This window comes from Stegostoma tigrinum, chromosome 32 (assembly GCF_030684315.1).
Source record: "Stegostoma tigrinum isolate sSteTig4 chromosome 32, sSteTig4.hap1, whole genome shotgun sequence".
In the NCBI taxonomy this organism is placed as follows: domain Eukaryota; kingdom Metazoa; phylum Chordata; class Chondrichthyes; order Orectolobiformes; family Stegostomatidae; genus Stegostoma; species Stegostoma tigrinum.
Genome location: NC_081385.1, coordinates 12119106 through 12191194, shown reverse-complemented (window position 1 = coordinate 12191194; position 72089 = coordinate 12119106). Strand labels below are relative to the sequence as shown.

General features: G+C 40.1%; 1 protein-coding gene across 1 annotated transcript; it reads right to left on the bottom strand.

Moving 5' to 3' along the window:
• Positions 1–17420: 17420 nt before the first annotated feature.
• On the bottom strand, positions 17421–65620 carry LOC125466915 (serine/threonine-protein phosphatase 2A 65 kDa regulatory subunit A alpha isoform). The gene is made up of 15 exons (XM_048562081.2): positions 65480–65620; positions 55456–55546; positions 55242–55342; positions 52722–52954; positions 51488–51635; positions 48038–48193; positions 46721–46835; positions 43510–43580; positions 39881–40015; positions 31614–31787; positions 28814–28874; positions 22003–22157; positions 20760–20902; positions 19844–19935; positions 17421–18559 (listed from the first exon to the last, which is right to left on the bottom strand). The coding sequence occupies exons 1-15, from the start codon at positions 65564–65566 to the stop codon at positions 18543–18545; spliced, it is 1779 nt and encodes a 592-aa protein (XP_048418038.1). The 5' UTR covers positions 65567–65620; the 3' UTR covers positions 17421–18542.
• Positions 65621–72089: the final 6469 nt, after the last annotated feature.

The following is a 72089-nucleotide window of genomic DNA, read 5'->3' as shown; positions in this document are numbered from 1 at the left end:
CCAAAAAAAAATGGTCAAGGAGATAGGCCTGAATTTGTGTTGGAAAGGAGAAGTGGTTGACAGGTTGCACGATACATTACAGCAGAGAATACTTCCTATGTGGCAAAGGATGTCAGTTTTTTTATTATACTTTCAAAAGGAAAACAAGTATTAGCCTCTGACATTTTCTAGCATTGGAGGCAGTTCAAAGTAAGTTCACTTGGCTACTACCAGAAGTACCACTATCTTATGAGGAGAGACTGAGTAGGTTGGGTCTATACTTATTCGAATTTAGAGGAATGAGATGACATCATTGAAACACACACAAGATTCTTAGAGAGCGTGACAGGCTAGATGCAAAGAGATTGCTTCCCCTTGTAGGACAGTAAGGTTGGTGGGGGGGCATATATCTCAGAATAAAGGGGCTTTGCATTGAAGAGATAGACGAGCAGCAATTTCTGCTCTCAAAGGCTAGTGATCTGTGGAATTCTTTTTCCGCTGAGGACTGTCGAGGCTGGGTCATTTAAGTATATTCAAGGTTGAGAGAGAGATATTTTTAATCCGTGAAGGAATCGGGCTTAAGGGGAAAAGGCTGGAAAGTGGAGTTGCCTATCAGACAAAAGAACTGAAAGGACTGGATACTGGAATTCTGAGGAAAAAAAAAGAAAGTGCTGGAAAATCTTAGCAGGTCTGAGAGAAATCAGCGTTAATGTTTTTGGTCCAGTGACCTTTCAAAGGGTCACGCTAATCCTGATTTCTCTCCATAGATGTTGCCAGACCTGGTGAGATTTTCCATCAATTTTTATTTTTGTTTGAATATTATTAAGTCAGCCACAATCTCATTGAATGGCACAGCAGACTTGATGGGCAGAATAGGCTATATTTGCTCCTAGTCTGGTGGTTCCATGGCTTTACTTAACCAAAGTTAGATTATCAATTTTAAAATAATATTTAATGAATGACTTTACAGTTGGTGGTCAATATTAGCATGAATCTAACAATGCTGTCTTGCATTAGAACAGTTGAAACTTGCCATGGTAAAAAATTCCAAACTATTAAAGATTTGCACCCTCAGGGTTGCTTCGAAACTTCAAAACATTTTCAAAATGTTATCATCACTTTAATGTGATGCCTGGTGGCAAAGTAATCCGGACATTAAGTGTTTTGGAAACAATTTTTATTCTTACAGTCATCAATCCTCCAGAAGAACACCAACTTGCAACAAGATGCTTCACAGAAAAACCACCAAATAAAATCAAACAGTAAGCCGCACAAGAAGAATTAATTACAGGTCATGTGAATATTTTTAACAAAAAGAAGCATCTTTAAAAAGCACAGAGAAGGGTCAAGAAGCAGTTAGAGTTAAGGTGGGAACTCAAGTGCTAAAGGTCTAAACAGCAGAGAGCACAGTCACCAATAGTGTGGTAAGTAAACAATGAGTGACGAGCAAGGAGCCAGTATCAAAGGGGAACAGTGATCCTGGAGGAATATAGGGCTGGAGGGAGTATTAGAAAGAGGAACGGAAGGGGACCAAGAGGGATTTGAGAACAAGAATCTTTAAATCAAAGTGTTGACAAGAGTCATTGCTGTTTGGCGAGCACAGGAGTCATGTTTCAATGAGATTTAGTTCAAGTTGGAATACAGTTAATAGGGCTGACCTAGAATTTTTTTCCTACTTTGTTCCTGGGATGTGGCAGTTGTGGTATCTCGTCAACTGGTTACAATGTATATTGGTGACTTGGAAAAAAGGAAGCAAAAGGCATTGTAGCCAAATGACACAAAAATAGGTGGAAGGCAAGTGGTGAGAGGCACGCAGACAGTTTAGATTAGATTTCCTACAATGTGGAAACAGGCCCTTCGGCCCAACGTGTCCACACTACCCCTTGAAGCATCCCAACTAGACACATCCCCCTATAACCCACACACCCCTGAACACTACGGGCAATTTAGCATGGCCAATCCCACCTAGCCTGCACATCTTTGGACTGTGGGAGAAAACTGGAGTTACCGGAGGAAACCCACGCAGACTCGGGGAGAATGTGCAAACTCCACACAGACAGTTGCCCAAGGCTGGAATTAAACCCAGGTCCCTGGCACGGTGAGGCTGCAGTGCTGACCACTGAGCCACCGTGTTGCCTGATAGGTTAAATAAGTGGGCAAAGAGTTGGCAAACGGAATATAATGCAAACAAAAATACAAGGTTGTTCATTTGGAAGGGAGAACAAAACCACAGAGTACTATTTAAATGGAGAAAAACTGTTGAAAGTTGCAACACAAAGACACTTAGGGGTATTTATACATGAAGCACAGAAAGCTGGCACACAGGTGCAGCAGGTAATTGGGAACGCTAATGGAATGTTGACCCTTATTTCAGGGGGATTTGAGTATAATGGTACGGAAGTCTTACTACAACTGTATAAGGTGCTGGTGAGGCCACGTCTGGAATACTGTGAGCAGGTTTGGTCCCCTTATTTAAGGAAAGGTATTACTTCATTGGAAGCAGTTGATAGAAGATACACTAGGATGAGCGCTGGTATGAAGGGATTGTCCAATGAGCAAAGGTTAAACAGCTTGGGACTCAGTGGAGTTTAGAAGAATGGGAGCTGATCTCATTGAACTGCGTAGGGTCCTTAAGGAGCTTGACAGGATAACTGCTGAAAGGTTATCTCTCTTTATGGGAGAGTCTAGGACCAGAGGTCATGGTCTCAAAATAAAGGGGATGCCAATTTAAGACTGAGATGAGGAGGCGTTTCTTCTCTCAGGAGGGTTATGAGTCTTTGGAGCTCCTATCTTTTGGGGCAGATTCCTTGTGTATATTTGAGGCTACAATAGATCCTTGAATCAGTAGTTGAATTAAGGGTTATGGGGAAAGGGCAGTAAAGTGGACAGGAAGAATGTCAGATCAGCCATGATCCTATTGAGTGGTGGAACAAGCTAGAGGAGCCAAATGGCCTACTCCTATTCCTTTTTTTTTACATCTTATGGTCTTAGAGTGGTTTTTATTGTCCCCTTCTAACTCTTTGCACAAAGTGTTGTTGAGCTGCCTTCTTGATTTACTGCTGTCCATAGGATGCAGGGTCACACAGAGAGATTATGAAGATGTCTAAGAAGATGATTAAGAATTTTGACCCAACAACGGTTAAAGAACAGCCATGCAATTCCAAGTTAGGCTGGTGTGTGGTACAGAGTGGAACTTAAGTTGTGATGCTCCCAAAGCATCTGCTGCCCTTATCCTTCAAGCTGGTAGAGGTTGCAAGCTGGTAGATGTGAGTTATGCCAATGCGTCATGTAGACTGTATGCACTGCTGCCCCTGTGTGTTAGTGGTGAGAGGCATGAATGTTGAAGGGGGTGCCAATCAACCAGGCTGCTTTGGCGTGGATGGTAATAGACATCTTGAATGATGTTACATCTGCACACATCCAGGCATGTGGGAGTCAGGATGTGACCTACAGTGCAGAATTTCTAGGTTCTGTATCCACAATATTTATTTGGCAAGTCAGGTTCAGTTCTGGTCAATAGTAACCCTCAAGGTGTTGATAGTCAGGTTTCAATGAGTAAACCATTAACCATCAAGGACCAATATTTAGATTCTCTCATTGCAGATGGTCTTTGCCTGACCTTTTAGAGAGTGTGACTATTGCTTGCGACATCTTAGCCTCAGCCTGAATGTTCAATTAGGTCTTGCAGCATCTGAATAGGTGATACTGATAATCTGAGGAGCTGGAAATGGTGCTGACCACTGTGCAATCATCATAACCAATGAACTTCTCCAATTCTGACCTCATGAGGGGAGTGAAGGTCTTTCATGAAGTAATGAAGACAGTTGTGCTCTGAAACCACCACTTCATAAGTGAAAGTTTAATGATGCAGACCCCTCCACATCAAAACAAGAGGAAAATTATAGGGTCAATTTTAAAGAAATTGTGCATTGTTTCCATTTTCTTTGAGCTTTCTTTCATTAGTTAGGAAGATATTGGTGATGGTAGAAAAAAGGTTATTTTGAAAGGTGTGGGTAGAATGATAGGGTTTAATCAAAGTGAATGGGAGGTGTATGTACTTAAAATCTACATAAGTAAACCCAAGAGCATCAGAAATTCTAAGTAAAAACCAAACTTGGTGTTGACAATACATACCTTTGTACATCAAAGTTAACCTCTGAAGAAAACTGAAAGAATCTTGCAGAAGCAGCTGAAGTGTTAAGCTCAAATTGAAAATAAAAAAGTTAATCCTCGAACTTGAAGTTGAACTGCAGTGGATAAGGCGGCACAAACTAGTCAAAAGGCAGGTTCAAGAATGATCATAATATCATTATTGTTGAGGAGAGAGTCAATCAAGCCATTTTATTCATCCATCCAAAAGATTATCCACTGAAGCACCTAATAGCCTCCTAAATTAATCCAACTTGTATAATTAATGAAGCCCTTATATCAGTGTCATGATCTGTAAAGAAATTTTTCTCTGTATTCATTTTAATTTAACCATATGAGCCAAATGCCCCATGTTTTATTCTCAAAATTTAAAGTAATATTTCGGATTTACATTGTCTTTACCTTAATTTCACCTACCTCCAAAAGATCAATTTCAGGTCTTCCCCTCAAACAAAGACCTTTTACACAAGAGATCAGATGCATGATGCACAGCCTCCAGATTGTGAATGCCTCCCTTGCTTCTTAGTCGCCAGAAATGGACAAGTGTTTTTTGCTCAGTGTGTTGTAGTATGTGTTGCATCATGACTTACCCCAACTTACTGTTGCTGTCCCTAATAGCTTAAGTGACTTGCTCAGGCATTTCAAAGAGTAGTTAAGGGTCATCTACATGGCTGAGACTCTGGACTATATAGGCCAAACTTGGTAAGGATGGCAGATCTTCCTGCCTAAAAGGGCATTAATGAAGTAGATGGGTGTTTTACAATAATCAACAAGGCCACCGTCATCAATGACTATATTTATATTCCAAATTCATGTCATGGCAGGGTTAGAACCCATAACCTCAGAGCATTACAGATAACAAGGTGTAGAGCTGGATGAACACAGCAGGCCAGGCAGCATCAGAGGAGCAGGAAGGCTGACGTTTTGGGCCTACACCCTTCTTCAGAAATTTGTGCTCCTCTGATGCTGCTTGGCCTGCTGCGTTCATCCAGCTCTACGCCTTGATATCTCATTGTCCAGCATCTGCAGTTCCTGCTACCTCAGAGCATTAGTCAGGATTTCAACTCCTGTGACATTAACATTACACCCCTATTCTGCAGCATTTCAATAATATACTTTAATGCTCAATGAGATTTACTGATTTGTTGTCATTACTCTAAATTCTGCAATCTTGGTATATATTTGTCATGGAATCTATTATTAAGTCACTCTCATCCTCATCTATAACTATTTTAACATCACATACGACGATCAGTATCTCCTAGACTGATTCTGGAATTATTGTCTAGACAAGCTACTGAAGAGGCAATTCAAAATTAAGATAAAAGGATTGTAAATTTCTACAGAGGAATGCTGCAGAGAACATGATTTTTTTTAAACAAAATCCAAAAATATATTTGTAAAGGTGTTACCAATTATTCTAAAACATTTAAAAACCAGCATGCATATACAATCTATTTTTCACTTTAAAATGCTTATCCAGGTCTTAATCCTCTCCAAATTTCTTAAACCTAGCCTGCTTTTTACAACAATTTTGCCAAAGGAACATAATTTAATTTATTTATTAGCTTCAACATTTCAAAGCATTTTATAGCTAATGATTTATTTTTGAAATGTACTTATGTTCATCTTACAGCCAAATATGGTAGTTAACATGTGCCAGAAACAAAATATGTTCCATGCGAGTTGGTTGAAAATGGACTTCTTTTACAAGTATCTGAAAATCAAACGCATACCAGTGCAACGGTGCAGCTGAAAGATAGCACCGAGTTAGTCCTGCATTGTCAGACTAGATTAAATGTTGGAGTGTGGCTTGAATTCACAACTTTCCAATTTATTTGCACAATGGCTACTGCCAAAACCAAGCTGAGACTCAGAGCTGACCTTCAAAGCTGACCTGGGCAAAGAAATGGAGAAGAACTAATCGGTAGACCTGCTTTCTCATCATCTGACAAATTAAAAGGCAGGCTGAGAAGGTCCATTAGGGACTTTCTCAACTCCCCAGCAATTAAGGTCATTAAGTGGCCAATTAACAACTACTTAAGGGCCTCCGCTCTCCAGTGCCCCAATTAATTGTCATCCTAGCAGGCAAGAGGGAGGCCAGTTTCCCGAATGGGAAACCAATGTGTGTTCTGTCTGTCAGGTTGGGCACTGGTGGGGGAGCTCCATTTGCCCCAATCTGCGAGTATCTTTCCCATCAATTTCCAAATTTACTAGTAGCATTTTAAATACTTTGTTTTAAGTAAATGCCAACTTGGTCTGAAAGAAACAGAGCTAAAATAAAAATCCAGCTCACCCTCACACTGGCCAGGGCTATGTGACTCCTTGAGTTAATTTCTAACTGATATAAATATGAAACTTTTAATCCTCAAAGAATTCAAGAGAAAATGTCTTTAATGAGAGTACGGTTAGAATGTGCAGCTTGCTACCAAAGAACTTGAGAAGAATAGCACAATGCATTTAAGGGAGAGCTACAGAGACCAGGCAGATATAGAAGCTTTTTTACGAGAACAGAATTTGCTGGAAAAAAAAATCATTGGGTTTGGCAGTTTTCAAATATGAGATGAACAAGTGATCATCAGATGATTATGTGGGTCAGGTTTGATGAGCAGGAGAAAACTCCTAAGAGGCATAAACACAGGCACAGATTAGATGAGTGAAATGGCTGTGTTGCAACTTTGGTATAATTTATATTATATCAGTGCCTATCCTATGAATAAAAGTACATATACATTTTAAAACTTAAATGAACACAAAGTAAACACTGATTCTCAATATGAGCTTATCTTTATATTAAAGGTTAATGGATGAATAGATTAGAACAAGTATTTGCACAGATTTCTGTTCAACTTGTTCAGAGGTGTTATTATGTGTCCAGTGACTTGTGGGACTTGAACCCAGGCCTCCTGCCTCACAGACAAGATCACAAAAGCCCATATTTGCAAAATACCAATAACTAATTAAAATCAACTAATGGTTAAGCCGTTGCAATACAGTTCAGTGTACAGCACTGCTTAGTGCTAGCAGGCAGTCTCTTGGCAGCTTTAAGATTTAGAAATAATAAGTTAGTTAAACTCTTTCATGCAGTTCTTAAATGTATTTTAAAGGCAATTAGCTATGTTCGTGGAAATACTTCCAAATCACCTTTAATGAAACGTAGCCATGAACATCAAGGCAAGACTGTAAACAGTCCAAGTCCAACACTTCAAGAAGTCAGAAAACTTCTCAGAAACCACTGAATTCTAGCTATTCAAAGAACTCCTCCAAATATACCTATGGCACAACCAGATCCTACAGGAGACTTAGGAAGATGACAACTCCCCATGTGAAACATTTCTTTATGGAACTCGTTTCAAAAAGTTACAATGCAACTGGGACGCACCATGGAGCAGACAGCATGAACATTCTTTCCTATGAAGAAGGGGTTGTTCGGATAATTAGCTCAAAGGTCACAAACAAAAATAAAGTACACAGCATAAGCTAAATGCTAGTTTCTTGAATAGAAGGGGTGTTAGTGGAATTATTAGGTTAAAATAAATGAGGAGCTGCTGCTGCACTTCCTATGTCTCTGACCCAATGATGCTGAGGTAGTGAAATGCAGCCATTTGTGCAAACATCTAACGTTGTGTTCCATATTAAGATCAATACAAGTTCAAGTAACAGCGAGCACTACATGGCAATGTACAACTGACAGGCTGAAGCTCGCACTGAATGACTCCATCGCTATGTTAGACTTTGAAATTAGGCACCATTTCATTTGCCATTCACAGCAGTAAACCTGATGTCTGCGTGAAAGATGCTGCCAAACACAAAGGTTGTTTATTAGAGATAATGGGAACTGTAGATGCTGGAGAATTCCAAGATAATAAAATGTGAGGCTGGATGAACACAGCAGGCCAAGCAGCACAAAAGCTGACGTTTCGGGCCTAGACCCTTCATCAGAGAGATCCAGCCTCACATTTTATTATTAAGGTTGTTTATTACATGCTTTAAGTCTGTCTGTCAGTACTTTCTCAATACAATTAACGAGCAGGGAAGAAATTTGATATTGAAACAACTTCTCTTGTATAAGCCCTATACTTTAAAGTAGAATAAATAAGGCACGGAAAAAATGTTGGAAAATCTCATTCTATAAACATTAAATGTAAATAAAAATAATCACAATGTCAACACTGATGGGCTCCATAAGGATTAGGCTTTAAATACAGCATAAGCTTGGGGAAAAATTTATTTCACATTTCTTGACATTGCGGGTGAGAATAGCAGGCATCTAATGTTCACTGACTGATTTGTTCCATATTTTTGTGATAAAATACACCATGTATATTTCTCTTGTGCAGAATAGGAATTTATTTTGGTTTAATTATTAGGTGTATCTGCAGTGCAAACTTCAGTTCTATTGCCATTCCTCGATCCAAGCATTTTTAAAAAGTTATTCACTGTGATATTGCCAACTGATCATCAAAAGTCATTTTACTTCATTGTTGGGCAATTTATGATGACAGGTTAATTAGAGGCTAATTAGAGACAGTGATAATGGGAACTGCAGATGCTGGAGAATCCAAGATAATAAAACGTGAGGCTGGATGAACACAGCAGGCCAAGCAGCATCTCAGGAGCACAAAAGCTGACGTTTCGGGCCTAGACCCTTCATCAGAGAGGGGGATGGGGAGAGGGAACTGGAATAAATAGGGAGAGAGGGGGAGGCGGATCGAAGATGGAGAGGAAAGAAGATAGGTGAGAAGAAGATAGGTGGAGAGGAGAGTATAGGTGGGGAGGGGATAGGTCAGTCCAGGGAAGACGGACAGGTCAAGGAGGTGGGATGAGATTAGTAGGTAGGAGATGGAGGTGCGGCTTGGGGTGGGAGGAAGGGATGGGTGAGAGGAAGAACAGGTTAGGGAGGCAGAGACAGGATGGGCTGGTTTTGGGATGCAGTGGGTGGAGGGGAAGAGCTGGGCTGGTTGTGTGGTGCAGTGGGGGGGGGGGGGAGGGGACGAACTGGGCTGGTTTTGGGATGCGGTGGGAGAAGGGGAGATTTTGAAGCTGGTGAAGGCCACATTGATGCCATTGGGCTGCAGGGTTCCCAAGCGGAATATGAGTTGCTGTTCCTGCAACCTTCAGGTGGCATCATTGTGGCACTGCAGGAGGCTCATGATGGACATGTCATCTGAAGAATGGGAGGGGGAGTTGAAATGGTTTGCGACTGGGAGGTGTAGTTGTTTATTGCGAACCGAGTGGAGGTATTCTGCAAAGCGGTCCTCAAGCCTCCGCTTGGTTTCCCCAACGTAGAGGAAGCCACACCGGCTACAATGGATGCAGTATACCACATTGGCAGATGTGCAGGTGAACCTCTGCTTAATATGGAAAGTCATCTTGGGGCCTGGGATAGGGGTGAGGGAGGTGGTGTGGGGGCAAGTGTAGCATTTCCTGCGGTTGCAGGGGAAGGTGCCGGGTGTGGTGGGGTTGGAGGGCAGTGTGGAGCGAACAAGGGAGTCACGGAGAGAGTGGTCTCTCCGGAAAGCAGACAGGATGGAAAAATGTCTTGGGTGGTGGGGTCGGATTGTAGATGGCAGACGTGTCGGAGGATGATGCGTTGTATCAAGAGGTTGGTGGGGTGGTGTGTGAGAATGAGGGGGATCCTCTTTGGGCGGTTGTGGCGGAGGCGGGGTGTGAGGGATGTGTTGTGGGAAACGCGGTCAAGGGCGTTCTCGACCACTGTGGGGGGTAAGTTGCGGTCCTTGAAGAACTTGGACATCTGGGATGTGCGGGAGTGGAATGCCTCATCGTGGGAGCAGATGCGGCAGAGGCGGAGGAATTGGGAATAGGGGATGGAATTTTTGCAGGAGGGTGGGTGGGAGGAGGTGTATTCTAGGTAGCTGTCGGAGTCGGTGGGCTTGAAATGGACATCAGTTACAAGCTGGTTGCCTGAGATGGAGACTGAGGGGTCCAGGAAGGTGAGGCATGTGCTGGAGATGGCCCAGGTGAACTGAAGGTTGGGGTGGAAGGTGTTGGCGAAGTGGATGAACTGTTTGAGCTCCTCTGGGGAGGAAGAGGCGGCGCCGATACAGTCAATGTAACGGAGGAAGAGGTGGGGTTTGGGGCCTGTGTAGGTGCGGAAGAGGGACTGTTCCACGTAACCTACAAAGAGGCAGGCATAGCTGGGGCCCATGGCCACCCCCTTTGTCTGTAGGAAGTGGGAGGAATTGAAAGAGAAGTTGTTGAGGGTGAGGACGAGTTTGGCTAGGCGGATGAGGGTGTCGGTGGAGGGGGACTGATCGGGCCTGCGGGACAGGAAGAAGCGGACGGCCTTGAGGCCATCTGCATGTGGAATACAGGTGTATAGGGACTGGACGTCCATGGCGAAAATGAGGTGTTGGGGGCCAGGGAATTGGAAGTCCTGGAGGAGGTGGAGGGCGTGGGTGGTGTCACGGACATAGGTAGGGAGTTCCTGGACCAAAGGGGAGAAAATTGAGTCCAGATAGGTGGAGATGTGTTCGGTGGGGCAGGAGCAGGCTGAGACGATGGGTCGACCAGGGAAGGCAGGTTTGTGGATTTTGGGAAGGAGATAGAAATGGACCGTGCGGGGTTGGGGAACAATGAGGTTGGAGGCTGTGGGTGGGAGGTCCCCTGAGGTGATGAGGTCATGGATGGTGTTGGAGATGATGGTTTGGTGCTTGGGTGTGGGGTCAGTAGTCTTTATGGATGGAAAACAAAAAACTTTTTCTCAGAACATTAAATTTATAGTACTTCAATAGTTAATACTGTGGAACACCATACCCTGTAACAGCTTAACCAAACAGCATTTATATTCAAGATTCAATGTGATTTTGATTTCATTGTTTAATGGTCCAGTTTAGAAAAGCATATGCTAACTATCAGGATAACTTCTCAGAATGCATACCTGTTCTCAATTTTTGCTCTTCTATTGCACTTGGTAAACCACACTTACCAGAACAAAAAATTGCAACAACTGGTTAACAGATCATCTTGACAGTATGTACTGGACATGCTCAAGGTTGGTGGCAATGTCGGGGGGGTGGGGTGAACAGGGGGAAAGAATAAAAAGGAAGGAGGAAAGAAGGAAAAGGAACAAAGAAAATGTAAGGGAGAGCAAAAAGCATTTTTCTCATATAGTCAGTTCATCAGTTCTGAAGAGTCCCCATAGGACTCAAAGCCTTCATTCTTTGTTCCACAGATGCTTCCAGACCTCCTAAGTTTCTGCAACAATTTATGCTTTTGTTTCAGGTCTCCAGCATCCACAGCTCTTTGTGGGAATTATTCAAATTGTAAACACTATTCTTTTTAATGTCCTTAACTTTTGGACTGAATAAAAAAGTACTGCTTTACACAAAGGAGATTGTGCAGAGGAGACAGATGCAGTTTTAAACACCATTTTACCAGAACACTCAATTAATTGTATAGCTGTGGCAATTCCCCAGAACAGGGGGCAAAAGCAGACAGAAGAGCTGATGGGTTCTTAACTAAGGGATGATAGCTCAATGACATTTTGCTTGACCCCAAAAAGGTGATCATGGTTTGTTTATGGACTGTGGAGCAGAAACACCTAGCCTGCAAACAGAAAGCATCAGAAATGCCTGTGAGTTTCCTGTGTGGAGGAATCAGAAAAAGTCTCCAGTAACAGCTAATTGGCTTCTGTTCAATTTGCAGAGAAAGATGAATAAAGGGAAAAATGATTGAGATTTCTCAACCAGTAAATGAAAGTGCAAACATCAACATCAAATAACTGAAAGGAAGAGAAACAAAATCTGTGATCCTGACTGGCTACCAAGCTGTTTCCCTGAGATTTTGTTTTCACCTTTAAATATCCATGCCCTGTCTCTCTCTGTGCATGTGTTTAGGAAGATGCAATTGAAGGGGTACAGCTTGAATCGCTGATTTAGTCCTGTAAAACACAATTTTCTAATTGACATTCATTAAAATAATTTGTTCACAATAAAATTATTTCTTGTCAAATACTAAGTAGGTGATTTTTTTTTTGAAACCCAAGTTGTCAGTCATACATAATGAGGACTTTGGAACTTTTTTCCCCCCCACATTTGCAACGATTCTGGGAATATTGCGATTTCCAGTGTCCTACCCCACTGAATGATGACAAAGTGCTAAGCTTGTCTGTATCACTAATCTAATGGGAACAGTCTGGGTTGTTAAACTGACAAGATGGCCCACTATACCAGGCAATTGTTTTGACTGGAAATACACAATTTTTTTGAAAAATTTTAAAACATGCACATTCAAATTGGGGACTTGCTCATTTTGTCATGAAGATATTTAGAAGAACGGGAGGATAAGATTCACAAGGGAGTTGATCCAAGGAAGGTTTTGTTCCCTGCCTGCTGAATTTAGAACATGGGCAGAGTGTCACAAGAGGGCAATCATTAAGGTCTGAGGGAATGAAGAAATTTCTTCAGAGTTCTAAATCTATGAAATTCCGCACCCTCAGACTGTTCTCCATGTTCTACCGCTGAGTATATTCAAGGCTGAAATAGATTTCTGGGCAGACAGGAAACCAAGGGAGAGACTGAACAGGCAGGGAAGTGGTGTTGAGGCACAAAAACAGCGATGACCAGACTGAATTGAGGAACAGGTGGAATTGAACAGAAGCCAATTAGCTGTTACTGGAGACTTTCTGATTCCTCCACACAGGTGAATTGGGGTGGAGGACCCCAAAGTGCAACTCCTGCTCCTATTTTTAATCTCATTTTGGCATACTGGACCAAAGTTAATCCAACATTCCAGAACATTACATTGCTTTAAACAAGGTTCCTTTAAAATTGGCTACCTTATATGCGTTTCAAAACACACGGGAAACAGGCATTGCTGAGAGGCCAGCATTTCATGCCCATCCCTAATTGCCCTTGAGCTGAGCGGATTTCCAGGCCATTTCAATGAGAATTAAGTGTCAATTACATTGCTGTGGATCCAATTAAAGGTCCTTTATGAAAAGTGAGCACATCTTGCGCCTCCGCATCACTAGTCCAGTAACATTACCGCTATGCCACCACAGTCCTGCAGTTGATACGGCACTATTGCACAATCAGCAACGTAACGATTTCAGATAAATTTGGCATATTAATTTAGCTCTCCAAAATGTCAAAATGTATAAATGTGCGTGTGTGTGGGGGGGGGGGGGGGGGGGCGCGCGGGGAGAACTATTTTCTTGAGGTTCATGGCTTTACCTATTTTTTTTTTGCACTGTGGTTTCAGGAGTTAAATCACAATGATTCCACTGAAACTTGCATTAGTCTATTGTGTTTAACATCTATCACTTCCTATTGGCATCCCAGTAGAATTTCTCCAAAATTATGTCTGTGCTGCCAACTATCAATTTAACATTGATCCTTTAAATTTTACCAATTTTTATTCACAGGATGTGTGCATTGCTGACAAGTTCAGTGTTTGTCCATCCCTAACTGCCACCTATTGAACTGCTGCAGTCCATGCAGTGAAGTTATTTGCTTACCATTGTTTGTCCTTTTATAGATCCAGGCTTTGGCCCAGCAAAGCTGAAGAGTGACAGATAGCAGCACGTGAGGATCATGCAGGTAATATTCCCATTAATCTTCTGCCTTTGCCCTTCTCAATGGTAGAGGTTACAAGTTTGGGGGTTGCTGCTAAAGGATTCTAGTGTCTTACTGCAGTGCCTCTTATAGATGCTACACACTGCAGCCACAAAGCACCTTGGCAGAAGCAGCACATGTTTAACGTCATGGATGGGGATTGCCAATAAAGCCAAATTTTGTTTCGTCGTGGATAGCATCAGGCTTTCATAGTACTGTTGAGGTTTTACTCATCCATGCAAGTAGAGTGAACTCCATCCTCACTCCTGAATTGTGGACTGTAGTTAGCAAAAAAACTTTGAGAAATAACCAACAAAATCACTTGTTGCAGCATATGCATATTTGAGTTTATTTTATAACCACACTATTACTGTAGCTAATCCAGTTACATGTCTGGTCAATGGCAAACTACTATTGCTGGGGACCCACTTATTTAAAAGTAGTAGTTTTGACTTTCCCTTGAAGACAGTAATTGACAGACACTTGCACAAATTTTACTTGTTACATTTTAGCTGAAGCTTGAATTTTGTTTACATCTTGTTCATGAGGGCAGGGACTAATTGCCTAAAGAGTAGTGAATGGAACCGTGCAATTAGCAGTGAATACTCTGCTTCTGTAATACTTTCCTTTGAAGTCATTTACAAATCACTAAACTTAAAGCATTATACTGGAAAAGTTAACATGGTGAATAGACAGACTGACAGGAAAGGAAAACAGGATAAAAGATTTACAAGACAACACAGCAATTTCTTTTGTTGCAACTGTGTCGCATCTTCAGGGGCCTAGATCAAACACAGCCCAGTCCATACATCATAAATGTTCAAATATGCAAAGTTCAGCTGTGCTTCTATTTAATAGGAACCTATGGCTTGAATCACTTTCCTTCCCTCTTCCCAACATATCATAACTGAGCTGGAGACAATCCAGGCTTAACCGCACTCTCATTCAGGCATAGAGGCATATGGAAACAGACACTTCAGTCCAACTTGTCCATGCTGACCAAGTTCCCCAAACTGAAACTAGTCCCAGTTGCCTGCCTTTGGCCCATCTCCTTTACAATCTTTCCTATTCATGTACCTGTCCGAATGTATTTTAAATGTATACCTGTACCTGCATCTACCACTTCCTCTGGCAGCTCATTCCATATATAAGCCACCCTCTGCAGTAAAAAAAGTTGCCCCTGAAGTTCCATTTAAATCTTTCTCCTCTCACCTTAAAAACATGCCCCCTGGTTTTGAACTCTCCTATCCTAGGGAAAAAAACTCTACTATTTATCTTATCCATGGCCCTCAATTTTCTAAACATCTGTAAGGTCAACCCTCAACCTCCAGTGAAAAGCGTCCCAGCCTACCTTATAACTCAACACCTCCCCATCCCTGCAGTCCCAGTAACATCTTTGCAAATCTTTTCTGAATTTTCTCCAATTTAGTAATATCGTTCCAATAGCAGGGTGACCAGAACTGCACACAGCCCTCCAAAAGTGGACCCACCAACATCTTGTACAACCTCAATGATGTTTCCAACTCCCATACTCATATGTTCTGAGCAACAAAGGCAAGCATGCTGAGCACCTCCTTAAAGACACTATCAACGTTTGCTAAAATTCAGAGAAATATATACCTGGACCCCTATATCTGTGTTTGGCAACACTACCCAGGGGCCTACCATTAACTGTACAAGTCCTGCCCTTTTTTGTTTCATACAAAACACTATACCTTGCATTTAACCAAATTAAACGAGAAGACTGATGGGGCATAAATCAACTAGGTTGAATTTATCTTGCTTTTCGTGGACAGAAATTAGCCAGACAATTTTTGTAATTGCAGACCCAGTCCTGTAGCTGCATTGGAACAGCCTGGCTAGGAGTACAACGTGGTGAACATGTCTATCATTTTCTTCAGTATTTTATGCACGGTGAGTATCCACCCTAACCTCCCCAACCCTTTCTACCCAATAACCCTGTGAACAATCCATTAGCAACACACACTACTTACCATGGTTCTAACTCGGTGCTCAAATCTATTTACACAATAGATATGGGTAGTTTGATTTTTCTGTTCATCCACAAAATCTTCCTGTATATTAGCTGGCTCATTCAATGTCATTCTCAGGGCCTGAGAAAGATCTCTGACACCAGTAACAACACTACTGGAATCAATTTCCCCTTTGCCCAATTTGGAATGAAGTGTTACTAAGCCAAAGTGGCTCTTCAATTTACATAAATTAAGCAATTCTGTAAATCTGTGATCCAATATGAACATGCACTGCCCATTCATAGGGATTACATCTTGTGGGTTAACTCTAAGATGGCACTGGTGAGCAGCACAGTGGTGTGCAATTGTTGTCAGATGGCTCTACTGCTGACCCCTGCAACCAACCTGTTGGTTCCCAAACGAAGTTCAGCACTTACTGGAAGTCAGATACAAAGTGCGGGCAAAAGAAAGAGAAAAGCACAGCCACAATATACATTCGGATGGGTTACTAACCTGACATTTCCAGCATCTCACCTTTTGCACTCCAAGGTGGCCTGGGAGGACGTTAACAGACTACTTTTAGGAGTTTCCTTAATTTTCCGCATTTACAGGTAGAGGTTGCTGTTGTTGTTCCACTCCAGCACTTTAATCTGAGGAGCAGTAAAGATCTGATACATGCTTTTTCTGCAACTTACCTGGGACACGTACTGTGCCTGGTGCACTGGGCTACTTTCCCTTTAAATGACTAGCAAGCCAGTGCAATGATTAAAAAAATGGGGCAAGGAATTACAGTCAACCTAATGATGGTGGCTGGGTAACTTTTACAGCCCATATGCGAGGACAAAATTAAATGGCACTTAAAAGTCTAATAAATGAAATTCAATACTGATGAGAATGGTGAGTTGTGTTAGGCTATCTTGATTAAGTACTCAAACTAACAGAGAGGCTTGATGAGTGGGATAATATGGGCTGCTGTGTGCATGCACGTTCAAAAAGGCATTTGGTACGTTACCACACAAAAAAAACTTAGTCATGAAAATAAACCCATGGGATTGAGGAGCTACATGGATATAAAATTAATTAAGGAACAGAAAGCAGAGTTATGAATAGTTTGACTGCCAGTTTCTTGAAGGTACAAAACTATCAAAATCTGGTTCACTCAGTCCTTTTCTGAACAAATGTCACATATGTACATTTTGGACTACTACAAAAAGTAACCAGCAATAGAAGGTAAATCACTGCGTATGGTCAATGGAGGATTCAATCTGAACAAAACCCATGTAGTGCTAGTCTGAGCATGTAATATTTACACAGAAAATGCAGAACTAAAGAATTGTTAATCTAAAGGTACACAATACACAAGGCTTTTTTTAAAGCAGCAAAAGAATAAAGTGACACATCTTATTTTTTTTTAAAACTCTAGTTCAGGCAGGATTCACAAGACATCCAAAAGATGTAGTCTGCTAGTTAATTTGTCTCTCCACGGTGATTTTTTAAAATTTGCTACTTTCACTTCAATGACAGAATCTGAATTAGTCACTGGATACTTGGACTAATTTAAAAGCAAGATTTGCAAACGACATTGCAATAAAATGCATATCAATTTTAAAAGCAAAGCAACAGCAGGAAACAATTACAAAAAACCCACATACCATGCCCTTTTTATGGCTTTCAGTCTATAAAAAAATGAAAAAACAGATCCACCCCTGCAGCTTGCCCAAGTTTGCAACACAAAACAAAGTTTGCCTTTTTCCACTTTATTAAGGTGACAAGCAACATAGTGTATTGTACAAAGAGGAGAAAAAAAATATCAACTGGCAAGAGTTAAATTCCATCTATCATGATCTAAAATTGTTCACCAAGACCAATGTTGAACATAACTTTAAACTGTAAAAATACACAATTTGCAGTATTGACAGCTTGCAAAAGCTCAGCTTAGCCCCATTGACTGGAATGACATGATTTCTTGTAGTTCTGGTCTGTTACTCATCCTCAAGTTGGAAAATCTACATATGTTATAAAATACAATGCAATACAGTCTACTGGGGAAACATAGTAAAATTACTTAACTCACAACAACTGTTGGCACCAGTGTTAGGTCATTGAAGTTAACAAAGCTAGGGGGAGCACTGATGTTGTTGAGATCACAGCAATTTCTTACGTATATAACCACAGTTATTCTCCTTTTGAATAGAGCACTTCCAATTCTTAAAAAGACAACTTTATAATAAGTCTGGATAATCAGCAATGACAAATGATAAAGGAAAAGTCAGGGGGAAATACAGAGCATATTGTTCATAGATAAAAATTGAGAAACATTGTGTGAAATCCTTCATTAGGACTTCCAATCCAAAACATTAATTTACCCTTCTTTTTCAGGCAGCAGGCTTGCAGTGCATTTCCAGCAACTTCAGTTTTATGATTAAAGTTTCTATTTGTCTTTAGGATATGCATGTGAATGGATAATATCATGGAAACTATTAAATACAATGGAATTTTGGTACACAGGTGATAGTGAAGGAGTTACTTAGATAAGAACCTCAACAATCTCATTTCCAATTTTTTTTGTAGTCGACAACTAAACCCTTTCAATATATGTCATCACTGGGTACACTACAACCAATGAAAATAAATAAACGTAGCTCACAATTACAATCACTCAAGCTAAATTTAGACGACAAATTGCAGAAACTAGAGTCCCCAATGCAGCCAAAATTCAGTGACTCTGACAATGATACATTTACATTTTCCAAGGCTTTCTTTTAAGGAACAGTGGAACACAAGGTTTTCAATGGCATCAGCACCAACAGGAGGATCTTACTGCAAGTATGGAGAGAGAATTTCTGGATTTTGCTCTTTCTTTCTACGCCAAAGCAAGAACTAGATGAAAGGAAAGAGACACATTATTTCTCGATTAAATATTAAATGCGCAAACACCAAAGTAAATTTAAAACAGAAGAACTCAAAATACACACTAGATCAGTTACAATTTAAAAGGAGGAAAATTGGGATAACATTTTGGGTAGGATTCCAACAAAATATCCAAACTGAGGTAGTAACCATCATTTACCCAGATGTTAGCAGATCTCATGCATTAATGAATTTCTTGTTTAGAACCTTTATTTATCAGTTCTTGTCATTTTAACATCCATCAGGTTTGACTAACTCTTACTTGTTCTTAAAAACTCTAAAATACTCAGATACAGGTCACTGGAGGAAAATCACACATAAGACTGCCACTTTTTTCAAGGAATGCGACAGGATAGGAAAAAATGACCATAAAGTTTAAATGAAACCTCTATTTCCACAGCACCTTTCACATTTACAGGACATCCCAAAATATTTTGCATACAATTAACCAATTCAGAATTTCTATCAAGTCGGTATGTAGGAAAACATGACAACCATAATGAACACAGTAAAGGTTCTCAAAGGGCAATTAATTGACCTGATAAAATATCACTGTGCTACTGGCTGAGCAATAAATGTTAACTAGAATAGAGAAAGCTTCCCTGCCTCCTTAAACTAGTGCCATGAGATTTTTTTTACTTCTACCTAGAAGTCAGGTTGGGTTCTCAGTCTCACGCTCAATCTGAGAAGGTCATAAAGTATTCACATTTCCAGAGTTGCCCTTGAATAAACCTCCTCTCACAGAAGTGACTGCTATCACTGAATCAAAGCTAATAACTCTCCCAAGATAATTCCAGTATAACAAGTTATCTGAGCAATCCATTAATTGGGAACCCTTCCAAGTATCAGTACAGCATTTGTACTTCCGTTCACAATTTTATCCTGTTTGCCAGTGCAAATTGCTTTCTTTAAAAAAAGAACAGCCTATTGGATACTTTCAGAATTTCTAACCCATAAAATTTACTTCACCTCAATCTTTAACTATGTGAGCAATTATTTCTGGTACTTCAAATGTTCAGTTTCATTTATTACAAACATCTTCTGGTTATTGATACCTAGCCTCATCTACCAGCTGCAAAGTATGTAGAAAGGATTCTACTCTACCATAGAAGTATTAGCAAATCACTGCTTACAAGGACTCACCATTAGAGATCTGGCAATACGGAAGTAAATAGCATTGTGACGCAGGCAGGTCTCAACTATTTAAGAGATGACAGAGTCTGAAACCAATAAATGTCCAAAGCAGCAACTTACCAGTTATAGCTTCCTGCGCAAAATACTTTACATCCATATCTTGGTCCTGACTCAGTTTCTCCAATATGGGTTTGACTTCGCTTTGTAAAGTGCTGCAATTAATAGCAACATACAAGGTTTTGGAAACCAGAGTAGCAGATTTCAGAGATAAAATTTTATGCCACTGAAAGCAAAATTACACTGATACTGTACTTGATTAAAATGTACTCATTCCCCTCCTTGTCCCACCAACACAGACTGTTCACTAATCTGGAATGGGTTATTTGATCAAGTGGTTGGTAGAGAGCACCATCATTGGGCTCTTTCTCTTTGAGGGGGGACAGGAAATGGGGGCATAGCAACAAGGTAAGCACCTAAAGGGCTCATTTTAATGCAGTGGCATAAGAAACTAGGCAGGAGCTTAGCACCCTTTGCAGAGTGAACATAACATGCCAGATTGCATTGACTTGATTCTAATCCAGGACAACACACTTACCACTACTGTTGAAAGTTAAAGTTACCCACGAGGATCTTGCTCTTTACCAGTGCAATTCGTGGCCATTGCATCAGAATGTATGCATGATAAAATTTAGATGCAACTGCCTCTGCAGTAAAATAGCTAGTTGGCACACTCACTTATGCGAATAATGGAACAATTTGCAGGCCCAATGACCCCTGCCAAATTGCCTTTAGTGTGGGGGGCCTGATGCAGGAAGGTAAGAATTGAAATGGAAGAATGTTGGGAATGGGCAGCAGAATTACTTACTAGCATTCAAGCTTCTGTAGAACTATAATAACTGCCTACAATTTCATGCTGATCTACTCACTCTGGAGCCTCAAGTTCTATTTCAGCTTAAGGAACCTGAATAGTGCTAAGAATAAGACATCACAGATCTGTTCTCCCTGTCTTAATTTCAAAGATTCCCACAAAACTTACCTAACGTCTAAAACCGGTCCTATTTTCTGCAGTGATTTAGCCACATTGAAGCGAACGTTTGCCACCTGATCACCTGCCATTTGTAACACAGTTGGCAACATCTGCTTTACAGTAATATCCTGGCCACAGGCTTCAGACAGTACCTGAAAATTCATCAGAAAACAAACTGTTCACTCAAGAAGTCCTAACACAATTGATCATTTGTTATATTAATGCTTCTAAATCAAAAGTTGGACAATATATGAACCACTGTCTGAATATGGTCCAAACCATATACAGGGACTCAGGACTGGCAAGAATCTCAGGACTGGCACAAACCACTATAAATGATCAGCGCAGTGCGTCTGGGGGTGGGAGCGAGGAATAAAAGCATTAGACCCCTCCAATTTCTAAAATTTTCAAATATAATCAATACTCTGTCTGTATTTCATACATTCACCACTCTCTGCATGTATATACATGAACGCATCATTCATTCAATAGGATTCAGAAACTGTTTTTGTACAATCTTCAAAATGACTTGTTTGTAAACAACATTAGAAATAAGTTAGCAAAGCAACAAGAAAATCTGATAGTACATAAAGAAACTTGATAATCTTAAGGTGACTACAGGACAGTCATTTAATTAACTAAGACTTAGTATTAAAACTAAAGTATGCCTTTCAGATTTAATTTTTATGCAACTATAACTGCAGCTTAAAAAAAAAAGCAGGCTAACTCAGCTTTCTATCCCTGTATTTGGCTCCATAAATATTAACTACCTTTACATAAGATATTCATAGGCAGTTAGAAATAGTGCCTGATGAAATGTTTCTCTGACCTGTTGATTGACAATTTCCTTTTGGCTTGTCTTGATACAAAGTCTCCAACTGGAGAAAATCTAACACACACACTCCATTATAACTGAGCTTTGAAACTGTCTTTTGGCTGATAGGGAGGAACTGATCCAGGAATACAGGTTACAAACCGTGACGACACTGGCAGCGTTAGAATGCTGGCACACCATAATGAGACGCACTTGGATGGATAGGATAACCATGATTAGCTGATCAGTGCACACTCTAAACAGGCAAAAACAGACCTGACAATATAAAAATGCTACATGGATGATAAAATAAAATCTGACACACAGAACTTTCCTTAAACACATTACATTCAATACTGAACTAAAACTAAATTTTTATTTCATAGAAATACTACAGCTTGTAAAGTTTAATACAAACATGTATAGAATTATGCTTACATTAATGCAGAACAGTGTAGTCATTCTATGAAGGTAGTTGGGATCACTAGCCATGGCAAGGACCTTAGGGACAATAGTAGACTCTGCCCACTCTTTTCCAAATTTCTCTACCAGTTTTGTCAAATTGTTTGTAGCAGCCTCTCGAATGGCATATACTAGAAAAATGCAGAACCAGAAGTGATATGACTGAACAAATAAAGTTACTACACAGCTCCAAGTAACAAAAATGTGTAAGTTTAGAAGATATTGTAAATAATATCTATTACACAGAACACAGTATAATTAACATTGAAGAGTTGACCCAGAATGTTTATTACATAGTATTTCAATTAGAAATATTTGAATAATGATCTAAGTTAAATTGCATTCAGGCAGCATAGGTTAAATAAATACACACAGGCCCAATCTAATATTAATAATATATAATGGGACATTTGGGTTTAACTGTGCTTCAGAAGCCATTGCTTTTAATCAAACGGGTTCTGCCTTTTTGGGGAATTAACCCGATAGCAGATTTGGCGTCACCATGGAAATAAGTTCCTCTCCCAGCTTTAAAATTATAAAAATGACAAGTCTAAAAACAGATTGCACATTATCTTAGAGATAGTAGGAACTGCACACGCTGGAGAATCTGAGATAACAAGGTGTAGAGTTGGATGAACACAGCAGGCCAAGCAGCATCAGAGGAGCAGGAAAGCTGACGTTTCGGGCCTAGACCCTTCTTCAGAAAAGCTTCAAGCTTCGGAGACTTCTAGCATATGGAATACATACCATACGTAGCTGTCATCCAAGTGTAAATTGATTAGGTGCTTACGTGCCTGTTACCACACTACTACACATCATAGGTACACAATGTTCTTCTCAATCTACTTGTCCTCAAGCTAACAGAGGCAAACAGACACTGCAATGAAATCATGTTTCACTGACACATGTAGACCTATGAAGTGGTGCAGTTGAGAAAGTATACACTTGTCAATTATTATTTAAAACCAGATTCAGAGAGATCATGTAGTAATATCTTATTACAGGCTCAGATCAATATTGGCACCGCTCCTTTCACCGAGCACATCCACTGGCATTATAAAATATCCTCATTAGGCTGTACTACCCAAGTACATGTAATCAAAGCAGCCACTTCAACTTAAGGAATGTCTAACTGTTGGCCCTAATTATAGACAAATTTTAAGACTTAGGCCTGGCAGTCTCATTAAGAATAACAGTGGTGGAGAAACTGATCTGGAAGCACCTGTAGAGAAAATAAAACAGACTTAATGTTTTGAATCCAATATGGCTATTCATAATGGAAGGGGACTGGAAAAATGGTTCTTGACAAGGGTCAGGTGGAGCAAGTGGAACAGATGGTGAGGATGGCCACAGCAAAAGGCAAAGGAACTGTTTAACGGCAGTGCAGAGCAGTTATAGATGACGAACAGGTGTTAATTTTAAGTGTTAATAACAGAGAAACAGTTAGCTCGGTATTAAGAAAATCAGACAAGACTGGGGGGGTTCAATCAAAATGAAGTACATAATTCATGGTCTAAAGTGGTTGAACTCAATGTTAAGTTATGCCAACTGTAAAGAGGCAAAGAAGAAAACAAGACATTATACCTATACTTTGCATTGGGTTTTTTTAAAAAAACTGAGGGGCCGGTGGGGGTGTGGGGGGGGGGGGGGGTGTGGAGGAGGGGTGTTGGTGGTGGTGGCGGCGGCGGAGCAGGGGACCCTTTAGGAAGTGATATTGTCAGAAGAGGGGTAGAAGCTGGTCAAACTGAATGGAATCTTTTGCAGGAAAATGGCATGAGGAAGTGTAATCAATGCAACTATGGGTTTACAATTAATACTGGCAGACAACCTACCCCCACCAAGTGGAAACAGAAATCAAGGAAGCGAAGGAAATAGTCAATGATGGACCAGACGAAGGTACGACTTGGGCAGAAATTGGAAGCAAAATTAATGTATTTTTCTAATTAACAAATGTGAGCTGGAAGCAGCACCAATGTCGTCAACTGCTATACTGAAGAGCAAGCCGTTCCGGTTGCCTTCAGACAGTGTGGAGGATTTGTACAACCGAATTGAACAGCCTGCAGTTATGACAAAGGAAGTGGAAATTATAGGACAGATGTAATGTGGCAGAGGAGTCTCCATCCCAGAAACTCATCCTCTGATTGAGCACTATCATTGCAATTTCTGCTGCAAAATATTATTGCCTTGGAGGAAAGGGTTCCACGCACAACCAAGAAAATCCAAATTCCACTAATACTGCTTAGAAGCTTTGATAATTTCTGGAGTAACCTGGTTCGTTATGGTAAATGTGTACTGTTAAAAAGATCTGTGAATGGATAACTGTCTTGCAAGAGATTTGTGAATGGAACTTTAAACCAGCATGCTATCCCTTTCAGTCAGAATACTAACACTGGGGACGGATATCATGTTCAGCAATCTTATGTTTGCTAAAGCCAGCATTTGTTGGTTGGAAGCATAACTTTACATTAGTAAGTGCTAGTATCTCCAACAGCATATTTCATGATCAAAGTTGCCAAAATGGCTGCCAAGAAAATGGGTTATTAAATCACTATACCAAACATCTCTTTCTTCCCTTCTATCCCTGCCACATGGACTATTTTGCATGTTTTTCTCTAGGTTCAAAACAACCAGGTCCCAAAAAACATCAAACTCAAGACTTCATTGCCCAAGTGCTTTCACCGGCACAGTATTCTAATGAGCTCCAATACTGCCATATAATGTTCCTGAATATTAATGGCACAATTAAACAAAGTACTACTAACTAACCTCCGTTCTATGCAAAGACAATGGTAATAAGGCAGCAAGATGCTGTCAATTGCTTCTTTCTTTACAAAATTTTTGCCCTAAACGTTCATACTTTGTTCAAAGCTACTTAACTAGCACAGGGACAATATGAAGCCAATCAATTTGCTAAGGTATATTTTTCATGAGAGTAGGCAATTGTATATATATATCAAATCCCCGAATAATGCAACAAACAGGTTATTTTCACCATTTGCAAAGCCAACCTCAGTTCATAAAAGATGGGGAATTTCTTTATTACATATACATAACAGATCCATATTTTAGGTTTATATATTTGCTGCTTCACGTGAGAGAATGAATACATGGTAAAAATGCGAGATTGAGGGGTACTAAATGTTTATTTTGTGGATGACCACCAAAGGGATGCAGTCTGGAGATCTTCAGGATTGCTCTTCACCAGTTATTTCAAAGCTATTAAAGAAGCTGATCAAATGATTTCGCGTTTTTCCATTCAGTTGAAAGAAATAGAGGAACCTGCAAAATGTATTGTGTGCGGGCCATTTTCTAGTCTTCCACAAGATATCAACATACTTTTCATTTAGAGCTGTTGAAGAAACAATGCTTCAAGGCGATTATCTGTTGATACTGGGTGACAGAAGACATATGCTCTTGATCCTACTTCCAAACCAAAGCTGCACCTCTGTTCACTAAGGTCACAGCTATACACACAGCTGAAATAACTCGTGTTAATCTTCAAGAACTATAGCAATTGCCTGAAACACTTAAAATGGAGACTTGGCATGAGCTAAGATATCATTTAGGCCAAAAACAGTTCTAAATCTAAAAAGGCGACATAATGAAAATGTACTTGAATGTATAATAATTAGGTTACTAGCTACAATTCTCATGTTCAAGAAGAAACCAAACATTACTCTACAGCTTTCATTGTCCATATTTCACCATAATATTCAGCAACTAAAATATTACAGCTGATTTTACAACTTATTCTTGTGGGGTGTGGGCATCCCTGGCAAGGCTAGCATTTGTTTCTCACTCCTAGCTGTCCTTTTATTGATTGCCTTCAGAAATGGAACAATCACCACATCACTGTGGGACTAGGGTCATATGGAGGCCAGACTAAGTAAAGAAGATTTTTTTTCCCTAAAAGATATTAGTGAACTAGATGGATTGTCACAACAATGAACGAAAGTTGTAATGAACATGCTCACCATTAGGCTAGCCTGGAATCCCAGATATTTTGAATACTGAATCTAAATCACATTGTCTGCCAAGGTGGGATCTGAATCATGCCCCTAGAACATGAGCTTGGCCTCTGGGAAAAAAATGTTAAATATTTAATAACTCAATCATTTAATCCCTCATTCCTTCTCTCACGTGGAAGCAGCAATTTCATATACTCAATATTTATTTCAAATACCTAAGAAGTCATTTTCTTTCCCCTTTCCCTTTTAATGAACTGACATTTGTTTTGTAAAGAGAACATCTTTCAGCCCCAATATGTTAACATTATTCAGGGATATACGAACTTACTTCATTCACGCAGAATTACAAACTTGATGTTAAGAAGAATGTAACAGTTACAGAATCCCAATTACGCAAGCTGTTTAGAGGTTTGACATTCTAAAGAGATATCAAATTTGTCAAAACATTTTCACAAGCCATTCCTTGTTGGGACATGTCGCATTTTAAAAACCACAGTGCGATGTCACAGCAAAATGCTTCAATCATTTTCACAATGTTATAACGAAGCTTCCTGCACTGGAAGGATTCATTCATCATAGCAAATTAAAACACACGTACAAAATCTATGTAAACTACAATAATCTCAGCACCTCTTGCCCATACTAAAATTTGATTTTGAATCAAAGTAGTAAATTAAGACATTGTCAAAATACAGAAAGTTGTAATAAATATGTAATGCCAACATGGGACCAGAGTAGTTTATGGAGTCCAAGCAAAGGATGTAGCTACTGGATGTCATATTTTTTTCCCTTTACCAAGGAGGATGACCTACTTCCAAATTTCTGGTTAAGACCAAAATCTACCAGTCAGAGAGAGGAATGAGAATATCAAAGTCTTCTCAGAAGCACATTTTTGTTTCTCGCAGGGAAGCAACTCACTTCATTTTCCCACCAAAATCTACGCCGTCTTTCAAGCCAAGAACATTCTGAGGAAATACAAGCATAGACCCACGGCCACGTACTCCATTGGTGCAGTGGACCAACATCAAATTTCAAAATCTGGGTACAATACTCCAGTTTATCCTTGAGGTACAAAAATATCATTTTACATAGATTCCACAGCAGCAGCACAAATTCCTAACATTAAATTTTCCAATTAGGCTAATAAGAGGTTGGAGGAAAAAAAACTGTTTACTGGTCGAAATAAAGTTTCAGAAAAATCTAAACAGGAACATAAGCAAAATCTGCTGCTCTGCACGTCTCCCTAGCCTTGTTCACTGCTTGCAAACTGCTGATTTGTCAAGACTCCTGTTGCCTGCAATTCTAGTTGTCTAGCATGGGCTACTGCCAGTATGTGTGACACATTCCACAAAAAAGTTTGCATGTTTACTGTAAATTACCCGTAACCAAATCTTGACAGCCAGCCAACTGCTGTTCAAACATCTGTCCTATGCATGGAATTCAAACCATTAATCAGTGAGAACTGCAATCTGAGAATCTATAGACTCTGCATGAGGCACGTTCAAGACAAAGGGCAATATTGAATGGACATTACTAGCATTTTAAAAGGAGTATAACTTCCAAAGTAAATCTACCACAGGGTTCAGTTCACAAACGATGAGAAACTTTTGAATTCAGTAAGCTGGACGTGCAGGCTGAAACACTTTACATGAGTTTTTAAACTAACAAAGTTTGTTTACAGTACACAACAAATTGTAGACATTTACAAATTAACTATGACAGACATTTAGAAGGACATGATACGAAAAGTACATTTGGAACAGCTACTCTATAGAAGTGAAGGGATTAAAAGTGGTTTTCAAGGAGAGAAAAAAACACTCAAAGATAGGCAAACTAACTGACAGATAGCTGGATCATTCTGAAATCTAAATTTAATTTATCACGTTCATAATTATGTCGTTCTCTTAGATAATCAGATTAAAAGGGTTGGGTTTGATTTAACACGGCTGCTGCTTTCATTACCCAACTCGAAACGTCATGGAAAAATTAGGGAATATATAAAGCAGAAATATTATGCCAGAAATAAAATAAAACTTCTTTTGCTCAGGCAGATTCTAACCATTAATCTATTTGTTTTAAAACAGGATCTACCTGCTACCTTACTGACATTTTCAGGGTCATTTTGGAAGTAGAACTCCAAATTAGGGTACGTATTATGAACGTAAAGTGATGCAACAGGCTTTAATGAAAATGTCAACTCTGTAGTTATAAATTATTAAAGGTGTGGTCATAGATGAGCTCTGCAACTGCATTAACATAGCTTGCAACCATAATTACTGCCAAAGTCATAATAGTTCATAAGTCAGATAATGAAGTCAAAAGTCCTCCAAAAAAAATCTTCAAACTTGCAGCCAAAAGGCAAAGCAGAATAGTAATTTTAAATTTGGAAAATTGTACACTATACCAGGTATTTCTGGTTACAATCAAAACAGTGCAACAATTCATTTCTCCAAGGAGACCATCACTTCAATCAGTAAAGGTTAGATTGTTCCCTCACAAAATACCCTCGCCCAAGTTAACATTTCTACTCACGGAATCGTTAGTGTACGCTTTCTCTTTGAATGAACAATTTATCAGGTGTCATATTCCCACTGTCACCCCATAAGCACAGAAGCTTCCTTTTCAGAAAATAATCCAAATCCTCTTGAATGGCTTCAGCCATGCACATTAATAAAAACCTCCCCTTGGTTAAATCTCAGTCAAATATCTACAGGGCTCGAGGTCAGTTTGGTAGAAGATCTGAATAAAAAGTGGATGAGTAGATTAAGAAAATAACCATTTTGAAAGAAAATGTAATCTTGTATCAAGCTAATACTCACCATGATCCACCAGCCATGTCATGCATAAGGAATTCAACTTCTCATCAAAAAACTCAACTCCCTAAAATGATTTTTAAAAAAGCATGTCAATGAAGAAACCAACAAAAATATCATTTTGAAGCTCTCCAGGCATAATGTATCTCCTCAGTAGTTAGCAAAATAATTAACACACTTCACGTGATTTTCAAACATCTTTAACATAGATTAACAGAGCGCTGGTAAAGCATTCATAATACCACAACATCTAATTTCAGTGCACTGGTGGTTGGTCTACATTGGAGGGGTGAGGGGTAAAATCATTCCACTGAATTCTGCATGACAAAAATATATTACAGCAGACATTATACAAAATATACCCACTTATGTCATTACTGTTGCCTAGAGTGTCTCAGATGACTTTGAATTTTCTTAAATAAGTTGTTTAGCACCAGAATAGTATGCAAGACTTCCATCCAAGAGGAAAACAAATAAGTCTTCATAAAATAGCCCTCTGACCTTCCTCAGGAAATGTGTTGCTTAGTTTTCACTGCATGTACAAGCATTTAAATATCATCCTGCAATAAAGCAAACGTATCGGCCTATAGCAACTGCCATCACGCAACTCCATATTAATTATTGCAGTAACTGTATCAGAGAACATCTAGCTCAAAGAATTTAAGAATATTACCACCACTGTACCATTATGTCAGGCCTCCAAGAGATGTTTCAATTTCTTGACTTTATCCTAAACTACTGATGAGTTATTTTGCTGCAGTACAGGATTTACAAGTCCCATATCTTTATATCATACTATGTTGTAATATAATATTCAAATTCCTTGTTTCTCTTTTAAACTTTTACCTGATTAATTTTAAAAGAGTTTCACATAGTGAGTGAATTTAAGTCACATGGGACAGTATAGGACTTTCCCAGAGCGCATGGCTGCACAATTTCATGATTGCATTATATTTGTGAGGAATCCAATTAAAGCCTCCCATGGGTATCCATGCAGATGTTGTCTCAATTATGCACAATCTATATTCAGTACTTGCAGTAGGGCTATGTCATTCCATCATTGTCAACACTCGTGTAAATACTGAATAGTTGTGATAATGGACTACAAAGCACTGCATGACAAACAGTAAGTTTTGTACCATCCCCTCAATAAAATTTCACCATTACACTACCTTTGAATGGAAAGACAGCTACTTGAAATCTTAGCTGTTCTTGATTATTTCCTAGGCTGTAGAGATTACACCTTGTAATTTGGTACGGTACACAAAAATTCTCAAAAGTGTACTTCGGTATTTGCCTTTTCAGTTGACTAAAAAACAAACATTCTTTTGGGACAGACACACTGGGATCAATCATAATTGGATGATTAAAGTAAACCTGGAATTCCAGGTTTAGTCTGTTAGATGCTTTAGGAAGACTAGATTATATTCTGTAGTTTTATATGCTGGTCGGTTCTATAACATGCGCCTGTGCACAACACAGCAAATGGCCATGTCCCCAGGGATGCAGCCTGTAAGAAAAGATACGTAGTGGGCCCAATGCTCAGATTCAAGATACTGTCATGAGATGTGAAAGACCTCAACATCAACCACAGCTGGTGGGAAACTCCAGGTGATCAATGTAAATCATAACATTAGCAACAGGTAGGGTTCTACTGCTGAGATGAAATAGTCTTAGCATCTGGTTTGGAATTCTATCAGTGCACACAAGGAATCAGCAAAAATCATCCTGCACCACCAAAAAACAAACAGGAGCAAATTAATGCAGCTGGTGAAATCTGTACTGAAAAAAAAAATGCTGGAAATCACGGGTCAGGCAGCATCTTTGGAGAGAGCAAGCTAATATTTTGAGTCTAAAACTTATTTGAGGTAACATCACTTTCTTCAGTTACCAAAAACCATCTTCCCTAATTCTATGCATTACATTAAGTAAAACTACAATTATAACTTTATTCCATCACTACAACACAATAAATGAGAAATAATTGCAATAATCTGCCCTAAAGGTTCTGAAATTTCATGCAGCTATACTATTTACAGTGGACCCAAAGTTAACCTCAAAATTGACTCAATTTATTGAGCACATGACATATACAGTTGTACTGTTAGTTTCACAAGAAATCCTGTATGTATGAAAATGACAGATCAAATAACGCATTAACAATTCAAGTTCGGTACATCTGAGATTTGCAGAGCTCTTGCCTTTTTAAATGATATAAGAACTGAGAAAATGGAGAAGTGTAATTATCAAGTGAAATTAAGGCGCCTGAGTTTCCCTAAATTTTGAGGAAATGACTGAAGTGTCACCTGCTGACTTTAGAATGACATGGTTCTACGTAAATTAAGTATCCATCTCACTGAAGAGCACGAGAACAATAAGACTCCGGTGCTTCAGTGTGGAGGGAGGATGTAATGACAGGCTATTTAACTATGGTCTGCACCATTAAACAAAATATGAAGGAGCAGTTTCTCAAGTGGAGCAATTAGAAGCAGCATCCTTCTAAGCCCAAGATCAATTTTAGTGCTGCCATCACAACTAAGATTAGCTAGTTCACGGCAGATCAAATGGGTTTGGGTACTGCTTGAGTACACAACTACTATCAGTATCTTTGGATCTGAGGGAGCAAGATTGCACTACCACGCGCAAAGTCAGATCTTTCACCAAATTATAAAATAACAAATATCGATGAATGCATCCTTTTGAGATTTCAGTCATGGATTTTTTTCTAGAACAGATGTTCCACCAAGAGAATACATTTCAGACAATTGTTAACAGGTTACAAAATCATTTTGTGGAAACTACGTACCAACTGTCCTGCAAGCAGAGGCATGTATTCTATTATTGCCAGGCGTACCCTCCACTTGGCATCTTCTGCTAACTCCACAATGGCTGGCAGAAGGGATTGAGACAGCTGGCGAATTCCTATTACCTCATTCACACAGTCCAGATTGGAGATGATATTCAAACGAACTTCAGGACACTACAGAAGTTAGACAGATATATTTTAGTATAATGATAATCTGAGCAAATTAACAGTTTTCACCTCAAAGCTGCTAATTAAAGAGAATGAGGATTGAAAACAACTCGAAATGGATGAATAGTTAGATTTTTCCTATTCTTTGTCCTCCAAGAGCTACCTAAACATTCACAATACATTGATTCCTTCAGGAAAAATGGTAGATATATACCTAGAGCCTTATAAGTAGACAAGCTGCTCTCAAAGAAGTTCTTAAAATTATACTTAGATTACAATGTCCTCACCTATAATTGTTGCTGGAGAACTTAAATTACAAAACTCTTACAAGAGAATTGTTTGCAGAATGTTACAAAAATTAACAGTAAATGAGCCTGAATAGGTCAGAAAAACCCAATGCCACAAGATTGAACCACAGTGGCTGAATATGAATGTCTTGATGTGGGTAATGAAAAAAAAATGTGGAGAGTCTCAGAAGAGGATTGAAAAGATCATCTTCTAAACAACAATACAACTGAGGGCTTTAAGTTTCTACAAATGCGTGATTGTTCCTTTGCATTTGTAAATTATGACATATGTAAGAAATATTTGCACTGTTTCATTCCCTTCAGTCAAGAAATTTCTTTCTCAGATAAGAGCTGGAAGAATTATATCATAAATGGACAGGGTGGATACATGGCCAATGCAGTTCAACGCAGAGAAGTGACACATTTTGGTAAAATGACTATGGAGAGACTACAAAATAAGGGGTACTGCTCTATGGGGTGTGCTGGAACAAACAGATTTACAGTCATTAAAAAAGGCAGGACAGTTGAAGAGAGTGATTGACAGAACAGAATCTGAATTTTTCTTAGTTAAATATTTTAAATATTTAAATTTACATACGTAAATAAATAAATTCAGGAGTGGGGAGGTTATGCTAAAACTTATATAAAACACTAGCTGGACTTCAACTGGACTAATGCACAACGATCTGCGCACCAGAGTTTAGAGTAATTTGTGAACACACTGGAGAGAGTGTAGAAGTTTACAAGAATGGATCCAAAGATGAGAGACTTCAACTATGAACACAGATTGAAGAAGCTGGGACTGATTCCCTTGACAGGAAACACCTAAGTGAAGACGTGACTCAAATTTCAAATATAAGGAGGTGTGGCCAGAGCAGACAGACCAACAGTCAAAGAGACAACACAACGTGGAGCTGGAGAAACACAGGAGGTCAGGCAGCATTAGAGGAGCAGGGAAATTGACGTTTTGGGTCGGGACTCTTCAGAAAAGTCAGAGCACAGATTTCAAGTGTTCTACAAAAGTGGAAATCGCACCAGCCAAACGGACATGCCATGGAATTCATGGAGGTCTGGTATTCTAACCAGAGTTCCATCATCAAAAACATTGAATTGGGCCCTCCATACAATCCACTGAGAAGCAGAATCTGAAGTGGTACCAAACACTCCAACAAACTGGGGCACATAAATAACAAGCAGGACAGAACACCAACGCTTCACTGGAGGCACACTGATGACGTTACGAAGCAGGGTGAAGAAACGCTTGCAACCAAACCCACCGGCTCGGCGAGCACGTCTACAACCTTATCCACAACCTGAGCTACAAATCTTCTCAAGGACTTTAGAAATGTAATTAGAAGAAACGTTTACATGTGGTAACTGCTTGGGTCTAGAACTTGTGGCTGTAAGACATAACAGCATAGAACATAGAAAAGTACAGCACAGTACAGGCCCTTCGGCCCATGATGTTGTGCTGTGAAATAATCCCAATCCAAAAATAAAATAACCTAACCTACATTCCCCTCAATTCACTGCTGTCCATGCGCATGTCCAGCAGTCGCTTAAATGTCACTAATGACTCTGCTTCCATGACTACCACTGGTAAACTATTCCATATACTCACAACTCTCTGGGTGAAGAGCCTCCCTGTGACGTCTCCTCTATACCTTCCTCCTAACACCTTAAAACTATGACCCCTCGTGGCAGTCAATCCTGCCCTGGGGAAAAGTCTCTGGCTATCTACTCTATCCATGCCTCTCATTACCTTGTACACCTCGATCACCTCTCTTCCTCCTTCTCTCCAGAGAGAAAAGTCCGAGCTCAGTCAACCTCTCCTCGTAAGACAAGCCCTCCAGTCCAGGCAGCATCCTGGTAAACCGCCATTGCACCCTCTCCAAAGCCTCCACATCTTTCCTATAATAGGGCAACCAGAACTGGACACAATATTCCAAGTGTGGTCTCACCAGGGTTTTGTAGAGCTGCAGCATAACCTCACGGCTCTTAAACTCGATCCCCTGTTAATGAAAGCCAAAACACCATATGCTTTCTTAACAACCTTATCCACCTGGGTGGCAACTTTGAGGGAGCTATGCACTTGAACACCAAGATCCCACTGCTCCTCCACACTGCCGAGAATTCTGCCTTTAATCCTGTATTCAGCATTTAAGTTCAACCTTCCAAAATGCATCACTTCGCATTTATCCAGGTTGAACTCCATCTGCCATTTCTCAGCCCAGCTCTGCATTCTGTCAATGTCTCGCTGAAGCCTGCAATAGCCCTCGATACTATCAACGGCACCTCTAACCTTTGTGTCATCAGCAAACATACTAACCCACCCCTCAACTTTGTCATCCAAGTCATTTATAAAAACTACAAAGAGCAGAGGCCCAAGAACAGAGCCCTGCGGGACACCACTCAGCACTGACCTCCAGGCAGAATACTTACCATCTACAACCACTCTCTGCCTCCTGTCAGCCAACCAATTCTGAATCCAGACAGCCAAATCACCCTGTATCCCATACCTCCTGACTTTATGAATGAGCCTGCCGTGGGGAACGTTATCAAATGCCTTGCTGAAGTCCATGTACACCACATCCACTGCTCGACCCTCGTCAACCTGTCTCGTGACTTCCTCAAAGAACTCAATAAGATCTGTAAGGCATGACCTGCCCCTCACAAAGCCATGCTGAGTCCCTTTAATCATGCTATGCTTTTCCAAATATTCATAAATCCTATCCCTCAAGTCTTTCCAAAACCTTGCTGACCACAGACATAAGACTGACAGGTCTGTAATTTCTAGGGATTTCCCTATTCCCTTTCTTGAAAAGAGGAACAGCATTTGCCTCCCTCCCAGCTGAACTAAGCCATCCAGCTCATCGCGTCTGCTCTGCCATTCGATCACAGCTATGGGTTTCTCAGCCTCATTCTCCTGTCTTCTCCCTGTAATCCTTGATGCCCTTACCAATCAAGGTATTGTCGCTGTCTTAAAGACACCTGATGACTTGGCCTCCACAGCCTTCTGTGGCAATAAGCTCCACAAATTCACAAACCTCTGGCTGAAGAAATTCCTCCTTACCTCTGTTCTAAAGGGTCGTCCCGTCACTCTGATGCGGTGCCCTGGGGTCCTCGTCTTTCCTACTGGCAGAAGCACCATCTTCACGTTCACTCTAACCGGGCCTCTCAGTATGCTCCAAGTTTCAATGAGATCACCCTTATCCTTGTGAACTCAATCGAATATACACCTAGGGACGTCAACTACTCCTCATATGAAAACATCCAATCTTGTGAACCTCCTCTGGACTCCCTCCAACAGCAACGCATCCTTCCTTATGGACCCAAAACCATTTGTAATATTCCAAATGTGATCTGATTAGACCCTTACACCGCCTCACCCCTGCTCTTATTTTCTAGCTCTCTTGAAATGAATGATAACATTGCATGTGTGTTCAAAGTGCCAACTGAATCCCTATGTTAATCTTAAGAGGTTTCCAAACTAGGCCTAAATCCTTTTGTGCTTCACATTTGCAAAGCCTCTTCTCATTTAAAAAATATTGTTTATGATTTTATTCTTTCTACCAAAGTGCACAACCTCACTTTCCCACACTGCAATGCATGTGCCACTTCTTTACCCATTCTCTTAATCTAAGTTCTTCTGTAGCATCCCCCCTTTCTCAACACTGTCTTTCCACCTATTTCTGCATCATCTGCAAGCTTAGCAACAATGCCCTTCATCCAGATCATTTCACGTATAACATGAAAACTTGTGGCCTTGATACTGACCACTATGGAACTCCCCAGTTGCCATCATGAGAAAAATATCCCTTTTATCCCCACTCTCTTTCCGGCAATCAGCCAATCCGCTCTCCATGCCAGTATCTTGCCCATATAACCATGGGCCTTATCTTATTTAGCATAGTCCCATGCAGCAACTTGTCAAAGGCTTTCTGGAAGTCCAAATAGATCACATCCAGTGGCTCTCCTCTAACTAGCTCATTATTTAATCAAAGAATTTTAACAGATTTGTCAACCAAGACCTCCCTTTGCTAGAGCTGTGCTGACTCTGCACTATTTCACCCGCACTGCCAAATGCTCTGCAATCTCTTCCTTAATAATGGACTCTAAAATCTTACCAAAAAGGGGTCACGCTAACTGGCCTATAATTTCCTGCCTACTGCCTCCCTCCCTTCTTAAACAGGGGTAACACAGACATTTTCCAGTCTTCTGGTCCCTCCCTGACTCATGATTCCTGAAAGATCGCCACCAATGCCTTCAATCTCCTCAGCTTTTTCCTTCAGAACTCTGGGGTGTACTCCATCTGGTTTAGATGATTTTTCCACCTTCAGACCTTCCCCAGCATCTTATCCTGAGTGACAGCCAGTGCACTCTTGCCCCTGACTCAATGTTGTTTTTGCTTAGTGCTATTCCTGTCTTCATTCATCAGCCACGACTGCCTTGACCTCCCTCAATGTTTCTTCTTCCCCGGATGAATTTCTGTCAAGCCTCCTGAATTACCCCCAGAAACTGCCTTTGCTGCTCCACCATCTTCTCTGCTAGGCTCCCCTTTCAGTCAACTCTAGCCAGCTGCTCCCTCATGCCCTTTGTCGTTACCTTTACCTAACTATAATACCATAACATTTGATTCTAGCTTCTCCCTCTAAAACTGCAGGGTGAATTCTATTATATTGTGGTCACTGTCACCTACGGGTGACAGCCCCCTAATTAAGTCTGCCTCATTACCCATCACCAAATCCAGAATTGCCTATTCCCAAATAGGCTCTACCATAAGATGCTCCAAAAGAGCCACCTCAGACATTGTGAATCCTGTTTCTGCTACCAACATGATTCTGCCAGTCCACCAGCATACTGAAGGACCCCATGATAGTACTGCATTTCTTACATTCTTTTTCTGTCTCGATTTATTTTCTGCCCCCACATCCTGACTTTTGCTAGGGCGACAGTACATAACTCCCAAAAGGTCTCTTTTCCTTTGCAGATCCTCAATGCAATCCTCACAGTATTTCCATCTTCTAACCCTTTATCGCTTTTTGCTATCAAAGTAATTTTATTTGTTACCAACAAGACAACCCTGCCCCCTCTGTCTATCCTTTCCATAATTCACAGCTCCTGTCCCAACACTCATCCCCTTGCAGCCATACCTCTGCAAAGCCCACATCGTAGCTGCCAATTTCAATCTGTGCTACAAACTTATTAACCTTGATTCAAAAACTGCGAGCATTTGAGCGCAACGCCCTTTGTCCTGCATTAACCACCTCTTCTCAAATGTGTCTTCTTATCTGCTGTGCCTGAAGTTACATTCCAACCCTTTCCACAGTGTCCTACTACTTGTTCAGGACACTTTAACAACTACTCCGGAGCCTGCCCTTGATGTAGGCAGGTTCAACCAAAAGGCCTTCAAAAGGGCATAATTAAATAGAAATAACATGCAGAATTACGCGGAAAGGGAGGCTCACACTAATACGATGTTCTACTGGAGGGCTGGTACACAAATGGGCTAAATGGCCTTCTTCTGCATTGCACGAGGGTAATGAAATAAACTTGTTTTCTTGGATCTCGGAGTTAGAAGATATTACAATAGGTATCCGATAATCAAGCATTTCCTACTTTGTTCCTAAATCTCCAAACCAAATCATCTTTTGCCGACTAGCTTGGTCACAGGAGACAGAGGGTAGTTGTGGTGGGATATTTTTCTGCTGGAGGTCTGTGACCAGTGGTGCTCCATAAGGATCAATGCTGCGTCATTTGTTGTTTATAATATATACATAAATGAAAACGCAAGTGGACTGATTAGTTTGTTTTCAGCAAGACAACTGGTGGACTTGTGGGTAGTGAGCAAGGTTATCAAATGATACAGCAGGATATAGGTCAGTTGAAAAGTTGGAGAAATGGCAGGTGGAATTTAATCCTAATAAATATGTGGTGATGCATCTTGGAGGTCAAATCCAAAAGGAAAGTATACAGGAAATGGTAGGAGCCTGGCATATGGAGGAATCTCATGGCACAAATCAATAGCTCCCCGAAAATGGCAACACCAACAGATAAGGTAAAGACAGCATATAGCGTGCTTGCCTTCAGCAATCAGAACATGGAGTATAAAAGTTGCCAAGTCATGTTGCACCTGTACAATACTTTAGTTAGGGCACATTTGGAATATTGTGCGCTGTTCTGGTTGCCACACTTTAGGAAGGATGCAGAGGATTTGCAAAGGGTGCAAAAGGGCTTCACCGGGATGTTACTTGGACTGGAGCATAGCAGCTATACGGAGAGGTTGGACAAAAATAGATACTTTTCTCTACAGTGTCAAAGGCTGACGGATGAAATTATGAGGTGAGACTATGGTATAGTCTGATTCTTTTCCCCACAGTCAATTAGTAGGGACAGGTGGGCACAGGTTTAAGGTGAGACAGGAAAGTTTAACAGATGTGAGAGGAAAGTTTTTCCTAGAATGTATTTTGGGAGGTGGTAGAAGCAGACACAATAGCAATGTTTAAGAGGAATTTAAACAGACACATGAACAAGCAGGGAATAGAGGGATACAGACCATGTGCAGGCAGATAGGATTAGTTTAGAATGACATTACCGTTGTCACAATCACGCAACAGCCTGTTTCTGTGGTGTTTTGTTCAGTTTTATCTTGCAGCTCAAATTAAGCCATTTTGAGTTACTCTTAGCAGTTAATTTAAACATAAGCAACTGCAAGAAGACAACCATCTAAAGGAGCAAATGTGGAATTTTTGTATACCACTCTTGAAAGAACAAAGTTTATTTGTAATATTGTTGAATTGACAAGAATATCGAATGTACGGCATGCAAAAATCCACTAAATATTTTGCAACATGGAGAGAAAGCAACCTGAAAGATCTTTACAGAACTAAATTTACTTGCAACCACATGTAGTAGCATGATTGCATACAAAGTCAATGCAAGTCAAGTCTGAGGGGGACACACTGCATTTTAGAATTTGATCTTTTTCTTTTATGTTTCGCACATCATTAAGCAATACACATGACTGCAATGTGCGCGCATGAGGAAGGGACAGATAGATTGATGGGATAATTGGTTGAACACAGTTTAAGGAGCATCCCTCTCCTGCGTGGGGCAAAGCAAGGGGGCATGCATCCAACAATAACTGACTGAAGCTTGTAAGCAACAATACAACTGGAAAGAATCCAGTGATGTCTTTCAAATTCAAATTCATTCAGTATAAATTAAATTCTGAAATGTTGTATGGGACACAATTACAATCGATTAGTATTACTGTTTAACAAATGCCAGATGTCAAGGTGTTACTCAACAGGATGGCACTTGGATAGATCCAGACTGCCGGTAACTTCTACCAACAAATCTAACACAGCAATTGTAATATGAGTGACACTAACCAACGTGGTGCATTAGAGGTTATTTTTACACTACATAACACAACCGAGTGACACAATCACTTTAACCCAGGATCATTATTAAGATAAATATGTACATCCTCATCAGCCTAAGTTAGGGTGAAAGTATAAGACTTTCCAGACAGGTTCTAGCATCTACATGTATGACTACTAGTCATTCAAGTGGGTCAATTTCTCTGTCATTTCTTTTCTGCAGTATGAGACTGACCATCTTTCATTTCCACTTTAACAATGCTTTGTGAGCAATGTACACAAAAATCAATTTTACCAGTCATGCACATGAAGTAGTCAACTGTAAAAGCTTAGTGTTCTGATGCAATGACTTGAATTTATCTAAAACCAAATCATTTTTAATCCAAAATCAGTAAGGCGGCTTTGTCGTGCACAATGTGATAATTACCTCATCTTTGAGTTGGGCTAAAAACAGAGGAAGCAAGTGTTCAACTGTGCTGTCTTTGCCCAAGATGGTGGAGAGGCCCATTATTACAGAGGCCAAAGCTGACTTCACATGTTGGTTAGTATCAGACACAAGCTCCTGGAAAATAAATCATATAATCATAAAGTAAAAACCGTGATCCATCTGACTCAATCTGTAGTGCTAGCCAGGTTCACCTGGTGGGTAATTTCTCTAAAATTGAACGAGAGCAAACGTAAACAGAGATAACGGGAACTGCAGATGCAGGAGAATCCAAGATAACAAAGTGTGGAGCTGGATGCTCCTTCCTCCGTTACACTGACGACCCCCAAACCCCACCTCTTTCTCCGTTACATTGATGACTGTATTGGTGCCGACTCTTGCTCCCCAGAGGAGCTCGAACAGTTCATCCACTTCAACACCTTCCACCCCAACCTCAAGTTCACCTGGGCCATGTCCTACATATCCCTTATCTTCCTGGGCCTCTCGGTCTCCGTCTCAGGTAACCAGATAGAAAGTGATGTCCATTACAAGCCCACCGACTCCCACAGCTACCTAGAATACACCTCCTCCCACCCACCTTGCTGCAAGAATTCCATCCCCTATTCCCAATTCCTCCGCCTCCACCGCATCTGCTCCCAGGATGAGGCATTCCACTCCCGCACATCCCAGATGTCCACGTTTTTCCAAGGGCCGCAACTTTCCCCCAGCAGTGGTTGAGAACGCCCTTGACCGTGTCTCCCGCATTTCCCACAACACATCCCTCAAGCACCGCCCCCGCCACAACTGCCCAAAGAGGATCCCTCTCGTTCTCACATACCTCCCCACCAACCTCCAGATACAACGCATCATCCTCCGACACGTCCGCCATCTACAATCTGACCCCACCACCCAAGACATTTTTCCTTCCCCACCCCTGTCTGCCTTCCGGAGAGACCACTCTCTCCATGACTCCCTTGTCCGCTCCACACTCCCCTCCAACCCAACCCGGCACCTTCCCCTGCAACCGCGGGAAGTGCTACACTTGCCCCCACAACTCATCCCTCACCCCCATCCCAGGCCCCAAGATGACTTTCCATATTAAGCAGATGTTCACCTGCACATCTGCCAATGTGGTATACTGCATCCACTGTACCCGGTGTGGCTTCCTCTATATTGGGGTAACCAAGCGGAGGCTTGGAGACCGCTTTGCAGAACACCTCCGCTCAGTTCGCAACAAACAACTGCACCTCCCAGTCGCAAACCATTTCCACTCCCCCTCCCATTCTTTAGATGACATGTCCATCATGGGCCTCCTGCACTGCCACAATGATGCCACCCGAAGGTTGCAGGAACAGCAACTCATATTCCGCTTGGGAACCCTGCAGCCCAATGGTATCAATGTGGACTTCACCAGTTTCAAAATCTCCCCTGCCCCCACTGCACCTCAAAACCAGCCCAGTTCGTCCCCTCCACCCACTGCATCCCAAAACCAGCCCAGCTTGTCCCCACCTCCCTAACCTGTTCTTCCTCTCACCTATCCCTTCCTCCCACCCCAAGCCGCACCTCCATTTCCTACCTACTAACCTCATCCTGCCCCCTTGACCTGCCTGTCTTCCTTGGACTGACCTATGCCCTCCCTACCTATCTTCTTTTCTCTCCATCTTCGGTCCGCCTCCCCCCCTCTCCCTATTTATTCCAGAACCCTCACCCCATCCCCCTCTCTGATGAAGGGTCTAGGCCCAAAACGTCAGCTTTTGTGCTCCTGAGATGCTGCTTGGCTTGTGTTCATCCAACTCCACACTTTTGTTATCTAAGAGCAAATGTAAATTTGTGTTTATTACCTCTGAATGGGTCCTAATTGAATTATTTTTACTCATATCCAAGAATGCTAAACTACTAAATTTCAAAAATTAAAGCAAGTGCAACCAAACAAGTAAGGTGCCTCGATCTATTGAAAAGAATGGTAATCTTCCATTTGTAATCAAACTTCAAAAACAAAATCTTTGAACATTTTCTGATTGAAATGCAACTCATTCACTTTCCAATTTGGATGGTTGTTTTAACTAAATTTTGTTCTAACAGGTAATACAACGATGCTAAAATCAGTCGCTTTATGGGCAAAGAAGTCTCAATAAGATATGCAAAATTTAAAACACTGCATTTGAAAAGTTCCAGCCTCGGATGTCTCAGCTGAAATAAAGATTTTAGGTAGGAAATCCACATATCTAAACAGAAAATGAAATCCCTTGTGTTATAGCCTACAACATTCAAGTGTAATAATGAAGTGAATTCAAGTGTAGTAATGAAGCAAGATATCGGAATAGAAATCTTCAACATAACTGGGAATTCTACCAAAGTGTAAATCAAAATCTGGTCTGAAGGTTTTCCGAATTTTTAATTTTGGAATTATTGAAACAGGTCTTTGTTCTTGCATCATTTAACAAGCACAATATATTTCACTGTATTCCGATAGATCATCTACCTAACAAAGACGACAGCAGATCTCTCAGTCATGTGTAATACTTGTCCGAGCTGCAGTTCCCAGAAACACAATTAGGAGTGAGCAGATTATTTACTTATACATGAAAATACACTGGTTTAAAATGTAGAAAAAAAAAAGATTATCAATCATATTCTCACGTGATAACATTTTAATGTAATTGCTTTGATTAACATCAAAATCATGTGAGGATTTTCTACCTAAGTGCCCAGTCACTACTGACAATTAACTGAAAGCTTTGATATTTGCTCTAGCTTCAGGTGTTTTGAATTATCTAATATCTTAAAGGTGACATTTGGAAGGACAGTGATAGAGGCCTTTCAAGACTGCACTTAAGGACTGATGCCAAAATACCAGAGCATTAGCAATACCAATAATTTTGAAGTCAATTTCTTCAGGAAAGAAATTTAAACAGAGATGAAGAAATTAAAGTTCAAAAGTAACTTAAATTACCTGTGAACACATGTTAAAAGCTATATTAGGTGTGCAGTTATTGTCCACAAAACTAATTCATGTGGTCATGACTTCTTTTCTTCATTTGTGCCAGCATTTGTATCAAATCACTGTGCCAAAATCTCACATTCGAACCTACCTGACATTCTGAATGGGACAGTGAGCACAAAACCCGTCATCTAGCAGGCCACCTTCAAAAACGCGGTCATACCCAGTCTCATTCCCGGCAACTGTGGCTTCAAAACATTCATTTGATTCAAAAATTGGGATGGTACATTAGCGTACAGAAACTCACAGGGAATATTCCATAAGGCCCCTCTCTCAGCCTTAAACTTCCACCCAAACTCAACCCATCCCTCCTTGGTGTCTCTTTTCCCACTCCCCTCCGTCCCCAAACAAAAGCAACAGATCTGGTACAGGTTCTCACTCCATTCTTAAACCAAAGAAAAAAGATACGCAAACATCTCATCACTGATTCAGAACATTCTTGTCTACAATACCTTATTATTAGGTGTCTGTCAAAGAACTATGTAAAGGCACTGTTTTACATTTAACAGCCATTTTCCATTATATTCAACACCAGAGAGGAAGAAATCTGGCTTTTTCTGGAGTTGAATCTAGTGAGCTTCAACATCATTTCTTAGCTACATAATCAGCCAGGAACTTGAGAAAATGTTACCTTAACATATGGCAAGATGTGGTTCATTATGACAGTCTCTCTGCAATCTGCTGGCAGGTTTTCACAAAAATCTGCAATGCAAGATAAAATATCATTACAGTATGATTCTCACATTGAAAAAGGGCACAGCTTAAAAGTTACCCTTTTAAAAGGATCAAGAACAATTCTCAGCAGACAGGTTAAGATGCAGAAATATCCATATCAAACTTAAAAAATTAGAAACATTCTGCGCAGCGGATAGCAAAAGGAAATCTGTAAATTCTTAGCTAAGATATTAAATGGCAATTTTAATAGTTCGACAAAGCTAGCATTTGTATTTTAAACATTGAGCTGTTAAGGTGGCAGCAAATTGCCAAACTTCCTCTTTGTTTACTCTTGGCAAAGCTGTAGTGGGTGCAAAGAATGTAAATTGATTCAAATTGTGATTTGGCATCAGTGGAGAGTACAGTACCAGCTGCATCACTGAGGACGACTGGCAAAATATGTTGGCAGGCGCCATCAAAATTATTTGAAACATTTGATTTATGGCAGTCAGCCAGATGGCTGATTCAATGATATTTATCAGCGTCAGCTCCACTTCCACACTAATTCGTAGCAAGGCGGTGGCCATCTCAACAGTGTGACTGACAATTAGGCAATTCAAAAGAGCAAATCTAATTTATCTACCTAATTTCATCCTACACGATTAAAGGCAGATTGTGCATATAAAATAAAATTCAGTGGGAAAACAAATCACAAGAGTCAATGCTTCTATCTTCTTGTATTGAGCCGGTTCAATATTTTTGAAAACTTTAAAACCATGTTACATAATGTAATTGTATGAAAGAGACATTTAAAACTGTCCTCCTAAAATGGAACACAGACAAGTAACAAACAGAAGGAAAGCACAGCACAAAGCCTGGGATTTCTGATGAAAACACAAACCATAACCATGCTGGAAATCTGAAATAAACAAAAAAAAAATGGTGAAGCACAAAGCTGGTCAAGTCTTGCCCACTTGTAGTGGCTTACGGAAAGTCCATATATTAAATATCTTCAAATGAAAGGACACCAGCTGTTTCTCTCACCCCAAAGCAAAAGACAAGATGGAAGCATTTTCAGTCACCGTGAGCTAGAAGCTGAAGATACTGGATTGTGAGATCGTTCTGCTTGCAGCACTGAAGACTTGTACTCCAGAACGAGCTGTGTCCTTAGCTAAATGTTCCACTGCAGTTGCAACACTGATCTAACAGCATGTAAGATTGCCCAGCTAATATCATCCACATAAGAAGCAAAACAAAACCAGTTGGGACAACTTCAATCCCAATCTATCCTTAATCATCTGTAACTCGATGTAAGGTATCAATATTCTGAAGAAGCATCTTCAACGATAATCTGCTTGCTACCATGGTAGCCAGCTCCTAATCTCACTAAAACATTAGTCTAAACATGGAGTAAGTAGTACTGCTCTCAATATCAAAGCAATGATCATTAGGAAAATTAGCAATGGGAAAATTTTCCATTCTTTGCAATCATAAGGAAGAGATAGTTGTGATTATTAGGAGGTCAATCATCTGAACCCAAGGATATCATTACCAGTGTTCCTCAGGGTGGAATCTGAGTTCCAACCATACTTAGCTGCTTAATCAACAGCCTTTCTTCCAATACATCAAAAATGGGGAGGTTTGTTGATAATATCTATTTTCAGTACCATTCTCAACTTGGGACATAATGAAAAAAAGTGTGCGCCTCATGAAACAACAGCTGACGTTACTCTGTTTTGCGCTGATAAAGGGCAAGTAACATGCATACCAAACATAAAGGTAACAAGCATCTCTAAAATGAGAATATAACCAATATCCCCTTATGCTCAATAGCATTATATCACTGAATTGCCCCAAAATCAATATCCTGGGGATCACCAGTGACCAAAACGTAAATGGACTAGCCATTTAAATAATTTGGCCAGTGAGCTGGTGCATATCTGGAGAATTCTATCGTAAGTTACCGTTGTCCCAATTCCTCGAAGCTTGTCCACCATCTCGAATATACGAGCAGGAATATGATGCATTACACCCCGTAAATCAACTCCAAGAATTTTGAGATTATCCAAGGTAAAACAGTCTGCTTCATAAGATCCCATTCACTATCATAAACATTCGCGTCATCCACCAAAGAACAGTGTAGCCGTGTGTACCACCGACAAGACAAAGAACGTAACTAGTCATGGTTCCTTTGATAGTACCTTCTCAACTCCTAACCTCTACCACTTGGAATGAAGAAGTCAGCAGATACTTGGTAATATTTCCACCTACAAATCCTGGAACTTCCTCCCTAACAACACTCTGGATGTACCTACAATACATGTAAGATAGTCATTCTGAAAGGTAGCATCTTCTGGAGGGCAATTAAGAAAGGCCAACAAATGCCAGCCTTAATAATGCTCACATTTTATGAAAGAAAAAAGTTGAGCTTTTCCAGCATTTTTTGACTCTACTTCAGAATCCACACCACTTACATTATGTTAAATGTCTTGTAAAGACCAAACCAGAAGAACTCAAATCTCAATCATCCCAACAGTTCCAAATACATGTGAAATACACCCTTCAAACTAGACAAACACAAAATGTTACAAGTCCTGAAACCTGGCACATAGAACTTTGCAGATCTTCTCGTGACAAAAGTGCAACAATCTGAGGAGCTGAGATAGCAAACAGTTTCTTATTTAACTAAGAGGCATTAAAGGAATTGCATGAATAGTGGCACCCCCGTGAGATTTGGTGAGTGTAAATATGAATCTTTACAGATGGATAACTAAGAATGAAATGGATTGCATATGTAGTGTGCCTTTAATATATAATGAAAGCTTCAAAGTGCTTCGCAGCCACTTTTAATTGAAGTGTGCCAATGATGTAATGAAGGGAAGCAGCCAATTTTACCACAAGGCAATGAAATAAAATCCTTAGGTAATCTATACTGATTATTCTTCAAAGCAGAGTCACATCAAACTCAAAACATTCATTCTGTTTCTTTCCACAGATGCTGCCAGATCTGCTGTGTTTCTCCAATATTTTCTTTTTATTCACCAAAACATTAGTCAGCCCCTAGGCTCCAATGATCATCCTTATTCAATTCCATAGAGTAGTTTAAACCAGTTGAAAGCTCTTCAGAACAACTCGTAGAACAATGGACCTGGAGAGGAGGAGGAGAAATGAGAAAATTCCAAACTCACCTTTAACTTTGTTGGCTCCAGCTGCACGCACCTCAGCTTCACAATCTTTCAGCAGGTTCTGGAAAGCTGGGACCAGGTCATTTTCTGTAATTTCAGGGCCTACTGCTTTCTGAAGCTACAAGGCAAACAGAACAGAATGACAGAGAGATACAAGATGGACAGATTAATCAATGAACTACATCCAAGAGCATAAACAAAGTAGTCACTAGGATTTTCAGTAAGACACAATGGCAGATTCTATATTCAATTTCAAAAAGAACTCAGCTCATTTTGTTCCAAAATTAAGTTGTTCAGACAGGGTATTTTGAATTGCACAACACTGGAGTAAAATCTTCTTTGTTTACAGAAGATAACAGGAGAAAACTTGGTCAAATTATTGTATATTACACCACCAAATTCTATTTTCTTACCAAAAGTGCAGTGGTACGAATTTTCCAAGCACTTCTAGTGATATACAGGATTTGAAACAACCTGATTTTTTTTTTTGAAATTTATCATGGACTCAAATACCCGAGAGACCCTTATATCAAAATAAAGGTTTTGGTCTACACAGAACAATCCCCATTACAGTTGGCAAGCTAGCACTGCTGTACTCAATACAATCAAAATCATACAGCACAGAAGCTGAGCCCTCAGCCCTTGATTCCTTAAAAGAGCAATGTGATCAAGTACATTCCTGTTTTTCTCTCCCCCCATCTGCAAATGCTCCCAATTCCACTACATATTCAGATCTCTTTTTCAAGTTACTGTGGCATTTACTTTCACACTTCACTGTGGACACTGGACTTCAGATAACTTGATGGTTGAAACGAGATTCACATCTCGCTTCTGTTTTTTTTAAAACAAAAAGATTTAAATTGGTCTGCAGTTTCTGGCTCTCATGCCAGGAAAGAAGTTCCTTCTTACGTTTATCTATCAATACCTTTCATAATTGTAACACATTCCTGTTAAATCTTCCTTTGCTCAAAGGTAAACATCAGCTTAAGAGTCTCTCCTCATCACTGAAAGTCCTCCTCACCCTTAGCATAATTTAAAATTTGCCCAGTTTGTTTCCCACCTCCTCCCTGAGAAGGCGTCAAACATGTGTTAGCGTCTTTTTGGAAACTGTGGTTATTTCGCAAGCATTCCAAACTAATTTATACAAACTTAATTCCAATGCTTCACCACCAGTGGGGAACACTATGTTTTCATGTTTCTGACAGAATCGAAGAGTTGGTCTGAATGAGAAAAATGAACCATTTAATAAGACCCAATTTTACTTTAGACTTTCAACTTTGTGCTTAAAGCAAGTTGTACCTTAACAGATTGAATACATACTTCAGAAAATTTGTCTGCCACCATATAACGAACACGCCATGATTTGTCCTCTACTGCTTGCCGCAGTGTCGGCATCACCAGTGCTTCCAGATCTTCTTGTGGTAGTAGTTGGGCAATGCTCACACAAGCCTCTACTGCCAACAACCTCACTGAATCCTATCAAACAGAAATAACAGATTTTACAAAATCATGGTTCTCAATTAAAACTGAAATGTCTACACAAGACTTTACCAAGAAAGTACAGATTGCCTAGGACAGACATGAAAAAATTATTTTTTAACATTGACAAAAATCATACTACTGGAAGGTGTGGGTATTTTTTCCCCCCCTCAAATGGTGAAGTATTTCCTCAGGTTTCAACTAAAGGAGATAAACCAGTAAAAATATTCCAACACACTGGAGCAAGTCGGTCACTGTTACTGGCTGATGATACTACTTATCCTCCATACGGATTAACAAGGAAGATGCTCTCGGGAGAAGTGTAAAGGAGTGGTTTAAAGATCCGTAAAAGTAGTGTTTTCTGGAGGATTAATGGAATTGTATTGTACATGTTTACATTGGTGTTGTGTACCTGGTTTGGTTTATTCTAGTATCTTCGTTTCTGTTGCAAAATAGACCTGTTTTATTGTTAAACTCAAATCTGCAATATTTAATACTTATGCTTCAGTGAAAGATCACATTGTTAGATCATTAAAAGATACAAAGTATGATCCAATCTATACCTAGTCTAATATCAGACCTGTCTTACCATAACACGAGCTGGGATCATAATTGTATATATTTAAAAAAGGAAGAGAGAAAATAAACAATGTTGATCCTCTAGCATGTGGATCGGAAGTTAGTGATAGACAAGGGTACGTTGGAAGAGAAATGAACAAACATTTGTCTTAATCATATAGCATACAAAAAAGCATTTAAGAAATAGTTGGAAATGAGGAGATAGAAGGGTGAAATTACAGTCACAACAGAAAGCAAACTGATGGGGCAGCGGGTTGGCAACTCTCTGGATCCAGATGGATTTAATTCTAGGCTTTTAAGAGAGATTCATAATAAGATAGGTGCATTGTGTTAACTTTCTAAAATTTACTAAATTCAGGAAAGACTGGAAAATACCAAATATATCCTCTAATCAAGGAAGGCAAAAAACAGGAAACCATAGGCTTTACCTGTTTCACTTTCACCAAGACAAAGTTGCAACCATGGATATCTGCATGGGTCCCAGTTATACCTCTATCTCTCTGTAGGGTACTGGGGTAGGTCCCATTTGTGATAACATCGGTGCCATTTCGTGCTCTCATACAGAATTGGAAAAATTCAATTTTGTTCTGAATTTCCACTCTTCTCGTACATTCACTTAGTCCAACTGACTCTTCATCCGTTGCTTCCGTTTCTGGGAATTTATTGTCCAATGGCCACAACAAAGCAATGATCCACAGGAACCTCAATTACACTTCCTCACATCCTGCTTCCTGCAGGGCTTCACTCTATTCTCCCAGTTTCTCTGCTACATCTATTATATAATGCCACCTTCCATCAGGCTGCCTCTGACGTATCTTCACATCACTGAGGACACCCCCCCACAATACGGTGACAGGGTTTTCAACTGTGTTTGACACATTTTCTACACATGACTTCACACCATCTCCTCCCTTCCAGAGGAACTGGGTTCCCCTCGACCACCACTTTCCACCATACCTGGTTCCATATTCAAAGACTCATCCACCACCTCCAGCAGGATACCATCACCAAACATCACACCCGCTCCATGTCAGTGCTTCACAGGGACCACTGCCTCCAAGCACCACGATCAATTCCTCCATCACTTCCAACACTTCGTCTCGCTTACACACACCAAGATGCGTTTGTATGCAACTGCAGAAAGTGGGCCCTTTGCTGTCCAAGTCACCAAACACAGCGTCCAAGTGAAGCAGTGTATTACTTATACTTCTTTTGATTTAGTCTATTGTATTCACTGCTCACAATTTGGTCTCCTAGACATTAGCAAATGTTTCTGATCTATACAGCCACTAGAACCCACAAACAATAAAGTTAATGTTTATAAAAAGATTCCACAGTTACCTCAAATGAAAACCAAGGCAAAGAAAGGGATCTCCCCTTCTAAAACCTGTCAGGACAGGGACCAGTCATTGATACAGATACTCTCTGACTTCCAATTAGTACAAGTATTCATTTGGTAGTTAAGTACACTATGCATCATTTAGAGTTCTTTACACAAGTGGATTATTTCATAGAAAGGAAGTTGAACTTGGTAGACATCACTTAAACCTTGTTTCTTCAGGCAAAGGTCTCTAAAATACTTGGAAGATATTACAGAAAGTTACCACACAATTCCCAGAACACTTGTCAGAAATAAATTAGGCGTACAGGGTGGCCATGCCTTTGGAACTGTGTAATACTTGAACTACATTTTGTACAATTGATTGATCCACCATAACAGGGAGAAAAGCTCATGGTGTAGCCTTTGAAGAGTGGAACTTCTCACTAGTTCTCACCAACAGGAAGACAACAAGACATGAAGTGAAGTGCTTCTGCACCAAAAGTAACAAGATGGTGCAATTTTAACTTGGGTTTAGATGGGCAGTTTAAGTTATCAGTGTGAACGTATATTAGTAAAATGATACAAAAGGTGCAGCAAAAGTAGTAAGGGTTCTGTAAGCAAGAGGCCAAAGATCAGAGTCAGTTGTTAATTTTGACTGAGGTAAATTTTTGTTGAGCAAAGCATTAAGGGATTGGCCAAAATCTGTTACAGAGTTAAGCTACAGATCAGTCATGATTTCACTGAACAGTGGGCCAGGCTCAAGGGGCTACATCGCCTAATCCTGTTCCCATGTTTAATGTTTTGTCAATAATAACTCAAGTCAATCAATCAATTATAAACCAATCCTGCTCTTCAACATACACTCTATACACTGAACCCATTCTCTGATCATCCACAGTAAAATATAAACTATACTTGTGTCAATTGTGCAGTTGCTCCAGTGAGTTGACTGAACCAGTTTCCTAAAAAAGTCATCTGTTCCCCATTATAGTATCCATGTGAAATAGGAGGAATATTTGATGGAGACCACGTCATCACATGTGGGATAAATTAGGGCTCTTGTTGATTCAAGTAAGTGGATACAGAAGTAATGTGAACAACAGGGTCACAGCAGTTTCAGCAAGATGGATGCAAGTTTAATCGCATCACCTAATGGAAAAATCTACTCTTCAAAAATTAAAAACTGAAAACGTATTATTTGTATTTGGGATGGAGTAGTGTTTAGGAACACTGGGGGGGGGGGGGGTTTTAAAAAAAAGAGGAAATAAGGCATATGACACTTAAAGTTGAGTGACTACAAGATTATCTTAAGCAGAAATTCATCATAATTGGCATCTATTGCCCCTGAGACAACCTGAGGATAAAAGGTAAGCTGCACTGTAACTACATACCTGCTCATCAGAAGCCAAAGAAGTGAAGAGAGGTATGATGTCATTTTTTAAAAATTCCAACTCAAGAACTTTTGCAAATTCACCCAGCTTTGAAGCAGCAGCTCGTCGTACCATTGGTGTATCATCAGAGCAGAGACTACGGAAATGTCTGCAGATAAAATATTGATGTTAAACTAGACTGATAGCTCATTTATATTAAATTTCTAAGGCCAATTTTAGGCTTAAATATTAGAAAAGTTAGTACAGGTTGATAACATGGATTTGCTGCATAAATGTCAGAGTAGAGCCAAACGTCAACACAAAATAATTTCATACTTTTAACACTTGAATGCCCTCAGAATCTTTACTTTAGAATTTGTCAAAAAGGCAAATTGTAATATGACATGAAAAAATATATTGCATAAACAAATATTTACTTGACAAATGCAAAACTTTGTATGCTTCACATATAATGCATTCTTCTTATGGAAAGTGCTTTAACAATACATTAAAGGGTATTCCAATTAAAAGTCTAAAACTGAAGGATATTGAACAACGTGTGGTGAGAAACAACCAATTTGGCAGGGGTGGGGGGAGGATGAAGGCAATATTCAACATAATACATTATTTATATGGTTTTACTAAGTCCACTTTATAGGAATGAGCGGGGTAGGGGAAATGGTTTTGGATTACTCTCTCAAAGAAACTGGAGATATGCTGGCTCAAACAGTCCCCTCCTGCTCTGTGAAAACAAACATTGCTAAATAAGCTAGTCATTTAGACAGTCAAATTTTGCATCCTACTCTTATCAAGCCGAAGATTTTAAGTTGAGATTTTTAAAATTTACTTCTCAATGTAGTTTTCTCTGCAAATTATAAGTCAACCAGATTCCCACAGCTTTAAGTAGATGAGATCAGAGAATCAGTTTAAAAGCAGACATTGAGCATCTTTCACCTCATTCTCCCCAAAACAAACCACAGAAGTCATAATGCACACATTAAACACAAGTCCCACTCTAAATTCAGAGCATATCACTCAAAAATTGAAACTCTAAAAAGTAGCCTATTCACTGAAATATATCAGGCTTCCCATGATAAAAAGTACACACCTCTTCTGGATCCTCTGATACAGTAATGCAGAGTTAAGAGATCTTTCCAACTTTTCAATAAACTAAAGGTCTGTCACCATTAACGTCAAAGCTTCTGACTGACTTTTAATAAGAACCTCTACAGTACTCAGGAAAAGGCATACTCACTGGCGTAGTTCCATTTTTACAGAGCTGGATACCCGAGGATAACAGACACTGAACAGACCACAAGCTGAAGTTCTTGATGTGAACCAGTCACCACAAGCCAAACGTTTGACCAGAGGCACAAAGTGGACTTCTAGGTCTGTAGGAGAATGTTCATGGGAAATCGCTCGCAGTGAATCAACAGCCTTATCACGTACCACAGTCTCTTCCACAGTAGCGAGACTTTCCAAGGGAGGCTGCAGAGTGGAAAAAATAAAAAAGTTAGTGAAACACACAGCCATTTATTTTTCTTCCACCAAAACAAAAACATTGTATAATTAGGAATTATTCTGATGAAGAGCCACCATATTCAAAATGTTAACTCTGCTTTCTCCCCACAGATGCTGCCAGACCTGAGTTTTGCCAGCAATTTCTGTTTTTGTTTCATCTGCAGTTCTTTGTTTTAAATCTCTGTGACACATGAATTCTGGAGCAAATTTTTGGAAGTTAAGAGTGAAAGAAAATAAGAGACACAGATACTGAAAAGGCAAAAAAAATTCTTCACAAGTTCATGTGCTATTTTCTGCAGCATTAAAAGGATTTCCATTCATGTAATAAAAATACATGCTGTCAAAGAATCATGGTCTGCTCATTCAGAACTTACTTTTACAGAATGTTCTCTAATCTTGTTGTAACTTAGGCATACAGATTATCATGTCAGGAATTGAAAGTGATTTTTATTTAGAGCAAATACCGTTTAATATCCCCCTTCATAATTTGCAGCAGTGAAGCAATAGTTGCCCTTGGCTAGAATTAACCTATAATCCAACGTCAGTTTTGTTTTAGCTTGGCTAATAATATGTTTAACCTATCAAACAGTAAATGGTAACCGTGTCCTATTTTAGCACCGCAGATATTGGCATATGAAGCTACAGAAACAACTTTCTGAAGTCAGCATAGCAGGGCACACAGGAAAAGACCCAGATGCCTGAATCTATAAACAGAAACTTACACCTCAAAAGACAACCCATTCGAGAATAATTAATTTCTTACATTTCGAATAATACTGCTTTGCTAATTAAAATGAAAAGTGAATAGTTTGCTTTGATAGTTTAAGAATTTCAAATAATTATCTTAATTGGCTGAGACATGCCAATCTTGACTTCAAACTAGAAAGTCAAATCATTAGTGTCTGAATCACGTTCTAGTGACAAAAAAGACCTTTATGGGCCTCATTTTATGCAAATCAATTTAATTGTTTGCTCATCATTACAACTATTTCAGACTAAATAGCTTTTCTGCAATGGAAAAACGAGAGAGATTTTTGTGCTTTGTATTTCATGCATTGTACGAATAGTTCAAGTCATAACAGAGACATGTACCTGATCAATTCCAAAAAGTTTCTATCTTTTGAGTAATTATTAGTACACCACTTAAGGCTTCACGCAACTGGAGTGAGGAAGAATTAGGAAGCCATACCACTGTAAAGCAAGCCCAATCAAATACCAATTGTGGATTTTAATGAAGGGCAGAATTAGACTCACCTTAAATAGTTCCTCAATGAAACAGAACTTCCAATACTGCAGTTATGCTACACATAAAGAACAATCACCATTGTAAGACATGATAGGGGCAATTAACACACATGGTAGCGTATAGCAGGTGTCAGGAGAACAAAGAAAGAAGAATAAACAAATTAGAGCAATCTTTCAAAATGAGGAATACAGCCTTTGTAAACTGACAGTAATGCTATAGAAGGACTGGGAATTCTGTTATTAACACTTATAAAGTACCCTCCAGACATTTCAATTCATTACTATCATTTTTTTAAAAACCTCAGATTAGGGCTTCCACAAAGCTGATCACATCACACTCAATATTGTGCATACAGCTCTACTTTCGACAACAGATTATCTAGTTGCAATATGATGCTCCTGTGTGATGTTGCTGTGTGCAAGTTGGTTCCCATGTTTTCTATGCTACAACACTTACCAAATTATTTTTCTTTTAAAGTGTTTTATTTATATGTAAAGCACTTCAAAATACTGAGAAATTGATGTGAGGGATCATATTAGTTTTAGACTTTGCTATAACTTACGTCAAAAGTAACTGCATGCAGGAAATGCAGCTTACTTGTATGCCACTAAGATCCTCCTCAGCACACGACATCTTAAAACACATGCAACAAACTGAATACCAATCTAGATACTTCAGTAGTGTCAGTTACAGGTGCTGCCCTCCTTAATGGATGCTAAATGGAGGCTCCATCTGTTCCCTCAGGTGACCGTAAGAAAACTTTGTGGCACAATCAGAAAAAGCAAGGAATTTTCTGTTCCCTGGCGAACATTTAACTCTCAACCAACATCACTTAAATGAGACTGGCCATTTACTTCACTATTTCATGTGGAAACATGATACAAAAGAATAATTCTGCCTTTGTCTGAAGCGTTACAGTAACAACACATCAAAAGCACTAAACTGATTCTGACCATTCTGGAATGTTGAGGTTGTAAATGCATTAAATCGATGCACGTCGTTTCTTACCAGCAAACAATGAACATATTCTGGTCCCCCAACAAGAACTGTAAAGCTTCCAAGTTGTTCTGCCAAGGCCAACAGCACTTCATCTTCATCATAAATGGTATCTACAGTGAGACATGAAATGGGCAGAAATCAGTTCGAAGGTCATTCTTGCATTTCAGGTGGATTGTTTATTTGTGGAAAAAATTGCAGCAACAAACACCAGCTTTGCACATACCAGTCAAGAATGGAAGCAGCTCACTCCGAGTCCTTTCAACTCCTAAAGCCAAAGCAATTGTTGACAGTTTCTTAATACTGTTCAGTCGCAGCTGGGAAAAGGAAAAGTGTACATGTGAATCTCAGTTAAGCCCAGAAATTCTAATGTCAGTCATGAAAGTAATTTTTAAATGTCAAAAATGTTACATTAATATGCTCAAGACATTTCCACAAATAATATGTTTAATTGCAATGTATGTTAGATACCAGCAATCAGTGCAAAGGACAAACTAAAGAGCCGTGGAAATGAGCACTTGCCAAAGGATGAATTATTGGGCTTTTGCCTTAAATAAATTGGCTCTCATGGCATGCCACGCATTTATTCCATACTGGGATACAATTTCACAGACAATGGTGACTCTGGTACCTTGTCCCGGCACTGATTAGCTGCATAAACATTGGTCAATCCAGTAGGCTGTGCACCACAAAGCTCCCACCATGATGCTGCTGCAGACAGACTTCCAGCTTTGGTTGCTCATTAACAAAACCCTCGACAGAACTCCCACCTCTTCTAGTCAAGCAATTCAAACTCTTCTGCTGATAGCCCTAGTTGTAACCAATCAAGACAGACCCTCTTGGGGTCTAAGTTACTCACTGGGGAAGCCACTGCACCTTAGTTTTATGGGATATTAATATTCAGAGTTAGGACTTTTTCAGCCCCACACCTTTCTGTAATATCACAAAATCAGGGGTACTGTTTCACGTCTTCAAAATTCTATTGTTTTTGAAGTGGCAATAACATTTGGGGAACTTTTAGCTCTTTGTATACATAAAGAGCAGAATGAACTCTGAAGTCAGAACAGAAAGTGAAAGGATAGTTTTTAAACACTCTGCAGATTCCTTGTATTAGTTAAAAAGCTGAATTTACACCCGACATAAAGTACATAATCGAAGGGATACAAATTTTGTGATACTACAGAAAGGTGTGGGGCTGAAGAAGTCCTAACTCTGAATATTAATATCCCATAAAACTAATGTGCAGTGGCTTCCCAGTGAGTAACTTAGGCCCCAAGAGGGTCTTGTTACCATACAGTACTGTAGACAGACTATCTCCTCAATTTAAGAAAACAGAGTAAACAAAGCGACCACCATTTGTACCAAGCAAGAAGGGAACTTTTGACCCTTCAGGAATTGAAACATTCACACCTAATGAATTAGCATTTCAAAATACACCCTTCAGATTTCCTTTATATACCATTATCAACACATTCCAAAAACTCTTGCACATGTTCGAATTATTAAACAAGTCTATGACTCTCAAAACTTAGAGGCATTGGATACAAACTACAACAAGCGACTGATCAGCTCTTGAATGTGTGCTCTCATTGGCCCTATTCTATGATATTGTTTAAGGGAGATGCACAATAGCACAAATTTTGTTTAAAAAATGCCCATTTCCTGGAGGGCAGTTAACATTTCAAAGGTGAAATCAGCTAAATCTTCCTACTTTAACAAGAGGCTATTATAACAAAAATCTTCAGTCACTAGCAGTGAGTTGAATCAATATTCTTCCAGTATAGTCATAGTTAAAGTAGCCTGAATACTGTCAAAATGACTGAAGTATGACCACTGCTTGGCACAAGTTCAACAGTCAGTACAAAGGAGATTGGAAATCTGCAAAGTAAGGCTATTTGCCAGCTTTAATAGCCATTTATATTGCAGCCAGTTTCATCAGAAGCAACTTTCCAATAAGATGCAGGTGTGTGTATTTATGTTTCAGAATAGATTCAGCAGGAACACTGGACCATGAACACAGTGTACGTTGCTCTTCATGTCAATGACCTCTACTGCAGTTTAAAAACTGGCCAAGTATGTCAAATCCAGGTTCTTCGTGACACCCAAAAACAGAAAATACTGCAGCGACTCAGCAAGTTACATCAACTGCTGAGAATAAAACAATTAATGATACAGCAATCCTACCACAAAAGAGCAGTTGTAGATGAGGAAATTTAGAGACTCCATGGTGCCTGTGCAGACGGTGGCCTGCTGAGAAGATTTACAGGATGACCAAGTTTCAAGCCAGGCATCAAGCTCAATCTGCAAAGCAGTAGTGTTACTGGTCCTTATGAGGTGCACATTTAAAATGTGGACAAGTACAAGAGACATCTCAAATACCTAAGAAAAATATCACTGACACCTCTACAATCCATGGGAGAACTGGACCTCCAATGACAGTGTTCCCTCTCAAGTCAACATCCCGAACACCAAAGTACTAGTTACAATCAATCAGCTGCATTCAGCACACCAAACATCCCATGCATGACTGGAATTCCAAAACAAGCTCTCTGCTTAGAGTTTTGTTACAAACACTTAACGGAGGGCAAAGAAAACAGTGCTTCACGGACACCTTCCAAGTATCCTTGACAAAAAGTGCAATATCCCCACTGGCTCATAAATCTCACCCTAGACCAACAAACTAGAGAGGAATCACACGTAAAGGTATCAACTACCTTGACAATCTCAGACAGGCCTTAGTGCAGGCAAAGCACAAGCAGCAGTGAGCAAATTCCACCCACATATCTCTTCAAACACCAACTGCAGTAAGATTTGTGATCTAACATTAGACTTAGTCACATGAGAATTCTTAACTCCCAGTATAGAAGAAAATCATCCTCAATCTTGAATGACAGCCTAGAAAGAGAATATGATTTTCTTCCAGTTTTTTCACAGCTTAAGGTACTCTCTCAACAAGACTGGGCACTCAAAGTAAATTAAATGGTTGCTTTGTTACTTAGTCTCCATCTGACTGCCAGTGTCAACAGGAAAGTTTCTTGTCACTTACAGTTCAAGTTTTGCAATCTAATCTGATCTTCTGCCCTGCCTCAATGAAATTTAAAGTCAGACAAGTTGCATCTTTCTATTAAGCACTTTGTGGTTGTCTGGCTTGAATAATATTGAGATTTGTAGTCATTTGATTACTAAAGCTAGTGCTGCTGGTGACCATGGGCGGCTGTACTAGATAAACCAGGGGAATGGAGGGCTGGTCATATGGTGTCAGGTGCCTATTTCAGAAGAATAAGACGACAAGAATGCTTTTCAATCAAAATTTGAGAATTCTCAAGTAAGGTGCATAAGTAGCCCAGAGAAGCAGTGAAAAGGAGGAATAAAATATATGCTTATTCCTTGCAACTGCACAACATAAAAATATTAGTCAATAAAAGAAAGATACCACAAGAATGTTGACAAGTAAGTTGGAATGTGGGTGAATGTTTCTGTTTTGGAATACTGAAACATGTGCCTGCCATTTTACTGACTGGCAAGCTGGACAAAATGCTCTGTGGGTTGGAAATTCTTGACAAGATCGTTGATGCTAGCATACAAAGGCACAAGTGAATTTACACAGTAAGAACCTCAGCCACACTGAACAAAGTTTCCTCTTAGGTTTTTTTGACCCTTTGCTCTTTAAAGGAGTGAACTGATCTCAACTCAATGACACTGGTCGTTCCAAGAACCTGAAAGTACCCCAAGTCTGTGAAGTGGGTGGGGAGGAAGGAAGCAGCCCTGGTTCCCACTCCTGATGATAATCAAAGAAGTACTGAAGCAAGTATAAAGAAGCCCAGTGAGAATAAAACCTAGAACAAAAACAAAGTTGCCGGGAAATCTCAGCAAGTCTGGCAATATCTGTGAAGAATAAAGACAGAGTTAATGTTTTGGGTCTGGTGACCCTTCCTCAGAACGGCCACCATACCTGAGACGTTAACTCTTTTTCTCCTCCACAGATGCTGCCAGACCTGCTAAGCTTTTCCAGCAACTTTGTTTTTTTTCCAGACTTACAGCATCTGCAGTTCTTTCATTTTTTATAGGGAATAAAACCTAGTTCAATTGTGACAATCCCATAAATAAAAGCATATTTTTATTCAATACAAATGTTCATGTTGTGAGTAATCACTTGGGCAAGGTACAATGCTGAATCATACTCAAGAAAAGACTTAATGTCATGAAAGAAAGTAAGTACACAGTTGAATTTTAACAGTAGCCACTGTAAATCATGAAGATCCAGTTCTCTCTCTGACAACTGGAGAAGTGACTGGAATAATTGAAGGGCAGAGGGATTGGATCATGAAGCACAATTTCAAATAACATATTTATACTACTAGAATGATGATTTGGTGGATGATCATTATTTTTAGGATTCTGAAAAGTATTAAATAACACAGCATCACAAAATACCTTACTGCCCAGAACTGTAGAACTAAAGGACAAAGTCTACATTCAAACAAAACCAGAAACAATACTGCAGTAACCAAGTTGTTAAGTTACGGAGCAGCAAGCCAGTGAAAGAACAATTCATGTGGATTTCATCACATCAAAGGATGCTACGTATTCTTTTGTGTCATTTTGGATATAGTCCGAGTTAATACGACATGGTTAAGTGCAAAATGGTAAGGAACAGGTGATTTTGCACCTATAGTTCCTAAAGCTTCTTCATTGAGGTTTTCTTGTGTTGGATTTGGGTTTACTCTAGATCTATTGCTATTTTGCATGATGGTGACCTAGGACACTTTCAACCTAGAAATTTTTACTTTCCATGTTCTTACAGGCAGAGATTCTTTCATAAAAATTTGCAAGATGCAAGCATTCACCCATTAAAGTGAACTAAGCAACATGGTAACAATTTTTGAAATAGCCTCTATCAAACCTCTTCTTACAATGAAAAATACTATCTAAAAATCTGAAGCAATAAACTTGCAATGGTTAACAACTGAATCAGGTGCCAATTAAATGCAGTGTAGTTATTTTTAATTTCAGCAGAGAACAAATTTGGAACTTACACACAGCCTGGAAGCTAACAAGTTTAAAGGTCAATTACTTTTTTAAAACATGGATTATGCCAGACAAAAATCAGATGCTGTTTTAAACAACATGGCAAAGGTCAGATTGTAATATTCGAATATCAGATATTTTCCAGTTCAGAGATATTATACCAGAGAAGTTATACATATGCACACCATATAAATTTCAGCTGTGATAAGAACCAAAAGTACTGCAGATGCGGTAAATCAGGAACAAAAACAAAGTTACTGCAAAAGCTCAGCCGGTCTGCAGCATCCGAGGAGTAAAAAAGGGTTAACGTTTCGGGTCCGGTGACCCTTCCTCAGAACTGATTGCGGCTGGGAAAACATCAGTTTATAAGACATTTCCAGCAACTTTGTTTTTGTTCCTCAGTTTCAGCTGTAGCCTTTTAAAGACAGAATTAATTATATTTGCAGTTGTCAACTGCAATTTTTTTTTCCTCACAATGTTGATTGACAGATGTTCTCCAGTTACAAAGGCCATCTTTGAAAGTGAGGAATTGTACCAAACTACTAATATCTACCCTGTCACTCCCATCCCTGCCCAATATCTTGTATGCTTCCACAAAAATCACTCCTTCTTCTAAACTCAAATGACTAAAGGCCTAACCTTTTAAAGTCTTCTTGCTAAACCATCAGTTTAATCCCAGGAATAATCCCAGGGCTGCATGGTGGCTCAGTAGTTAGCCAGGCAATGACCATGTACAACAAGAGAAAATCTAAATCACCACTCATTGACATTCTCTGATGTGATCATCACTGAATACCCCACTTTCAACACTGTGTGGGTTACCACTGACTAGAAACTCAACCACACTCACCACATAAACACAGTGGCTACAAAAGCAAGCCAAAGGCTAAGAGTACTCCAGTCAGTCACTGACCTGACTCCCCAAAGCCTGTCCACCATCTGCAAAGCACAAGTCAGGAGTATGGTGGAATACTCCCCACTTGCCTAGATGGGTGCAGCTTCAACAGTACTGAAAAGTTTGACACCATCTCAGACAAAGCAGACTGCTTAATCTGCACCATGTCCACAAGCACCCACTTCTGTCACCACTGGTGCTCAGTAGCACCAGTGTATACTATCTACAAAATGAAATTCAAAGATCCTTAGACAGCACTCTCCAGACTCACGGCAATTCCATCTGAAAAGACAAGGGCAGCAGACACATGGAACACTAGCACCTGCAAGGACCCCCGCCCAGCCATTACATATTGCCATTCCTTCACTGTCATTGGGCTAAGATCCTGCAATTCCCTACTTCAGGGAATTGTGGGTCAATGGTACGTGGACTGCAAGAATGCATGTCCACATCCTTTAAATGAGTAAAAATAATACAAGTACCAAAACTGTACATAGAACTCCAGGTGCAACATAACCAACATTGGTAACAAGACTTCCCTATTTTCCAATCCCTCAGGTCAAAATTCCAACTGCCTTAATTACATGCTGCATTAGCAAGCTAACTTTTTATGTAGCTCTCAAGAGCAGTTTTTGCCCTCTCATTCAACTTATCTATATTCCTTTTTTGATTCCTTCATCCTGATTACTATATGATCTCCCACCTAGTTTTGGATCATCAGCAAATGGGGAAGACAACAGCTTAGTGGGATTATTGCTGCACTATTAATCCAGGGACCCAGTTAATGTTCCTTGGGCCCAGGTTTAAATTCCATGGCAGAGGACAAATTTTAATTCAACCAAAAATTTTTTTTTTTTTTTTAAAAGGTTATAGAAAAAGATAGGAGCAGGAGGCAGCTATTCGGCCCTTTGAGCCTGCTCGGCCATTCATCATGATCATGGCCGATCATCCAACTCAATAGCTTAAACCTGCTTCCTCTCCATGTTTGATCCCATTCGCCCCAAGTGCTATATTAGCTGCCTCTCAAATTCATTCAACGTACTTCAACTACTTCCTGTGGTAATGAATTCCACAGGCTCACCACTTTGGGGTGAAGAAATGTCTCATCTCAGTCCTAACCAAACCCTCAGACTGTGATCCCGAGGTCTGAGCATACGCACCATCCGGAAAATCCTCCCTGCATCATTCCTGTCTGGTCGCTTCCCTAAGCCTCTGCCATGCAATCTCTCTATTTTCCTCCGAGATAATCAAACACACCTCTTCAGCCAAACATTCAAGTACTTAACATCTCCTTTGATTCAGTGATATGGGCCACATGGAGGCAGATGGGATTAGTTTCAAATGCCATCGTGGTCAACACAAACATGGTGGGCCAGAGGGCCTATTCCTGTGTTGTACTGTTCAATGCCCAAAGTCAATCTATTTCCTATAACAGTTCCATGAAGCCCTTTGGGAGGTTATACTGAATTAATTACGGCTTAGAAAACAAACTGCTGCACAGACTTCACCTGTGCAGACTTATCGGAATTTGCTAAATAATTGGAGGAGAATTCTGGGAGCTGCGCATGCAGAGAAAGAAAACATCAGACAAGATTCTTGCTCGATCATTCTCTAGTATTCCCTGCCACAAACGTCTCACTAGTTTCAGGTGAGGACAGGGTTGTGTTTAGCTTTTTGTTTTGATTCATTCATGAATATGAGGATCACTGGCTAGGCCAGCATTATTGACTATCATGAGTTATTTTTTTTACCAGAGTGGCTTATTGGGCTATTTCAGAGGGCAGTTGAGTGAACCACACTAGTGAGAGTCTGGAGTCAAATGCAGGCCAGACCAGGTAAGGATAGCAAATTTTCTTCCCTAATTGACATTAGTGAACCAGATGAGTTTTTTGCAACAGGCAATAATGGTTTATATGATCACGATCAGGCTAGCTTTTAATTTCAGATTAAATTTCATTTTGTTGAATTCAAATTTCACTACCTGTCACAGCAGGATTCAAATCCTTGACTCCAGCCATTCACTTATGCACTGGATTATTAGTCAACTGTTATTACCACTATGTCACACTACAAGTGATTTCATTGTTTAATAGCCCATCACCATTCATGGCCCAAACAAACAGATAGTATCAGCGCGGTCCACTGCTTTGTCATTTATGTAAATTATTGGGTGTAAATATAGGAGGAACGATTAGTAAGTTTGCATATGACATCAGAATCGGTGGTGCAGTAGACACTGAAGAAGAGTACAACAGGAAATTGATCAGATGGGCCAAGGAATAGCAGTGTGGATTAATTTAGGTAAATGTGAGGTTTGCAGTTTGGTGAGGCAAACCAAGGCCGACTTATATACCAGATGGTAGGATTCTGGGGAGTGTTGCCAAACAGAGACACCTTGGGGTGCAGACTCGTAATTCTTTGAAGGTGGATCCACAGGGTGACAGGCTACTGAAGGCAGCATTTGGTACCCTCACCTTAATTGGTCGATACATTAAGTATAGGAATTGGGATGTCATGTTATGGCTGTACAGAACATTGAATAGACCATTGATACAGCATTCAATTCTCATCTCCCTGCTAACAGGAAAGATGATGTTGTCAAACTTGAAAGGGTGAAGAACAGATTTACAAGTATGTTGCTGGGGTTGGAGGATTTGAGCTATAAGGAGAAGCTGAATAGGCTGGGACTTTTTTTCCCCCTGGAGCATTTCAAGCTAAGGGGAGCCGTATAGAGGTTTATGAAATCGTGACAGACACGAATCGAGTGAATAACCAAGGTCTCTTCCCTAGAGTAGGGGAGTCCAAAACTAGAGAGCACAGCTTTAAGGTAAAACGGACCTATGGGACAACTTTTTCCACACAGATGTTGTGCGTGTGCAGAAAGAGCTGCAAGAGGTGGATACAATCACAACATTTAGAAGTCATCTGGATGGGTACATGAATAGGAAGGATTTAGAGGGATATGGGCCAAGTGGGACTAGATCATTTTAGGATATCTGGTCAGCATGGATGAGCTGGACCAAATGGTCTGTTTCCGTGCTGTACAACTCTGACTCTCTAAAAGCCAGATTAGAAATTTGAGTTAATCAAACAGAGTTGAAAAAGTGTCTGAAACCATAGGAGGATTTGAAGCGTAAATAAGGACAAAGTATTTCCAGTGGCAGGAGGAGAAACGAAGAGATTGAAGTTAACTCACAAAATAACCATAGAAGAAATTTCAACTGCTTTTTTGCAATAAGCTAGAATAGTCAGCATAAAAGGGGCAGTGGAAGCAGATTCAATAAAAGTTTTAAAGGCAAATTGGAGAAATATTTGAAAAGAAAATACATTGCAGAGCTAAAGAATCAGCACAGAAATAGTGATATGAATGACCTGGTAATTCTAAAGTAGCTATGTCAAAATTCAGGGTGGTTACACACATTTAGCTCTAAAACAACAAACATATTTTTCTTATACTTCTGGACTGACAATCCAGAATCCTCCAACAATATTCCAGAGATTTGAAGCTCAAATTCCATCATAGCAACACAATAATTGGAATTCAATTCAAAACTAAAATGCCACCAAAAAGCCCTCTGTATTAGCTAACCATTATGATGCTGAATGGTCACAAAAATCCTGTCTATTTACACACACAGTTTGGCAAACCTGTTTTTTCCTCCATGCAAATCATACATACCTCTAGTATCTCACTAACACTAACGTCCCTCCAAGGAATGAGGGTTGGTTAAGCCACTACCAGTGGTTTAAGGTGGCAGCCCTTTAAGGCAACTAAGAATGGGCCAAGGCCAACTTCCTCACCTACAGAATAAGCTGCAAGTAAATTCACACTTGCTTCAGGAGAAAACACGAGTATCTATAGAAGAAAAATATTAAATAGTAGAAAATAAAACAAAAATGTTTACTCAGATCAAAAGCATAATTTGCATCTCAACTGAGAGTAGCCCCTACCAAGAAACGAAATTTAATGCCTGCTAATTAAGCATTTTTCCTTAAATTGTTCAATTTCGTATAAAGGAGACAGCCATTTTAGCAGCGCAGGCCTTGGCTGCCATCTATTTAATACTACTTCACTATCTTCTGCTCATAATCTTCTAAATTTGCTCTAAGCATTTAGCATATGTTTATTAATTGCAGCACTTCGCAGTTTGACAATTAACGCTTTTGCAAATGTTGCTTAATCACGTTTCAGGGCCCACAAGGAGATGCTAACAGCACTGGCCCAATTACAAGGCCACCCCCAACCTCAACCTGCAGCCAAACCCGGGGACACAGAAAAACATTCCCATCAACTCCATCCACGCTCCCCATCTCCTTGCCCGCCTACCTGCACGTCTTCATTCCGCAGTTCATCTATTAAAACCGCGATCGGGTACAGGGAATCATCACCATCAGCCACCTCTGCCGCCGCCATCTTAGCCTGCTTCCTGCCGGTGTACGGGGTCCACCCAGTCGATCAACAGCAGGAGCGGAAATCGACGCGTCGACTAGTCCTGGCGGCAGCGTGTGCACATGCGTTATTGTGTGCTTAAATGTGTGCGACGCCATATTTGATACAGGCAAGGAACAGCGACGGCTCATGTAGCCTGCACCGGTTCCATTAACACGTGTCAATTTCCTGCCAAATCCCCATATCCCTGGACATTACTTATATTCAATCTTCCAATGCTCTTTTGAATGCCATAACTGAACACGCCTCCACCACATTTCTAGGCAGTATATTCTATATCCTGAAAAAGTAGTCACCACTGTCCTACACTTTCCAAGAGCAATGACTAGACATGATTTAACCTAAGTCACCACACCTCAACCAACAGAATGTGAGAATGATATTCTTTACAGGTAACTTCAGACAGTGCAGCAATTGAACCCATGCAGTTCACCTCACTCTACATTGCAAACTAGCCATTCAACCAACTGAACTAACCAACCTCTACCGTCATGCCCTAACTGCTCACCAATGGAAAATCTTTTCTTACTTCACTCTTGCTTCATTTGCATATCACTTTAAATCTACGCCCTCGTTCTTTTTCCTTTTGCAAACTGGAACAGCTTCTCCATCTCCACTCTATACAGCCCACTGGTAATTTTGAAGACCTCTATCAAATCTCATCCCTGCCATGTTAAACAAACAATCTTGTCAATTTGCTGTCACCCATGAAAATGGAGAATATTTCCGGCAATAGATGTCCTATGGTAATGATAGGCCCAAACCCGAAACATCAGCTTTCCTGTTTCTCTGACGCTGCCTGGCCTCCAGCTCCACACTGTTGTCTCATACTCCAGCATTGTCAATGCTTACAATATCTGAGTGGTGTTCTGGACTATTTTAATTACTTCAAGTAATGGAATAGTAATTTGGTCATTATCTTTAACCACCCAAGATGGCTTGCTTTTTTTTAACCTTTCCCAAGCTACAACGGCGAGCAAAAAGGAAGCTGCTGATTTCCCAGTTGAGAGACAATATTTGTATAGTGGGAGTAGGTCCAATTCCAGGAAAGCAGGTAGTTTGGGCTGAGGGTAGCACACAGCTCCTCCTGGCTGAGAAGTACACTGTGAACACCTCTTCCCTTAAATAATTCCCACCTTCCCTCCACAATCTGCCAATTGTCCCCAGGCATGCATGAGACAATATTTTTATGGGATGTGGCATTGCTGGGTCAACGAGCATTTGTTGCCCTTCCCTGTTTGCCCTTGAGAAAGGGATGATGATCAGCCTAGGTGAAGTCAATCAGAGGAGGTGAAGGTTTTGGACGGGGTGGGGTGTTGCCTGCTATGCACAGCATTGTTCGGAATGTAATCCAGGATTTCAACACAGTAGCAGTGAAGGAACAATGATGTCAGGAAGACATGTGGGCAGGAGGGGGTTTTGCAGGTGGGTGTGCTCCCATTCACCTGTCCTTCTCATTGGGAAAAGTTGTGGGCTTTGACATGAAATTAAGTAAGTGAAGTTTAAATATGATTTTTCAGCCTGATTGTAACATATAAAGGGCCATACACCTCCTGAGAACACATTGGCTGTCTGTTTCTGTTTCAGTCTCTGTTAAACCCAGACATGTGGGGGTTTGAGACTGTTATAGGTTTGACATTTTTACATCTCACCCGATTCACACAGCTTTTGTTTCAATTTAAAACTCACTGTTAAATTTACAACACACTCACAATTTGCAGCAAACTTCAAACAACAATAATGAATAGCTACAGCAGTTTAGGATGCAGTAATCTAATCCAGAATTTCAGATGATCCAACTAAAGCCAAGAATAGCTACATTGCTTTTTATAAGTCACTGTGGCATTTCCGGAAAGGATGTTTTCCGCAATGGGACAGTCTAGAACTAGACGACATAGCCTCAGAATAAAGGGGTGCCAAATTAGGATTGAGATGAGGAAGAATTTCTACTCTTGTTGTCAGTCGTTGGAACTGCTTGCCACAGACAGCTGAGGGGCCAGGGTTCTTTGTGTATATATAAAGCCGATACAGATAGATTCTTGATCAGTAGGGGCATCAAGTGTGTCGGGCAAAATGCAGGTAAATGAACATGAGGATTGTCAGAGATAATGGGAACTGCAGATGCTGGAGATTCCAAGATAATAAAATGTGAGGCTGGATGAACACAGCAGGACAAGCAGCATCTCAGGATCCTGAGATGCTGCTTGGCCTGCTGTGTTCATCCAGCCTCACATTTTATTATGAGGATTGTCAGATTAGCTATGATCCTATTGAATGGCAGAGCAGGCTCAGGAGGCTGCATGGCTGACCCTTGTTCTTATTACTTATGATCTTACGGTCTTAAATTTCAACTATCAATGCATATAATGGGGAATGATTCTTCTTAACTCACTTGGCCAAAACATAGAAGATTGTAGATAAACTCCATTTATATAACCCCTATCCTCCAATATTACTACATTGACTATATAAAAAGAGATATGAGGAGAGTCTAAACCAATCCCCAAGGATGGAATGCATCCTATTTTATCAGTTTCCAGAGAACTATTAGTATCGGTTTGTGTGCAAGATGGTATTCACACTAATGAATATTAAGGCCATGGCTGTAAAGTGTAGTCGTTCTGAAAGTGTTAATGTTAAAGAAATCATTGATTCTGCCAATTTTGAGGGTGTCATACAGTCTTGGGTGGGGAAAATAGGGGTCTATCCCAAGATTCCAATGTAGACAATTGTGTGGCCATTGCCTGCTAGTTTTAGTTATGATGTCAAGGTCAGAAATCACACAACACCAGGTTCTGGTCAAACAGGTTTATTTGAAAACACAAGTTTTTGAAGCCTGACTTGTCGGCGCAACATCAAGGGCCAAAGGCCCTGTATTGTGCTGTAGTGTTCTGTTCTATGTTCTGTGTTCCTTCTTCAGGTGTTAGTGAGGGAGGTAGTGTCAGACATAGAATTTATAAGTAAAACATCAAAGATTCTTACCACTGATGAGGATGTATTAAACAAATCTAAGATGCTGTTAAATCTTTAATCAATTAGAAGGTTTTAATTGATTAATATTTCTGTGTTAATCCTTGAATTTCTTTCAAGTCACTACCCTGAGAGAACTAAAGGTTTTATCAGGTAAAGAAGAGGTGACATTTTATTTCAGACAATGCATGTTAGGTATGAGGCCTTGTTTAGAATCTGTGTATTAGTTTGGAGTCAGACTGGTTTTATTTCTAAAGTAGGGATTTATAAAATTCTACATTGAGTGTCTATAAATTGTGTGCTTTTTGTACAAAATAGAATGTGTCTGCAAATACAAATTCACCCACAGATTTACATATGTGTGTACGTGTGTATGTGTGTCTGCAATTTTGAGGAAGGCGGGAGAGAGTGTGTGTGTGTGTGTGTGTGTGTGTGTGTGTGTGTGTGTGTGTGTGTGTTATAGACAATCAATATGGCATTTTCTCAATTCCTACTTTAGAAACAAAATCAGTCTGACTCCAAACCAAAACACAAACAGATTCTAAATATTCTCACACATAACATGCATTGTCTGACCTAAAATGTCACCTCTTCTTTACACTGATAAATCTATGGGGTGAATTTGTATTAGCAAATACATTCTATTTTGTCCAAAAAGCACACAATTTATAGACTGTCAGTCTATGTGGCATTTTATAAATTCCTGCTTTAGAAATTAAACCAGTATGACTCCAAACCAAAACAGAGACAGATTCTAAACAAGCCCTCATACCTAACAAGCATTGTCTGGCCTAAAATGTCACCTCTTCTTTACACTGATAAAACCTTTATTTATCTTCGGGCGGTGACTTGAAAGAAATTCAGGCATTTACATGTACATATGTTAATATGCATACATCTGACAAGATTGAACGCAGATTACAAAAATCATTGGGATCCTACAAATCTAAAACTGCATTATTTCATTCAGAATAAATTGGCACATTAAGAAGCAATGGCAGGAAAATTAATACTAAATAAAAATTTTAATGTCAGGGATGAATCTAACAGAAAATCATGGAGGAAATGGTTATTAAGGTACAGAATTGCTCCAAAATTGAATATTAAATGTGGAGCTGAATAAGTAAATATACCTTTGTAGTCAATAAGATCTATTGTATTCAATAGTTGATAATGTTTAAAATCATCAAAGCATAAAAGGAGACAATTATATGTTTCAACAAGTTCTTAAAGTTTTTAATCAGTACTTTAATCTGAAAGCAAACAAAATCCTTAAAACACCAAGGGTAAACAAAGAGTTCAGAATTCAGGAGAATCTGTAGGTACTTACAATAATAATCTATATAGATTAGTGGGAATGTGACTGTAGGATTCATAAACAAAATTGTTATTGATACTATTCATGAGTCTTTGTCAGATTTATTGCTGCCAAGAGAAGATTTGACTTTGGAGTAAGCTGGTTGGCACGGAAGAGTTGGACATGCTGGAAGCAGGAACCTGGAAGATTCACAGAAAAATTCTGAGAGGAGATAGTCAACCTTACCACAGGAGATGACAGAATCTATCTATTTTATAAGGTACAAACACTCTACAACACAGGTGACAAGCCAAGATGAAGAGTAGATCAAACAACAAACAGTAGTGTCAATGCCATGGAGCAAAAGAAGCTTCACAGGCACAATCAGCACTCAACTGCAGGTCACTAAGATATGCAGAAATAGGACACAGTTTCAGAGCAGCAAAAATGTAAATGCTTGCTCACTCAAAAATGTTAATATGTCAGATCCTCTACGACTGGAAAAGATACCTGAGAAATAAACTGCAATTATTCTTTGTGTCTGCGCAAATCCAGAGAAGCGGAGTATTCAAACTTGATCTCAGTCAGCTGATGGAAAAAGAGCCGGGATTAGAGCAAATACTTGACTTCAAAGCTTCATATTACCTCCTTGGGAGCTCTGGATCCTCAGTCTATGAGAGCCTGTCATATTTCAGCAGCCAGTGTGTTATCTGATTCCTGGCGATCTCAATGAAGCTTAGGTGGTTAAAAATAAAAGAAACAGACAAATGATTTTTTTTCCCCTAAACGTATCTATTTATTTCAGCTGGCAAGAGTCTTGCTTGAGTCAAAGAATGTAAGCAGGTAATGCAGGCCGTTACTTTAGCACACCATTGAGTGAGTGTGATTTTATCATCTTTCAGATCAGATTAAATTGAGGCCCTGTCTCTGCTTCCTGAGGTGAATGTACCTTTGGTGCTATTTGATGAACTGCAAAGAGAAGCGTTTTTATCATTTATTACATTTGCAGATTGTTATTTCTTACTGTGCACATTTGACGACTGACCAACGCTCACTGCCCTTGGAAAGTAACTTATTCACTTTAAAGTGCTTTTGAAGTACTGTATTGTGAGAACTTAAGAAGGTGCTGTATAAACACAATTCCTTTTTTTAAAATAACTGCTGCTAACTCCAGATTCACTCTGAAATGCAAATATGAAGTCTGGCTTCTTTATGTCGACAAAATCATTTGGTCGCTTAAACCCATGTGGAGGTCTTAGCAGAGTAAGACACTCCAGCTGGAGATCCTGTGCTCCGCCCATTCTTTTTCTTTTTCTCTTTTCTTTCTCATTTTCTTCATTTTTTTCTTCAACTTTTGACCTACCCAGAGCAAATGGAGGAGACAACTCCAGAACAGAGCCCATCACTGGCAAGTTCCACAGGCGAGGTGATAGAGCGGAGGCTGTCATGGGGAAGCTGACACAGAGCGGAGGCTGTCAGGGGGAAGCTGACCCAGAGCGGAGGCTGTCAGGGGGAAGCTGACCCAGAGCGGAGGCCGGTGCAGGAAGCTGACCCAGAGCAGAGGCCGGTACAGGAAGCTGACCCAGAGCGGGGGCCGGTGCAGGAAACTGACCCAGAGCGGAGGCTGTCGTGGGGAAACTGACCCAGAGCAGAGGCCGGTGCAGGAAGCTGACCCAGAGTGGAGGCTGTCGTGGGGAAGCTGACCCAGAGCGGAGGCCTTCATTGGGAAGCTGACCCAGAGCAGAGGATGGTGCAGGAATCTGACCCAGAGCGGAGGACGGTGCAGGAATCTGACCCAGAGCGGAGGCCGGTGCAGGAAGCTGACCCAGAGCGGAGGCCGGTGCAGGAAGCTGACCCAGAGCGGAGGCCGGTGCAGGGAAGCGAGTTCCAGAGAATACATTCCTTGGAGCGACAGAAAACCAGGTTCAGAGTGGCATGGAGGCTTCGACCGGAGCAGGGATAGTTGTTGGTCTGGGGTCTTGGACAGGCGGTCAGACCACATGTGAAAGCTCCTGCGTTGAGCTACTGCAATATAATGTTTATTTGTATCAGAGATAATGGGAACTGCAGATGCTGGAGAATCCAAGATAACAAAGTGTGGAGCTGGATGAACACAGCAGGACAAGCAGCATCTCAGGAGCACAAAAGCTGACGTTTCGGGCCTAGACCCTTCATCAGAGAGGGGGATGGGGAGAGGGAACTGGAATAAATAGGGAGAGA

Coding starts and splice junctions, on each gene's coding strand:
- LOC125466915 (XM_048562081.2), bottom strand. CDS start 65,566: ATGGCGGCGGCAGAGGTGGCTGATGGTGATGATTCCCTGTACCCGATC. Junction 55,547..65,479: donor TGCGGAATGAAGACGTGCAG/GTAGGCGGGCAA, acceptor TCCTTTTCCCAG/CTGCGACTGAACAGTATTAA. Junction 55,343..55,455: donor GCTGCTTCCATTCTTGACTG/GTATGTGCAAAG, acceptor GTCTCACTGTAG/ATACCATTTATGATGAAGAT.